Source organism: Gossypium hirsutum, chromosome A12, assembly GCF_007990345.1.
Source record: "Gossypium hirsutum isolate 1008001.06 chromosome A12, Gossypium_hirsutum_v2.1, whole genome shotgun sequence".
NCBI classification, from domain to species: Eukaryota; Viridiplantae; Streptophyta; class Magnoliopsida; order Malvales; family Malvaceae; genus Gossypium; species Gossypium hirsutum.
Window position 1 is genome coordinate 100,959,417 of NC_053435.1, and position 72,089 is coordinate 101,031,505.

Sequence of the window (72,089 nt, forward strand, 5' to 3'; positions counted from 1 at the left end):
CCATTTTGTGTCATAAATTATTGGGTAATTAGAATAATAACAGTAAAAAAAGGAAGTGAAGGAAAAGTTTTGTCCATCCTTGTTCATGGTAGCCGGAAATGGAAGAGAAATGAGAGGAAAAGAGCTCTTGAATGTTTGGTCACTTGGGGAAGAAAATCCAAGGTAAGTTCATGGTGCTTTGCTTCTATTTTGATGTTCATGGGTTTTTCTTGTTTCTACCTTAACCCATGAAGCATATTTTTGATATTTGGTTGTGTTGTGAGCATTCAGTCATGAATGGAAATGAGAGAAATGGTTGTTTTTTCATGTTCTTTTGATGAAAAATGGAGAATAGATGAAGTTGAGCCAAGCAAATGAGCATGCATGTGCCTTAGATGCTAAGGGGAAAAATCGGCTAACATGTTGTGTGTATTATGGCCGAATGTGAACTTGGATAATATTGAGTAATGTTGTGCTTTAAAATGATGAAAGTAAGATTATGCTTAAGTGAAGTTATAGGTATGTGATGATTGATTTGAGATATGCATGTTTAAATAACATGCATGCAAGGTATGTGTGAAAGAGTGAATTGGTAATAAATCTGCTTGGGACAGCAGCAGTAACGTGATTTTGGAAAATCACCATAAATTGTGGGAGATGAGTTAGAAGCTAAATAAATTATGTAATTAAATCTTGATGAGTCTAGTTTCTTATAAAATAAACCGTATGAGCAAAATAATTTCCGATGATGAGATATTTGAAGTGATGTGGGATAGGGTCAGAATGACTTCTAGATCCTCTGTTCTATTTTTATAAAATCATTATAAATTGTAAAAAAAATGGTTATAAGATGAATTTTATATTCTTAGACTCCTTAATGAGTCTAGTTTCAAATGAAATAAACGATAACATATTTTGAATTTTGTACAATGAGAAATTTGATTCGTAGTGAAGAGTGGTCAGATTAGTCAAACAGTGAAATAAGGGAAACTTTAAGAAAAATCTGGTATTGATTGGCCAAACCAAAAATCCTGAAAATTTTATGGATAAAAGATATATGGGTCTATTTTCATAGAAAATTAAAAAAACTTGATTTGGAGTTTCTTAGCTCCAGTTATAAATGATTTAGTAACTGTTGCTCAGGAAGACAGCTTGTAGTGAAATTATGATTATATGGTAAACATTGACAAAAAGTTGTTAATGAGTTGCTTATTGATTTCTTATAAGCTTACTATGATCAGTAGGTGTGAAAGTTGAATATATATATATATTATATTTTGAAAGTGATGCTTGAATAGTCGAATAATGACTAGTTTAAAATCTTTAAATTTTAAGCTCAAGAGCATAGAGGGGCAAATTCGGATAAGAGAAAAGAGAAAGTAGTCGAATAGCCGTTGTAATCATTCGGCAACATTCGAGGTAAGTTCTTAAGTGTTTAAGCTTGATTCCTTTTTATATGCCCAAGAGTTAAATTAATATGGTAAAGGGAATGTAAATTTTATTTAGTTAATGTGCCGAATATGTAATGATTTAAGGCTATAAGCCCATTATGGCTATTATGCTTAAGTTGAATTGGATTTGGAAATTTGATGCACTAAATGAGTGTTACAATGAATAAACTATGCCGTATATGTTCTGGTGGAGATATCACGATTTGTGATTATTAAATACCTAAAGGAAACCATGATGTGTATAAAATTATTATTATTAGTCCTTTGTGATAGCCGAATATGGCTTGGCACTAAAGTGATTAAATGTGAACTTCGATGAGGTAAACCATTAAAAGAGTGGTGCTATAAGACTATGGGCTAATAGATATGTGGATTCGTTCCGTAAAGTAAATTATTCAGGTATGCGATATGTACTTAGGCATGTTAAATCGATTGGAATTGAATCATCAATGTGAATTGAGAAGCATAGGTAAAAATGCCTATGACATATATGTGAGTAAGGGTAAAACCATCGTAAATTATCAATAAGGATGGGCTATGTGTGGAACCATCTTATAATTGCTAATTTGAAAGGTTGTGTGTGAATCAGTGAGCAATATGTATATATTAGATGAATCGTGACCTTTTGGTTCTACTTGAACTAAGTTGCGCGATAAATAATTTATGCATATGACTTATAGTCGAATGGTCACTATGGGTTAAGTTTGAATGGTGAAATGGAAATGTGATATGTTCAATGAGATGTGTTAATATATAATTAAATATGCATGATATTTGATGTGTATCCGGGCTTAAAGACCCGCAGGCTTCATGCTGGTAAAATATCCGGGTTAAATCCCGCAAGCTTCGTGCTGGTATTATATCCGGGATAAATCACGCAGACCTAGTGCTGGTATTATATTCGGGCCTTCGTGCCTAGCAGGCTTCATGCTGGTGATGTGTATTCGGGCCTTCGTGCCTAGCAGGCTTCATACCGTGCCTAGCAGGCTTCGTGCCGGTGATGTGTATTCGGGCCTTCGTGCCTAGTAGGCTTCGTGCCGGTGATGTGTATTCAGGCCTTCGTGCCTAGCAGGCTTCATGCCGTTGATGTGTATTTGGGCCTTCGTGCCTAGCAGATGTAATGCCGGTGATGTGTATTTGGGCCTTCGTGCCTAGCAGGCTTCGTGCTTAGCAGACGTAATGCCGGTGAAATGATATGTTATGTGAATTCGGTGTTCCTTGTAAGATAAGGGTTTAGCCAAATGTTAAAGATGAAATGATAGTGTATTGTATCATGCTTATATGACCTAATGGCAAGTATAACATGTTGGTAAATATGCAATGTGCTTTTATAATCCAATGATAAGTTTGAAATGAATGTGAGTGAAATGTTATGCATAAGCTATCAAATGTTAAGTGTGAAAATGAGATGAAAGAAAAGTGTTTGAGATGTATAATTATATATATGTTCGAATGATGTTAGTACTAAATTGATATGAATATGTTATATGGAACTTGTTGATTTGATTATTCGGGCCTTTGAGCTTAGCAGACTATAATGTCGGTAAGATACTATTCGGGCTTTCGAGCCTAGCAGGCTATAAAGCCGGTGAAATGATATCGGGCTTCGAGCCTAGCAGGCGAAATGCCGGTGATTTGAGAAAAGCCTATGACTAAGGTACCTCGTGCTAGATTGTCAAATGAATACATTTAATACGTAAAGTGGGCCAGGTACGCAATATGTACTTATATGTGAGTTTGATTTGAAGTGAATCATAAGGGAGTAATGTGATACATACGTGAATAAATGTTAAAACTATACCTATGATCATGATACACCTGGTCAGGGTGTGAAAGTATGTGAGGGTATTTGATAAAAATATGTTATATGAATTCAGATTAAGTGTGATAAGAATGCTGAACGTGCATTATGTGCTTGTGTATATTCGGCCAGATGGCAATATCCCTAGAATTTGGCCTCTTAAGAAATTAAATAATCGAAGTATAATTGCGTTTATTTGTTTGCATTGCTTAAGGCTTACTAAGCTTATGAAAGCTTACTTCGTTGTTACATTTCTCTGTTTTATGGATTGTTGACTTCAGTTACCTGCTCGGGTTGGAGTTCGCCGGAGATATTATCACACTGTCGAGCTCACATTATCGGTGTAAGTAAATCCTAGTATTTTGAGTCTATGGCATGTATAGGGTTTTAATGTTTTGGACCTCGTAAGCTCATATATGGGATAGATTGCATGTGAAAAGAAAAGTTTTAAATTGATTGAAATTTTTCAGCATGGTTTTTGTGTGATTGACTGAGTTTAAGTCGGGTAACACCTCGAACCCTGTTCCGGTGAGGGATACGGGCGAGGGGTGTTACAGTTAACCTGGGAATCGACAAAAGACAAACGATTAAGCATCTTTACGGTACACGAAAAAAGACCAAAGATATGGATCAAAGGTTGGAAAGGCTAGAACAACTTTAGAGAGAGATGCAAGATAGTGTAAATGCAAGAGTAGTTAGCTAAGGTCAACAAGACATGATGGATGAAATGTTGGAGTCTCAAAGAAACATGATGACTCAGTTGACTCAACTGTTGGCTGGGAGAATGGATAAAGGAAAAAGCCTTAGGGTCAATGCTGGAGAAGACAATGTGGATCCTCTCTGTCCCCTGGGTTTCACCCTGAAAAATGCTCAGACATGTCCGCAAGATGTACCTATTTCTATTAGATCCCAGCAATGTCAGGTCGGTACCTCGACACAGTGGATTACCCGATAGGCTCAGTCCCTAATTCGGGGGGCAATCTGGCTACTTCTATAGTTCCTGATCTGGATGAAATGGAAAAAGCAAAGATGGGACTGCCAAAACAACTTGGGGATTGGTATAGGTGGTTGGAAGAAAAATTTAAGGCAATGGAGAATGTTGACTACTACTAGGGGATTGACACCAAGGATCTGAGTTTGGTCCCTGATCTAGTACTCCCGCCAAAATTTAAGATTCCAGAGTTTGAAAAGTACAACGGGACTAGTTGTCCTGAAGCTCACATCACAATGTTCTGTTGAAGGATGACAGGATATGTTAATAATGACCAACTATTAATCCATTGCTTTCAAGACAGTCTAATCGGGTCAGCAGCTAAGTGTTACAATCAATTGAGTCGTGCTAAAATCAATTCATGGAAGGACTTAGCACAAGCTTTTATGAAACAGTACAGCCATGAAATAGACATGACACCCGATAGAATTACCTTGCAGAATATGGAAAAGAAGCAAAATGAGAGCTCCAGACAATATGCCCAAAGATGGAGAGAGGTAGCAACACAGGTCTAACTGCCTCTTCTGGAAAAGGAGACCATGATACTTTTCATTAATACTCTGAAAGCCCCGTTCATTGACTATATGTTGGGAAGCGTTACTCTGAGCTTTTTAGATATTATAACAACCCGATTTAGGGTCTAGTTGGAATAGTGGTCTCGGGACCACAAATTCAAAGCTAAAAAATTATTTTTATTATTTTTATGAGGTTATGGTATGATTATATAAATGCATGTAAATTTTGGAAAGTTAATTTTAGAGATTTCTAATCCAATTTCGAAAAATGAATAAATCGTATAAAAGGCAAAAGTTAGATTTTAGTACCTAAATGTGTTAAATAGCTAGAGAATCCAAATTGAGGGCTTTTAAAGGGCAATTACACCTTTTCTAATAGTGTTAGCCGACCATGGAGTAAGGGGTGACAAAATTGTCAAAGTTAGGTGAAGCTTAGGTCACCAATTTTGACTAGTTTCATTTTTTAATAAAAGAAAAAGAAAAAGAAGGAAAAAGCTATCATATTTCTCCCTTCTTAGTCGAAAATATCAACAAATATTTGGGGTTTAAGATCTTGAAATTTTAGCAACTTTAAGCACTCATAAGTAAGTGATTTTGATAGTTTCTCTTAATGATTTTTTTGCATTTTTGAGATCCTTGAAGCATGAGCTTTCAAATGAGGGTGATATCTTACAAAATAGTAAAGAGTTTAGCATTTTTCCATGGACGTATTTGTGATATATGCTGAGTTTTTATGGAAGAATATGAGTCCTAGTTGTGTTATAAATAACTTTTGTGAAAGGTGTTAGCATGAAAACACCTAAAGGGACTATTTTGCATAAGTTGCAAAATAGGTGGTTAGTGTGTGAAATAGTGAGAATTTGGGATTGCCCTAGTAGTAAAAAGAGTTTAACTAGGCTTGAAATATGAAGAAATTCAATAAAAATTGATTTTCAGGCATAGGTTTAAAATAGTCATTTTGGCAAGGCTAGGGGCAAAATGGTCATTTTACCAAAGTTGAGAAATTATGAATGCCTAATTGTGTTTGGTGACTAAATGGATGCATATTATTATTATATATCAAGATTTGTCAAAACCGAGCCTAGACCAGGGCAGAGCCAGGCAATCCAATTAAGCCGTCTAGTCAAGTTCTTTTTGTAATCCGAGGTAAGTTGTATGTAAATAATACAACTACACTGTTAATACTTGTATTCATATTGTCATTGAATTGATATTGTACGAGTTGATAAGTTATAAGTTGAGAATGCCTTGTAATATTTGAGATAGTAGAAATATCCCGTTGAAACCTTAGGATATGATCTGGATATTCGTAACAAGACATTGGGTGATTTGTGCGCTAGTGTAAGACATGTCTAGGACATGCATCAGCCATATTATGAGAGCTAGTGTAAGATCATGTCTGGGACATGGCATCGGCATCCAGACTAGGGCTAGTGTAAGACATGTTTGGGACATGCATCAGCCATATTATGAGAGCTAGTGTAAGACCATGTCTAGGACATGGCATCAGCACAGAGATGAGTGCCAGAGTAAGACATGTCTGGGACATGCATCGGCCTTGGCAGAGATAGCCAGTGTAAGACGTGTTTGGGACACGCATCGGCTAAAAGTTGTGCTAGTGTAAGACATGTCTGGGACATGTATCAGCACGTATATATGAAAGCCAGTGTAAGATCATGTCTGGGACATGGCATCGACAATTTATCCCGTGTTGAAGGTTCATAGAATATCCAGTAGTATTCCAACTAGTTCAATGGTGAAAGTTATACTTCAATTTTGATAAAGAAAGGATGAGTGTTACAGGTACCTATATGATAAGCATGAGTAACGAGCTTAATTTAGAAAATATGACTCGAGCAGATGATAATGAGTAAGTTAAGTTATGTTTACCTTTAAGCTATAAGCATAATGGTAATTGGTGAGATTGTTGTTGTATATTTATTTATGTGCAACTTACTAAGCTTTATGCTTACTCTTTTTCCTTTCCCTCTTCTTTCAGTATCGCTAAGCTAGCTTAAGGATCCCATAAAGTTAGAGATATCGATCACACTATCAGCCGTAGCACTCGGTATAGTTTGATTTATATTTTTGAAGGTAGCATGTATAGGGTTAGACTAGGATGTTGTATTGAGAGAATTATTCATGTATTTTTGGCTTAAGTTAAAGGCCCTTCACTTTGTATCAAGCCTGGAATAATGGCTATTATTCATTTTGATGAATGCATATAATGTTCTTTCTATGGATGAATTGGTGTCCATTGTGATGAAATTTGTATATTGACATGATCTTGTGTAGGTTGTGCAAAATGGGTGACAAAATGGCTTGGGAAATAGCCTAGTTTGTCCACACGGGTAAGACACACGCCAATGTGTCAAGGCCGTGTGTGACACACGGCTTACGCCCATCGGTGTGTGTTACGGTCGTGCGTCCCCTGCAGTTAAAACCTTAAAGTCATTTTAGTACACGGGCAGGCCACACGGGTGTGTGCCTAGGTCGTGTCATAAAGTCAATATTCATGCTAGTAGTATACGGAGAAGAGACACGGCCATGTGTCTTGACTGTGAGAAGGACACGGTTATAGGACACGGGTGTGTTCTTGGGTAGTGTGGTTTTGACAGAATGCCTTGGTTTTCAGACACGGGTTCGGGACATGGGCATGTCCCTAGTACACGGTCGTGTGTTCTATAACCACACGGGCGTGTGGAGCCTTGATGCATGAAATTTTCTAAGTTTTTCATGAGTTCTCAGTTGGGTTTCGAAACGCCCCGGATACATGTTTTGGGCCTTGTAAGCCCGTATATGATACTGATTGCTTGTGAAAAGAGAATTTTTTAAATTGTTTGAGATTTCACGGCCCAGTTTTATATAGTTGGTTGAATTTAAGTCAGGTAGCACCACGAACCCTATCGTAGTGTTGGATACGGGCGAGGGGTGTTACATTTGGTGGTATCAAAGCATGGTTTAGTCGATTCTAGGACTAAACTAGCCAGAGTACGAGTCTAGCTATACATGTCACATATATGCATATTGATAATGTGATGATTCCTGAGGATTATAAATTGTGGTTTTCTTACATAATAAATGGATCCTGATAGAACCACGGCAGATGACGTGGAAAGTAATGCGCCGACTCTCGCAGAAGGGACCACGCCGGTAGAGACTGAGCCTGTAAATATGGGCCAAGGTGGAGAGGCTAGGGAAGCCTATCTCTGAATGATGTATGCTTGGTATATGGAGTTCATTCGTACGAAACCAAACACTCCACCTCCCCCACCTCCCTCGATTCTTCAGTTTGCCCCGATGGCTCCGTAAGGTGCAGACGTTTTCAGATGAGAGAAGCCTCTGGTAGATAAGATCCGGAAGCAAGGAGCTGAGAAATTTCAGGCTAATGTAGATGATGACCTGGAGAGAGCAGAGTTTTGGCTAGAAAATGCCATGAGAGTATTCGATGAACAGTCATGCACGCCTGAAGAGTGCATAAAGTGTGCCGTGTCACTTCTACGAGACTCAGCTTATCAGTGGTACCGAGAGAAAGAGTAACTTAGGAATTCTTCCAAGGAGAGTTCTGAAAAAGTACATTAGCTAGAGGTTCATGAACCAGAAAAGGAAAGAATTTCTAGAGTTGAAGCAAGGTAAAAAGACTGTGATTGAATATGAGCGTGAGTTTGTGAAGCTCAGTAAATATGCGCGAGAATGCGTATCCACTAAAGCTATTATGTGTAAGAGGTTTGAGGATGGCCTCAATGAAGACATTCGAGTGTTTGTGGGCATCCTAGAGTTAAGAGAATTTGTGGTGCTCATTGAGAGAGCATGTAAAGCAGAAGAGCTGGTGAAGGAGAGGAGGAAGGCAGCCATCGAGTTACGAGATTTAAAGAGAAGACAGATGGGGAAGACGCAACTGTCCTCCTCCAAGAGGACTAAAGAAATTAATACCTAATCGAACACTTTAGTGGGATTTTTGCAGAGGAATAAGAATTAGCAGAACATGGCATCTAAAGCCCAAACTACTTCAGTTGCAAGTGTCAGTAGTGCTCGGCCAAATAGGTCAGAGTGTTCGCAATGTGGAAGACGTCACTTGGGCGAATGCCGGGTGAACGAGAGGGGCTGTTTCAAGTATGGGTCACTTGACCACTTTATCCGCGAATGTCCTAAGATGGACGATAGAGAGAGAAATAAAAGGTGAAAGCAAGCAGTGCTCCCTTGAGGGGTAGGCCTCAAAGGAACCCCGGGAGTGGGAATAGTAGTAGAGGTGTACTAAGAGAGGCCGCGATAAGGTCTGAAAGCAAGGCGCCAGCGAGGACCTATGCTATACGAGCCCGAGAAGAGGCAAAGTCTCCAGACGTTATCACTGGTACCTTTTATATTCACGATATGACTGTTGTCGCTTTAATTGACCCGAGATCTACCCACTCTTACATATGTATAAAATTAATACCTCGTATAAACATGCTAGTAGAGTCCACTAAGTTTGTAATAAAAGTGTCTAACCCGTTAGGCAAGCATGTATTAGTGGACCAAGTATGTAGAAATTGTCCTTTGATGATCAGAGGCCACTGTTTTCCGACCAACTTGATGTTATTGCCGTTTAATGAATTTGATGTAATTCTTGGGATGGATTGGTTAACCTCCCATGGCGTTGTAGTAGACTGTGGGAGAAAAGTAATTCAGTTAAGATGTGAGGATGGAAATGTTCTTCGAGTTGGGCCAGATAAGTCAGATAACTTGTTTGTGGTAATATCGTCCGAAAGATATTTGAGAAAAGGTTATGAGGTTTATCTAGCTTTTGTGCTGAATACCCAAGTGTCCGAGTCGAATATTGAGTCAGTACCAGTAGTTTGTGAGTTTATAGACTTCTTTCCGGAGGAGTTACCAGGGTTACCCCTAGAGAGAGAGGTCGAGTTTGGTATCGAGTTAGCTCCTGGCACGACACCAATCTCGACTGCACCTTATAGAATGACCCCCACTGAGTTAAAGGAGTTGAAGGTATAGTTGCAAGAATTAACAGATAAAGGTTTTGCTAGAGGGAGTTACTCACCATGGGGTACTCCAGTGCTTTTTGTGAAAAAGAAGGACGGGTCGATGAGGTTATGTATCGACTATAGACAACTTAACAAAGTAATGGTAAAGAACAAATATCTCTTGCCAAGGGTTGATGATCTCTTCGATCAACTGAGAGGAGCCACTGTATTTTCTAAAAATAGATTTGAGGTCGGGTTACTACCAGTTAAGAGTCAAGGAACAAGATGTGCCGAAGACTGCTTTTTGGATGAGATATGTGCATTACAAGTTTCTTTTTATGCCTTTTGGATTGACAAATGTCCCAGCAATATTTATGGACTTGATAAATCACATCTTCTGATCGTATTTGGATAGGTTCGTCGTCGTTTTTATTGATGACATCTTGGTTTATTCGCGAAACGAGAATGAGCACGCGGAGCATTTGAGAACTGTGTTCCAGATCTTGAGGGATAAGCAAATTTATGCCAAGTTTAGTAAGAGCGAGTTTTGGCTCAAAGAGGTAGGGTTTCTAGGACATATAGTGTCAGGTGATGGAATCCGAGTTGATCCAAAGAAGATCTCCGCCATTGTGGAGTGGAAACCACCGAGGAATGTGACAGAGGTTCGCAGTTTTCTGGGGCTAGCGGGATACTATAGACGATTTGTAAATGGATTCTCCATGACAGCTACATCGATAACAAGGCTACTGCAGAAAGATGTCAAGTTTGAATGGACAGAAGGGTGCCAGTAGAGCTTCGAGAAATTAAAGGCTTTGTTGACCAAAGCCCCAATTTTGGTGAAACCTAAGTCGGGCAAGGAATTTGTAGTTTTTAGTGACGCCGGATAAACCGTAATTTATACATATTTTTACCCCATGTTTAACTCATTTTAAGGATGATTTTTCCTTAGAATTAGTGAATTCGATGCTCCTAATGCCATAATTTCATGATTTATACTTAGGTGAGCATAGGAGAGCGAAAAGAATGAGAAACGGGCCAAAAACGGAGAAAATAGGCCAAAGTACGAATTCAACATGGCCTGGACCTCCTCACATGGGTGGACCACACGGCCGTGCCTATTTAACAGACTCGAGCACGGCCTGAAGTAATCGCACAGGGCGTGTCACACGGGCGTGTCCCTGCTAAGCCCAAGTTGAGTCCAATTCGGAAAAGGCTAATTTTGAGGGCTCTTAGGCATTCCAAAGCCTATAAATACACCCTAGGGGAGGAAGAAAGGAGGACACACAGAATAGGGAGTAAGGAATTACTCCAAGGAAGCCGATTGATTCATCTCAAAAGCTGGATTCATCATCAAAACTGAAGATCTCTCCTCAATTCCCCTTCAGGTGTTTTGGGTTTTCTTTATGTTTTGTATTCTTTATTATTATGAGATGTTTTTTTATTTAGTTATGAATTAAAACCCTTAAATACCTAAGGGGAATGAAACCTAAGACGAATCTTGTTATTATTTTCTGAATTGTATGATAAATTTTTAACTTGTTCTTAATTATGTGTTCCTAATTCTTGTTTTGATATCTCAGGATACTGATTCAAGATAAGCTCTTATTCAGAGGAGGAATAAACCCTGTCTAAGAGTACATTTGTCATAATTAAGTGGAGTTGATTGCGCGCCTAGACATAGGGTGACAAGATTTTGCCGGATTAGGGTGAAACCTAATAAGGGGATCCATAGATCGAGTTAATGCAACCCTAGGGTGTTAATTAGAGAAAGGTTTCAATTATTCAATCTAGGGATTAGATGTTATTAGTCTTGAACAGGGATAATAACATAACTTAGGGATCTCTACGGAACAAGTTAAATGAATAAATCGTCCGATTCGGAGCTAGAATAACAAGTGCAGTCTAAGTGGATTTTTCCTTAGGTATTGTCTTAATTCAATTGATTTTGCCAAAAGCAATTCCCCAATTCTATTTTCTGTGAGTTCTTAGTTTAGATAATTAGTTAGTTAAAACAAAACCCCATTATTCTTAGGCTAGATAATAAAAAGACAGTCATTACTAGTACTTTTAGTTACTTTGGGTTCGACAATTCGGTCTTGCTAAAACTATACTATTGTTCGATAGGTACACTAGCCAACGTCACAATAATAGTTAGTTTCAAGAACGATTAATAATAAATATTTAAAACTTATCACGAAATCATGCGATCAAGTTTTTGGCACCGTTGCCGGGGAACTAAGATATTAGAAACGCTTATTTTTTATTACTTTAGCCATTTATTTTTCTTACAATTTAATTTAATTTTTATTTTATTAATTCACTTTTTCTTTCTCTTGGCAGGTTTTTATAGTTTATGACTAGAATAAACCCGTCAGGACCACTACTTTTTGACGAAGAAATCGATCGCACAGTTTGCAGAAACCAAAGAGAAATAAGGCAAAGCTTAAGGTACACAGAGAACGAGCAAGAGGATGATATTCAACCCCCAACCGAAGAGATGGCTGAAAACCAAGACAATCAGCTACCTCATGTAATTGCGGTTAATCAAAATCCTGCTCCACGCACTACGTATGATTATGCTAAACCTTCTTTAACAGTAACTGAGTCAAGCATAGTTAGACCTGTTGTTGCTGCAAATACTTTTGAACTGAAACCTAACACTATTCAAATGATACAGCAATTTGTTCAGTTTTATGGTTTGCAGGATGAAGATCCCAACGCTCACTTAGCAAACTTTTTGGAACTATACGATACATTTAAAATCAATGGTGTTTCTGATGATGTCATACGTCTTTGGTTTTTTCCCTTTTCATTGAGGAACAAAGCTAAACAGTGGTTGAACTCGTTACCACGAAGGTCAATTACTACTTGGGAACAAATGATTGAAAATTTTTTACTAAAATATTTTTCGCTGGTTAAAACGGCTAAATTACGTAACGATATCTCTTCTTTTGTTTAGATGGATTTAAAAACACTTTAGATGCATGGGAGAGATACAAAGACCTTTTCAAAAGGTGCCCTCACTATGGGTTATCGCTTTGGCTTCAGGTTCAAACATTCCATAATGGCCTGAATCCTTCAACTCGGTAAATGGTTGATGCAACTACTGGCAGAACCGTCAATAATAAAACACCTGAAGATGCTTATGAGTTCATAGAGGAGATGTCACTGAATAACTATCAGTGGCAAGTCATCAGGACAAAGGCAACGAAAATAGCCGGTGTTTATAACATCGATTCGGTCACCATGCTCTCTAATCAGGTAGAACTCTTGAATAAGAAAATTAATGGTTTTCTTAGTTCTTCACAGGTTCACCCAGTAATGCAATGTGAAGCAAGTGGAGGTGGAACAAGCCATTCAGAATACCAGCTTTATGGCCACAACATGGATAACGAACCATTAAATTACATGGGTAATAATCCTCGACCTCAAAACAATCCATATAGTAACACTTATAATGCAGGTTGGAGGAACCACCCCAATTTCTCATGGGGAGACCAAGGATATCAGCGACCACCTCCGGGCTACTAACAGCCACCCTATCAACAGGAAAAGAAGCCGAACCTTGAAGAGATGCTCACAAAGTTTATCTCGATGTTAGAAATCCATTTCCAGAACACCAAAACAACACTTAAAAATCAACAAGCGTCAATCCAAGGGCTCAAAACTTAGATAGGCCAGCTTTCTAAACTAATCTCCGAATGACCACAAGGTAGCTTGCCAAGTAATACTGAACCCAACCCAAGGGAACAGCTCAACGCGATTAATGTTCAAGATGAAGAAGGATTCGTTGAGTCTGAGCCAGAACCGAGGCAAGAAACTGTAGTAAGCAGAGGTCAAGATGAGGTGGGTCTAAGTAAAACCAAATCAGTGAATGTCGAATATAAACCTCGTGTGCCATACCCCAACGCGACAAGGAAAGACCGCTCAGATGAAAAATTTGGTAAATTCCTTAAACTCTTAAAAAATTACATATTAACTTACCGTTTATTGAAGCCCTATCGCAGATGCCAAACGCAATGAAATTTTTAAAGGAGCTTTTAGCAAATAAGAAAAAGTTGGACGAGGCGTCGCATGTGGAGCTAAACGCAGTTTGCTCAGCTATTCTCCAAAATAAACTACCCCAAAAAACTAAAAGATCCAGGGAGTTTTACGATTCCTTTCTTAATTGGTAGTTTAGTTATTAATAATGCATTAGCTGATTTAGGGGCTAGTATTAACGTCATGCCCTACAAAATGTTCAAACAATTAGGTCTTGGGAAACCCAAACAGACTAGGATGAGCATTCAATTAGTAGATAAAACTATAAGATTTCCTAGGGGTATTATTGAAGATGTGCTAGTTAAAATCGATAAATTTATATTTCCCATGGACTTCATTGTTCTAGACATAGAAGAGGGTAGCAACACTCCTTTAATTCTAGGGAGGCCCTTTTAGCAACTGCTAAAACAATTATTGATGTCGGCATAGGTGAACTCACACTCCGTGTGGGAGATGAAACAATCACCCTTTAAGCTCTCAATTCTAACAACACATCGAAAATTAAAGGTGATCGTTTAACCCATTCTACTAAAACTGACAATATGGTACAACCTACTTTGCAGGAAATGAGTCTGAAGGAAGCACATGAGTCATTCTCACGCAATAGTAGAGGACCTGTTCATGAAGATCGAAGATTACAAATCGATGAGCTAGATGAACGGCGGACGCATAAACTGAGAACACACAATAAACCAAAACTACTCCAGGACAAGCTCAACACCTTTCCAAATCAACTTAAGGTTGGAGAGAGAGTCTTATTAGATACCGCAGATCCCCACATTGTCACTACCACACCGAATGAAGAAATCCCTCTTATGGTACTCAGCATTTTCCCATTCAGTACAGTCGAGGTGAGTCATCCCAAGTTTGACACTTTTAAGGTAAACAACACCCTTTTAAAACCTTATTTTGATGAGATTGATAGCAAGAATGAGGAGTATAAACTCCTCAAACCACCATGATCATTCAACAGAGAGGTAAGTCGAGCTTAGACTATAAACAAGCACTCCTCGGGAGGCAACCTGAGCACTAACTGTATTAACTTCTTTAAATATTAGTGTGTAACACCTAACTTACTAATAGAGCTCTTGAAAACAGGTTCACCACAGAGACACAGTCAAGCACACGGGCGTGCTTAGGACCGCGTGGAAATAGAGCAAAAGTATTCCCTAAACACGGGCTGCAACAAATCGCCACTGCCGTGCGACATGGCCGTGGCCGAGCCTGCCAAAAAAACAGGGGCGTGTGACACGTCCATGCTTTAGGACCGTGGTTGAAACAGAGAAACTAGCACGGGCGTGCGACACGCTCGTGTTTAACACTCGTTGTCGAACCTGTCAAATTAACATGGGCGTGGAGCTTGCATACATGGGCGTGGGAGAAGCGAACGAAGGTAGACACGGTCGTGCGACACGGCCGTGTGCACCCACATGCCCAAGGTACACAGGCGTGGGATGAATTTTAGACGTGCCCAAATAGGAAAAACGCAAAATACACGGGCAAAAATTGGGGAACACGGGCGTGTTACCTGGCCTTGTGGCCCAAAATCTATAAATACCTTGCACTATTCACTATCTTCCCCATTCAAAAACCCTAAACCTAGTCGCTGCAAGTCCGCACGGCCTTCCTGCCACGCCCGTGCACCGCCTTCAACTCTATTTTAATGCCCAATTTCTCTCCCTTAGCGTTTGTTTACTCTTTTCACCTCTATTCTACTTACTTTTAATGCTTATTTTTAAAATAATGTTTATTTTTCTCTTATATTTCCATTTTGTTCATTATTTCTGCATTATTAGATTATTTATCATACATTTCATGTTAAATCAAGTTGTTAGGAAAACCTCACTCTTTTGTCATACACATGCCATTACTATGCCTATTCTCATGCCATTAAAATGATAATGTCAAGAAATTATGCTATCAAAATAATTATGTTGGTTATGTTTGGTTAATAGTAGTAGTTTTGGCTAAAATTCTGATTTTTATTTGAAATTTGTCTTCATTTTACTTTGACCACTCATTAAGATGACTTGATGATTCTAATCGCAGGGAGCTATTCTTTGGGATCATCGAGCCAACATACCTCGAGCTCACGATGAAACTATGCTCAACGTTCCATCTTTAGACTGTAATAACGAACTATGATGATCCCGGCACGATCCAATTTCTCCTAGGCAGATTAATCCGCCAGCTAAGGTCCCAGAGTTTGGTGCTGCACTGGGCTTATATACAGAGGAGTTCAAGGAGGAGAATGAACTACATGCTCTCACTCGCCATATACACTTCTCTCCCTCGAAGTGCTGGCACACTTTGGCCCCTGGCGATGCCTCCTACAATCCTAGCTGCTCCAAGGCAACAGTTCTCCCACCTTCCCTGAGGTATTTACATGCTATTTTGGCTCACACGATAACGGGGAGGTGAGAGAGCACTGGCATCGTCAATACCCACAACGCCCACTTTTTATGGTGTATGTTGTACAGGCACGTCATCGGCCTGGCTTATTTCATTGCCCACGCCATTCAGCACGAGACAGAATGGAATAGGAAAGGGGTCATCTCCATTGGCCCATACGTGACTCGATCGGCTCGACACTTCGGGCTCCTCAGTACCGCAGCCCAAGAGTCATCCTTAACCCTCATTGGCTAGATGTCTCCACAAGGCATCTCGAGCATGCTTAGCATGAGGATGATTGAAAAGCGCTGAGGAACCTACCTTCCTCAATATTGCCTCGCCCAATCTACCGAGGAGAAGGCCAACAAGGACATTCCTGATGATGTCCCTCCACAGCACGAGGACCCACCGACTCAGCCACCACTACCCTCTCGTCCAGTTCATGCGACGGCTTCATATGCTGACATCTCTGAGCGCCTCACTTGATTCGAGCAGCAGTGTTTTCAACGATTTGACAACATTGATGCTACTTTACAGTAGATTTGTCAGCACCTCCACATCTCATTGCCAGTCCCACCTCGCGAACCATCTAGCGATGAAGATGTTTAAAAACATTTATTTAGTATTTATGTTTTTTATTTTTTATTAAAATTACTTTTTATTCTTATTAGATTTTAGAATTTTATTTTATAATTATAAATTTCGGTGATTTCTTTATGAGTAAATATTCCTCCTAATATCCCCTAAAAAGTTCCTGACTCTATCACAGTTATATAGAGCTCATAAGCTCATCATCGCATAGGAACTACAAACTCCACTAGGAAAGGTTTTCCATGACTGCCATGTCCTGCTCGACCACTACCATAGCTACCATTAGATACAATATTCCTTTGGCGCAGGACTTATGGTCTAACGAACCTCTACCACCGCCGGAGTATTCTCCTCCTCTTCATACCGATTACTCTCTAAAACTCTAATTCGAGGAATTCATCATACAGAAGTTTCACTTCCCTTCCTATCTTATGATTACAAATTTTATCTTTTCCTATCTATCTTTGTACATTGAGGGCAATATACATCATAAGTGTGGGGGGCATTCATTTCATTATCAAAAAAATCCCTGAATGATTGCCTTGTTTTCTTGAAAAGCTCTCATATCATATTTAGGATAAAGTTTGATTGATTTATGATTTTGATTGATATATCTTGAATTAAAACATAGGCATTTATACATTGATTGTTTAAACTTTAAGACGTTAGAGAATCAAGCATGATAAGTTGATTTTTAAGAATTTAAAATTATAAGTTGTTTCCCCAAGTCTAGGTATTACTTTGAATTGGAATTCACGAGTTTAAACATCAAAAAACCATAATTTTTGTGAGATTTTTGAGCCTTTTGAGCATCTATTAATTCTTTCATGCTCACTTTTATTATTGCTTTAAGTGCGTCAATATCGAATTGTTATTCTAGACCTTGTCTGATTATGCATGTCAAGACCACTGATAAACCATAAATTATATATATTTTGACCCCATGTTTAATGCATTTTATGGATGATTTCTCATTAGAATTTGTGAATTTGATGCTCCTAATGCTTTAAATTCATGTTTTATACTTAGGATAGCATAGGAGAGCGAAAGGAACGATAAACGAGCCAAAAATAGAGAAAATGGGCCAAAGTACGAAATCAACATGGCCTGGACCTCTTCACACGGGCAGACCACACGGCCATGTCAATCTGGAAGAATTGAAGCACGATCTACACGGCTATGGCACACGCCCGTGCCATTTTAACAGGCTCGAACATGGCCTGAAGTAATCACACACGGGCGTGTCCCTGCCGAGCCCAAGTTGAGTCCAATTCGGAAAAGGCCACTTTTGAGGGCTTATAGACATTCCAAAGCCTATAAATACACCTTAGAAGAGGAAAAAAGGAGGAGGATAAGAGGGGGTAAGGAATTACTTCAAGGAAGCTGATTGATCCATCTCAGAAGCCGGATTCATCATCAATACTGAAGATCTCTCCTCAATTTCCCTTTAGGAGTTTTGGATTTTCTTTATGTTTTGTATTTTTTATTATTCTGAGATGTTTTCATATTTAGTTATGAACTAAAGCCCCTAAATACCTAAGGGGAATGAAACATAAGACAAATCTTGTTATTATTTTCTGAATCGTATGATAAATATTTAACTTGTTCTTAATTATGTGTTCTTAATTCTTATTTTGATATCCCAGGATACTGATTCGAGATAAGCTCTTATTCAGAGGAGGAATAGACCCTGTCTAAGAGTACATTTGTCATAATTAAGCGGAGTTGATTGCGTACCTAGACATAGGGTGACAAGATTTTACCAGATTAGGGTGAAACCTAATAAGGGGATCCATAGATTGAGTTAATGTAACCCTAGGGTGTTAATTAGAGAAAGGTCTCAATATTCAATCTAGGGATTTGACGTTATAAGTCTTGAATAGGGATAATAACATAACTTAGGGATCTCTGCGGAACAAGTTAAATGAATAAATCGTCCGGTTCGGAGCCAAAATAACAAATGCAGTCTAGGTGGATTTTTCTTTAGGTATTGTCTTAATTCAATCGATTTTCCCAAGAGCAATTCCCCAATTCTATTCTCTGTGAGTTCGTAGTTTAGATAATTAGTTAATTAAAACAAAATCTCTTTATTCTTAGGCTAGATAATAAAAAGACAGTCATTACTAGTACTTTTAGTTCCTTTGGGTTTGACAATCCGGTCTTGCTAAAACTATACTACTGTTCGATAGGAACACTTGCCTACATTGCGATAATAGTTAGTTTCAAGAATGATTAATTATAAATATTTAAAACCTATCACGAAATCACGCGATCAATGCCTCTCTAAACGGTTTAGGGTGTGTGCTAATGCAAGAAGGCAAGGTTATAGCTTATGCCTCGAGACAGCTAAAACCTCATGAGAGGAATTATCTGACCCATGATTTAGAGCTAGCAAATGTAGTGTTTTCACTGAAGTTTTGGCGACACCCTTTCTATGGTGAGAGATGCCGAGTATTTATTGATCACAAGAGTTTAAAGTATTTAATGACTCAGAAAGAGTTGAATTTGAGGCAACGACGATGGTTAGAGCTAATAAAAGATTATGAGTTGATCATTGACTACCATCCAGGAAAGGCGAACGTAGTAGCCGACGCTTTGAGTAGAAAGTCATTGTTTACTTTGAGAGCTTTGAACGCTCAGTTGATTGTATCTAATGATGGTTCGATCCTAGCAGAGTTGAAAGTTAGGCTGACTTTTCTTCATGAGATCCGAGAAGCTCAGAAAAGTGATAAGAAGTTGCGAGCTCAGAAAAGTCAGTGTGAGTCAGGTGTTGAATCAGGTTTTCAGATTGGTACCGACGGATGTTTAATGTTCAAAGGTAGGGTTTGTGTACCTAAAGATAGTGAGCTCATTCAGAAGATTTTACGATAGGCACATAGTGGTAGTTTGTCCGTCCATCCGGCCAATGTAAAAATGTATAACGACCTGAAGAAAATGTATTGGTGGTTGGGAATGAAAAGAGATATTTCAGAGTTTGTTTCCAAGTGTTTAGTGTGTCAGAAAGTAAAGGCTGAACACCAATGAGATCGTATCACCATGGATTTTGTGACCAGTTTGCCTCAAACCCTGAAAAAGAGAGATGCAGTATGTGTTATTGTCGATAGACTCACTAAGTCAGCCCACTTCTTACCAGTGCGTATCGACTACTCCCTTGAGAAATTAGTTGACTTGTATGTTTCCGAAGTTGTGAGACTACATGGTGTACCATTATCGATTGTTTTAGATAGAGACCCGAGATTCACCTCGAGATTTTAGAAGAGGTTGCAAGAGGCTTTAGGAACCAAATTGAGTTTCAGGACGGCTTTTCATCCACAGACTAATGGACAGTCAGAAAGAGTAATACAGATCTTAGAGGACATGTTGAGATGTTGTGTTCTTGAATTCCAAGGAAGTTGGGAAAAATACTTACCATTGGTTGAATTCGCCTATAACAACAGCTATCAGTCGAGTTTGAAAATGGCGCCTTATGAGGCTTTGTATGGGCGAAAGTGCCGAACGCCCGTATTCTGGACTGAGTTGAGAGAGAGTCAGATTCACGGGGTTGATTTGATCAAAGAGGTTGAGGAAAAAGTTAAGGTGATTCATGACTGTTTGAAAGCTGGCTCGGATAGACAAAAATCCAACGTGGATTTGAAACGAAGGGAGATTAAATTTGAAGTCGGGGATAAGGTATTTTTGAAAGTTTCTCTGTGGAGGAAAGTCCTCAGATTTGGTAGAAAAGGCAAGTTGAGTCCTCATTTTATAGGACCTTATGAGGTTACCGAGAGAGTAGGGCCTGTTGCCTACCGTTTGGGCTTGCCGCCAGAGTTAGAAAAGATCCATGACGTATTTCATGTGTCCATACTATACTGATACAAATCAGACCCTTCGCATGTAATTACACCAACTGAAGTTGAGATTCTTCCAGATATAACTTATGGTGAAGAAACAGTCCTTAGCTCGAGAGGTCAAACAGTTAAGGAATAAGGATGTACCACTTGTGAAGGTTTTATGGCATAGAAATGGAATCGAGGAAGCCACATGGGAACCCGAGGAGTCTCTGAGAGAGCAGTATCCAAACTTATTCACCGGTAAGATTTTTGAGGACGAAAATCCCTAAGGGGGAGAAACGTAACAACCCGATTTAGGGCCTAGTCAGAACAGTGGTCTTGGGACCAGAAATCTGAAGTTAGAAAATTATTTTTATTATTTTTATGAGGTTATGGTATGATTATATAAGTGCATGTAAATTTTGGTAAGTTAATTTTAGCGATTTCTAGTCCAATTTCGAAAAATGACTAAATCGCATAAAAGGAAAAAGTTACATTTTAGTATCCAAATGTGTTAAATAGCTAGAGAATCAAAATTGAGGGCTTTTAAAGGGAAATTACACCCTTTTTAATAGTGTTAGCCAGCCATGGAGTAAGAGGAGACAAAATTGTCAAAGTTAGGTGAAGCTTAAGTCACCAATTTTGACGAGTTTCATTTTTTAATAAAAGAAAAAGAAAAAGACGGAAAAAGCTATCATCTTTTCTCCATTCTTAGCCGAAAATATTAGAAAATGTTTGGGGTTTAAGAGCTTGAAATTTCAACAACTTGAAGCACTCATAAGTAAGTGATTTTGATAGTTTCTCTTAATGATTTTTTGCATTTTTGAGACCCTTGAAGAATGAGCTTTCAAATGAGGGTGATATCTTACAAAATAGTCAAGAGTTTAGGATTTTTCCATAGATGTATTTGTGATATATGCTGAGTTTTTATGGAAGAATATGAGTCTTAGTTGTGTTATAAACAACTTTTGTGAAAGGTGTTAGCATGAAAACACCTAAAGGGACTATTTTGCATAAGTTGCAAAATAGGTGGTTAGTGTGTGAAATAGTGAGAATTTGGGATTGAACTAGTAGTAAAAAGAGTTTAGATAGGCTTGAAATATGAAGAAATTCGATAAAAATTAATTTTCAGGCATAGGGGTAAAATGATTATTTTGCACAGGCCTAAAGGCAAAATGGTCATTTTACCAAAGTTGTGAAATTATGAATGCCTAATTGTGTTTGGTGACTAAATGGATGCATATTGTTATTATAGATCAAGATTTGTCAAAACCGAGCCTAGACCGGGGCAAAGCCAAGCAATCTGATGAAGCCGTCTAGTCAAGTACTTTTTGTAATCCGAGGTAAGTTGTATGTAAATAATACAACTAAACTATTAATACTTGTATTCATATTGTCATTGAATTGATATTGTACAAGTTGATAAGTTATAAGTTGAGAATGCCTTGTAATATTTGAGATAGTAGAAATATCCCGTTGAAACCTTAGGATATGATCTGAATATTCGTGCCAAGACATTGGGTGATTTGTACGCTAGTGTAAGACATGTCTGGGACATACATCAGCCATATTATGAGAGCCAGTGTAAGATCATGTCTGGGACATGGCATCGGCATCCAGACGAGGGCTAGTGTAAGACATGTCTGGGACATGCATCGGCTCGGCAGAGATAGCCAGTATAAGACGTGTCTGGGACACGCATCGGCTAAGAGTTGTGCTAGTGTAAGATATGTCTGGGAAATACATCAGCACACATATATGAGAGCCAGTGTAAGACCATGTTTGGGACATGGCATCGGCAATTTATCCCATGTTGAAGGTTCATAGAATATCCAGTAGTATTCCAAACGGTTCAATGGTGAAAGTTATAGTTCAATTTTGATAAAGAAATGATGAGTGTTACAGGTACCTATATGATAAGCATGAGTAACGAGCTTAATTTAGAAAATGAAACTTGAGTAGTTGATAATGAGTAAGTTAAGTTATGTTTACCTTTGAGCTATAAGCATGATGGCAATTGGTGAGATTGTTGTTGTATATTTATTTATATGCAACTTACTAAGCTTTATGCTTACTCTTTTTCCTTTCCCTCTTCTTTCAGTATCGTCAGGCTAGCTTAAGGATCCCATAAAGGCAGAGATATCGATCACACTATTAGCTGTAGCACTCGGTATAGTTTGATTTATATTTTTGAAGGTGGTATGTATAGGGCTAGACTAGGATGTTGTATTAAGAGAATTATTCATGTATTTTTGGCTTAAGTCAAAGGCCCTTCTCTTTGTATCAAGCCTGGAATAATGGCTATTATTCATTTTGATGAATGCATATAATGTTCTTTCTATGGATGAATTGGTGTCCATTGTGATGAAATTTGTATATTGACATGATCTTGTGTAGGTTGTGCAAAATGGGTGACAAAATGGCTTGGGAAATAGCCTAGTTAGTCCACACGGGTAAGACACACACCCGTGTGTCTAGGCCGTGTGTGTCACACGGCTCATGCCAATGGATGTATGTTACGGTCGTGCGTCCCCTGCACTTAAAACTTGAAAGTCATTTTAGTACATAGGCAGGCCACACGGGCGTGTGCCCAGGCCATGTCATAAAGTCAGTATGCATGCTAGTAGTACAAGGACAAGAGATGTAACATCCCCCTACCCGAGACCGTTGCCGGAGTCAAGCAGGAGACATTACAAAACTTATCTTAGCACTTAAACAGTTTTCGTAGTAAACTATCCATCTGCATCATGGTCGCTAAAAAAATCATATCTCGAGTTACGAAACTCGAAATCTAATTCCATAAATTTTTCCTGAAACTAGACTCATATATATACTTACTAATTTTTTTCTAGAATTTTTGGTGAGGCCAATTAGTACAGTTTATTAGAAAAAGTCTCCCCTGTTTCAGGGTTCAGCTACTCTGACCCTTGTGCACTACAAATCAAATTTATTCCTGTACAGAAATCCAATGACTATGCCATTTGCTTCAATTAAAAATAGACTCAACAAGGAATCCATACAAATAAATTTTGAGTCCTAATTCTTAATACACAATTTATGGTGAATTTCTAAATCAGAACAGGGAATCCAGAAATTGTTCTAACCCTGTTTCACCAAAACGTAAATATATAATAAAATACAACTCTTTTACCTATTTTGTTTCTTTCATATAAAAATATATTCATTAAGCTTCAATTACATATTTTATTCATCATCTAATTCACTTTATACTATTTTTGGTATATTTTCAAAGTTGGACTACTGTTGCTGTCCAAATCTGTTTTAGTATAAAATGTTGATAACTAAGTTTATAACATCTTCATTTCTTCTCTCTACAACATTTACCAACAATTCCTCTTATTACTCTTCACTAACATATCAAAACATACCATACTTAAGGTTTTGGTAACATTTACAAAACATACCAAAATATCACTTAACAACTTAAATACTTTCAAAATAACCAAAAGACATCCTAGGTACAATGCCATTTTCTAAAAAGATAGAAACTTCACCAATTTGAGTTTGGGGATCGGCTTGTATGCTGAGTCCTTATACTTTTGTACCTAGCCTGCGCACGGAAACAAATCGTACGCTGAGAATACTCTCAGTGGTATTTCTATAAACAATAGCTTAATCAAATTTAAAACATGGTAATTCAAACACATTATTGCTATTATTCAATATCAATCAGTACTTTAATAACCTTTACTTTATTTACCCTTATTAACATAACTCGGATACTAAAGGATACACGGATCCAACCCACACTCCGGGATAAGCACATAGTGCTTTATCGGAACAAATCCGGAACTTTAACATTATAGTACACAAAGTACTTCATCGGAACAAATCCGGAACTATAACAGTAGTCAACACATAGTGTCTCATCAACTCAATGTCGGAATATCCCAATACTTCCAATTCCTATGACATGTCAACTATATCCGACTAGCCCGACACTGTTAATAGGGTATTCAAAATCACATTCATTTCAATATGGTAAAAATACTTACCTCATTCACATTTTCATACAATATCAATATCAAATATAGCAATAACGATTAAGCTCGGTTTATAGAAATACAAACCACTATTTATCGAATTTAATCGATATCTTCATTCACTTTCTCTTTTCCCTTCTTTGATGACATATCCGGTGCTACGTTTGCTACTAACAATCATACAATTAAAATCATCAATATACTAATTCATAAAACACATTTTCACTTTCTATCAAACTTTTACAAAAATTCCAATTTCGTCCTTTTTCCATTACTAATCTTTTTCTTTAACTTAAGCTTCATATTCTCTTTTAATCAACTCATTAACAATTTCTAACTCATAAAATTCATTATAAACATAAATTTTGAGCTCTATTCAACTTAATCCCTATTTAAACCTAACTTAGAATTCTTTTAATAAATCACTCAATTTTCACTTCTAACTTCAATTCCTATCAATTTAACCCATAAAACCTCAATTTATTCAACTAAATCAATATCTAAAAATTTTCTATTTTTCTTCATTTTAACCTCATACATGTAGAACTTTGAATTAGGCATCCATAAACATAAAAATCATAAGAAAATGAGCTAAAACAACTTACCAATCAAGCTTTAGGGCCTTAATCCTCAAATTTCCCTTTTCTATTTCTTTCTTTCTTTCTTTCTTTCTTTCTCACGTTTGCTCTCTGTAACTCTTTCTATGTTTCTTTACTCATTATTCTTTATTCATTATACTATATTATATTATTATTAACCTATAATAAATATAAAATTAACATGTGTAATAGCTATAACATAAAATATCTTATAGCTATTACACATATATACCAACTATTACACATGTTATATCATACATTCACACACATGGCACTTAGGGTCTAATTGCTAGATTAGTCCCTTTTACTTCTTTAATCTATGATTAAACTTTTATTCCTTATGCAATTTAATCCTTTAAACTAAATTCAAGCTACTTCACTTAATTAAACACTAAATAACCATTCAACTATAATTCATAAATATTTCTAATAAATATTCATGAATAAATTTCACAGAAACAGTACTCAAGACTCAATTTCCGATACTGTAACTTTCGGTTCATTACAAGAGACACGGCCATATGTCTTGACCATGGGAAGGACACGGTTATAGGACACATGCGTGTTCTTGGGCCGTGTGGTTTTGACAGAATGCCCAAGTTTTCAGACACGGGCTCGGGACATGGGCGTGTCCCTAGCACACGACCGTGTGTTCTATACCCACACGGGCGTGTGGAGCCTTGATGCATGAAATTTTGTAAGTTTTTCATGAGTTCTCGGTTGGGTTCTGGACCACCCCGGATGTATGTTTTGGGTCTCGTAAGCCCGTATATGAGACTGATTTGTTGTGAAAAAAGAAGTTTTTAAATTGTTTGAGATTTCACGGCCCAGTTTTATACAGTTAGTTGAGTTTAAGTCAGGTAGCACCACGAACCCTATCCTAGCGTCGGATACGGGTGAAGGGGTGTTATAGATATAGTAATATCCGATGAAATGATTGAAAATACGGTAAGAAGTAGGAGGATAGATGCGGGAGAAAGCGCTAAAAGGCCCTTCAATGCAGGTAAGAAGTGAACATCGTGAGCATGCCTTCCAAATTGGTCAACATAGGCAAGCCGAGGGTTGTAACCACTAGCTATCAAGGCCCTTCAATGCAGGAATACAACTCGAGGCTAAATACAGAAAGGCTCTGGTTTACATCCATCCCGATGTCATATAAGGAGTTGTATCAGAATATTTTTGATATGCATGTGGTGTCTCTATTCTACTCAGAACCTATGCAATCTCCGTTCTCAAAATGGTATATGAGAATGCTCAATGCGAGTACCACGCAGGAATAACGGGACACTCAATCGAAAACTGCAATACATTTAAAAAGTTGGTCGAAAGGTTCATTGAAATGGGAATTGTGAATTTCGACGATTCTTCAAAATCTAATCACTCTGAAAATGAAGTAAATGCGATATTTGAAAGTGGAGGCAAAAGAGTTGCGATACCTTGAACAAGTCAAAAGCCAAGAAGGAATATTGGGGAATCTAGATGGCATATCCGAAGAGGGAACCAGGGGAATAAAAGTTTCCAAACCCTTGCATACTTGGGAGTGTTTTGAACAATGGGTCTGTAGAAGAGATCCCTGCATTTTTTAGAGCTAACCTAGAGTAATATTCAAAACACGCTTGTTGCTTTAAGCCTAAAAGCAATAAGAATCCTTTTGTGAAATAGACTTGTGTCCAAAATCTTTATTTCAATAAAATGCATCTTTGTGAGCAAATATTCTTTTACTTTTTACATTTATAGATTCTCCTTCAAATATTCTTTTATTCTTTATTCATGATCATACCATACAAATAATCATTCTTTGATTCATTTATTCTTTGAAATCCCCCTTTGTACCTACAACAGGTCCCCAGATATCAATTACGTGAGCGACGCTGTCACTGACTCAGAATCTTATTTTGGGTGAGATATGTGTTTAGAGGGATCTCAGGACTTTGAAGATAATAGAGATTGTAACTTATCTCCTGATTTGTTAAGGATGGTAGAATAAGATCCTACTCTACAAAAGGTCAGTGGACATGGTGAGCAAGGGGCAAAGATTGAAGCCTAAGTCACCGCAGAGACAAAACGAATGGTCATTGAGTTATTCCAAAAATTCAAAGATGTTTTCGCATAATCATGTCAAGATATACTTGGGATACTAATACCTGTGGACGCTAAAAAATGTCTATACTAATCATGAGATTCGAGTACTATTGATCTACCATGGAAGGGGATTGTATCAGTTAGGTCGTATTTAAGGAGACAAGATTCATGTGCATAATTCATTTCTTCACAGACTTTCTCTATGTGGGGCATGGACGTTATCAGGCCATTCTCATCTAATATACATCGATTCACCTTGGCAGTCGTCGATTACTTCACGAAAAGGGTGAAGGTCGCTTCATATGCCAATGTTACAAAGTCAATAGTCATCAAATTTAAAAAAAAACAAATTTCAAAAAAAAAATCAAATCAGGCGCTGACAAGGAATGTTAGAAAGGATCATGTCTAATACAACTACATAATGTCAAAAGCTTGCGGTCTATTGAAATATCAGACGCCATATCACAGTGCAGCAAAGGCAGCCAAAAAGAAAAAAAAAGTAAAAAAATAAACAAATAAAAATAAAAAAGAATAAAAACAATAAAACAAAGGTCATGGTGAAAGGAGACTGAGATTTGTCAAGATTGGCATAAAGAAGTTACCATTTACCCTATATGCTTATCGAACGTTGGCTAGAACCTTTGCCGAGGAAATACATTGCTCATTGGTTTATGGGATAAAAATGGTTTTGAAGACGAGATTCCTTTTCTCCAAGTCTTGTCAGAGCTGAAGGTGGATAAGGCAGAATGGATCCAATCCCGATATGATCAATTGAATTTGAGGAGAGAAGGTTAGAAGCTATCTGTCATGGTCCAATGCACCAGAAATAAATGATAGGAGCTTACGATAAAGAGGTTCATCCTAGAGAATTCCACGAGGAGAACTTGATATTGAAGAAGATCCTTCTTATATAAAAGGACTTCAGAGGGATGCCAAACTAGGAAATGTAATACCCCTACCCGTATTCATTGCCGAAATAGGGTACGAGGCATTACCGGAGTTTACGAATTAATTTTTTTTATATTCAATATAGCCCTTTTATAAATATCTAACCTTCCCTGTAATATTAAATCGAGACCAATCCACATCAACCAAATTAATTCAACATATTTTCATGATAGATTCATGCATTTATATAAGATAACGTCATCACATATCTATAACCAGGTTTGTTAACCATACTAATGGATAACTTTACATTCATTTCACGTTAATATTTACTTTGTTAGCTTATACATGCCATTGATTTCCAAAATAAAGTTTCTTTATATACCGAAATCCTGAGGTTGACAGTGTGATGAGTCTCCGACCAAATCCGACCTCCGAGCTCTTAACACTACAAAACAGGGAAAAAGGAAACGGGGTAAGCACTTTGTGCTTAGTAAGCTCATGTAACAAGAATTATACTTACCTAATATTTTCAATACAATATAATAAACATTCATATATCCATTCAATGCATTATTACCCCAATATGCACAAACTCAACATTCAAGTTAGTACAATAATTTCCATGTATCAATAATATATATACCATGATTGATGAGCTCGTCAATACCATGATTTCCATTTCCTTGTTATTTTTCCATATTTATCCCATTGAATTTATCGGAATTTCGATGGATTTTCAGAGGTACACATTTATTGTACAATTCCGGGTCCGTCAATTCATATTCATGTGCGCACATATCCATTTCAGAGAGCACACTCCCGCGAACCTCAACCTTGCAGTGGGATTACCAGTCCAGGCTAAACCCCTGCAATATAAACTCATAGAGTATTGTCGGGATTACCAGTCCAGGCTAAATCCACTGCAACGATAATTACTCTAATGAGCTTGGATCTGAATTACCAGTCCAGGCTAAATTCAGACCCTAATTCGGATTACCCGTCCGGGCTAAATCCATTTTACACATATTCTTCGGGAAGGCTATATCAAGATAGGATCACCTGTCCGGGCTAGATCCTTTTTACCGTCAATTCCTTTTCAAAGATCCATCGAATTTTCCTTTCATTCAAACGGAATTTCTTCCCATTTTATCAAATATATCAATGTTTCATTAATTTTCATACAATGAACACTCAAATCATATTCACATCAATAACATACAATCTCAAGCAATTTAAGAATATAATTCAAGTTACACGAACTTACCTTGATACTTGTTTGTAAACAGTAAAAATCTACTAATCCCGAACTTTTTCCTTTCCTCGATCTAGCTTCGTATTTGAATCTTCTGGATCTAAATAAATAAATTTAATTATCAATTTAATACATTTCATGTTCATATGCAACATTCTCTATAATTCAACTATTATTTATAGTTCATTCAAAGCTGTCTACTTGAGTCATAGTCACTTAATTATTTATATCTTGAGTTACGGAACTCCAAATTAAGATCCGTTAATTTTCCATGAAACTAGGCTCATATATATTTTTACCATAAAATTTTCAGAATTTTTGGTTTAGCCAATCAGTACAGTTTATTCTTCAAAGTCACCCCTGTTCTGCTGTCTAACAGTTCTGACCCTTCTTCACTAAAAATAAATTATCTCTTTATACAGAATTCAAATGATGTTCTCGTTTGTTTCTATTAAAAATAGACTCATTCAGAATTATAGACATATAAATTTAAGTCCCTAATTATTTTTATTCAATGTTTTATAATTTTTCAAAGTCAGAACAGGGGAACCCGAATTCATTCTGCCCTTGTCTCACAAAATTCATTATATCTCAAAATTTACAAATCCATTGCTTACAATATTTCTTCTATGAGAAACTAGACTCAATAAGATTTAATTCCATGTTTTTTTCATCTTCTAATTCGATTCCTACAATTTTTGGTGTTTTTTCAAAGTTAGTCTACTGCTGCTGTCCAAACTGTTTTAGTGCAAGCTGTTTAATTTCGTCCCTACTCAATTAGCCTCTCAATTGAGCTGATTTTTCTCAATTAACATTTTATTCTATCACCATAAACTAGTTTACAACCTTTAGGAATCATAATTTTAGTAATAGACTTTAATTCCAAACACTTTCACAATTAGGTCCTAAAAATCAATTTCCATTGAAATTGCCTAATAAAATCATCTCATAAACGAATTAAAGCTTTAATTTCATTCTATTTCATCATAAACTTACAGCACTCAACCATGGTGACTTTCAATTTCATCCATGAAATCAAAAACTAATGAATTTAATAGTAGGACCTAGTTGTAAAAGTCTTAGAAACACAAAAATTACAAGAAAAAGGCAAGGATTAACTCACTTGGTGCAAAAATTATGTAATACCAGCTTAGAGAACCCTCCTATGGCGTTTTTAGCTGCTGGAATTGAAGAGAAATGAAGAGAAATCTAGATATTTCCTATTTAGTCCTAGTTTTATTTAGTTAATTTTACAATATTCCAATTTTACCCTTAATTTATCAATTTTTCTGCTGATTTCATACCTTGCCGTCCAGCCCAAATAACTTTTGGGTCTAATTGCCTTTTAAATCCTTTCTCATTAGACTCTTAAGCTATTTAATCACTCTAGCAACTTTCACACCTATTACAATTTAATCCTTTTCATTTAATTGACTACCCAAACATTAAAATTTCCTAACGAAATTTTAATACCACATTAATAACATTTCATAAATATTTATAAAATTATTTTTGACTTGGTTTTACGAGATAGAGGTCCCGATACCTTATTTTATCTAATTTCTTCAATAATTTCTTTTTCTAACTAATCACTAAATCGATAAAATTTTCCTATCAATATTTCATACGATTTTCCTATCATATAAATTTTCAAGCAAAAATATTGAAATAAATTTCTCTTTAAATCAGATCTATGGTTACGAAACCATTGTTCCGATAACCTTGAATTTAGGCCATTATAGGAAAGACCTTATGTAGTAAAGAAGGCTTGTTCTGGAGGAGCATTGTTATTGACCGAAACAGATGGAAAATCCAGTCAAGAAGTATTCTACCTAAAAGAGGAGAGGCCAATGTGAAAACCCGTAAAGGGCGCCTTGAGACCAAATAAATAAATCAAAAAATTAAAAAAAAATCAAAAAAATCCTCAAAGGGTGCTTTGAGACCAAAAGAGATTTGAGTTGAAAACCCAAAAAGGGTGGCTCAATTTTGGATCAAAGTGGGGCACACAGTAGTCTTTCTATGCCTGAATTAACAATGAAAAAGTATGCTACGTCCTGAGGCATCGACAAAGTACTCCGGATCCCTTAAACACAGATTGAGCTCAAAGTGGTCCTCAAGAAGTTGGTGCAGAGAAGCTCAAGCTGCAATATCTGGGGCACCTAGTTTTCCATTTTACACATTTTGAATTTTCTATCTTTGATTATCTTATTCTTTTCTAGATACGTCCCAATAAATTTCCTTCTTAATTGCATTTTCTATCCTTGATTAACTTACTTGTTTCGAGCCATGCTCTCAATTAATTTCCATCCGGTCCATTGTTATGACCTTTTTAAAGCATTTTGCATTGAAATAACGATTAGTGGACTAATAATACTTTCATAAAAGGAGTTTCGCATATTACTTTGGAAGCTTCTAAATAATATAAGAACCTAAAACAGGACTATTGTTTAGAACTCACCAAGCCTAAGGGTTGGAAATATTGGTGAAAGATAATTATCTCTTTGGACTTTTTATTGGTTGAACAAAAATACAAGACATTTTGTCGGTGATACAACCACGACAAATTACGAGCAATGCCAACCCAAGTGTAAAGGGGGATCATTCTCGAGAAAAGAAAAATAATACTTTGCATCCATGCAAATATCAGACATATAAATCTGGTTAGTAGCATTTGATTCATTTCGATCATAGTATCCTAATTATTTTGCATAAGCATAGGTACATGAAACCGATTCTACAGATCATGTCCCTAGAGGATGGTGTAGCAACATCGGTGAATTCATAGATCTCATCTCCCTAAGATAGTAGTGGAGCAGATCGAAGACAATGAAACTTATCTTCTAGAGGTAGTAGAGGAGAAAATTTTAGCCACCAGCCTTATCTCTCTGAGGTAGTAAGAGAGCAGGTTGAAGATTGTAGTCTTATCTTCTTGAGGTAGTAAGGAAGTAAACTAAAGATCTCATCTCCTTGAGATAGCAGTGGAGCAGATCGAAGATGATGAATCTTATCTTTCTAAGGTGGCAGGGGAGCAAATTTTAGCCACCAGCCTTATCTCTCTGAGGTAGCAAGAGAGCAGGTTGAAGATTGTAGTCTTGTCTTCCTGAGGTAGCAAGGAAGCAAACTAAAGATCTCATCTCCCTGAGATAGCAGTGGAGCAGATCGAAAATGGCGAATCTTATCTTCTTAAGGTAGCAGGGGAGCAGATTTTAACCACTAGCCTTATCTCTCTAAAGTAGCAAGAGAACAGGTTGAAGATTGTAGTCTTATCTTCCTGAGGTATTAAGGAAGCTGACTGAAGATTGAAGATCTTATCTCCCTAAGCAGTAGTGGAGCAGATCGAAGATGATGAATCTTATCTTCCTAAGGTAGTAGGGAAGCAGATTTTATCCATTAGCCTTATCTCTCTGAGGTAGCAAGAGAGCAGGTTGAAGATTGTAGTCTTATCTTCCTGAGGTAGCAAGGAAGGAAGCAGACTGAAGATTGTAGACCTTATCTCCCTAAATAGTAGTGGAGCAGATCGAAGATGGTGAATCTTATCTTCCTGAGGTAGCAGGGGAGCATATTTTAGCCACCAGCCTTACCTCTCTGAGGTAGCAAGAGAGCAGGTTGAAGATTGTAGTCTTATCTTCCTAAGGTAGCAAGGAAGCAAACTAAAGATCTCATCGCCCTAAGATAGCAATGGAGTAGATCAAAGACGGCGAATCTTGTCTTCCCAAGGTAGCAGGGGAGCAGATTTTAGATAGCAGCCTTATCTCCCTGAAGTAGCAGTGGGGAAGATTAAGGACGGTGATTCTTATCTCCTTGAAGTAGTAGTGGAGAAGACTGAGGACAGTGATTCTTATCTCCTTGAAGTTCCAGTGGAGTAGATTGAAGTTACAAATCTCTTCTCCTTGAAATTATATTGGAGTGGATCGAAGCACCAATTCCTATACCCTTGAAGATGCAGTAGTTTGGGACAAGGTCACTTGATGAAGATGAATACCAAGAAGAGAAGATTTGGCAAGACCGGGCAAAATTGGCCTTTTTAAGGACTTTGCTTCATTCTCATTACACGACAATGAGCAAAGAGGGACAGCTGTAGAAAGCCCATTTCGCCCGGGCTCATACAAAAAATAAAACCAAAAAAATAATAAACTAGATTATTTAAAGGTCCAATGTCAATTTACAACAGCATTTCAAAATACCAAATTAGTCCATTCCTTACAAGCCCAATAATAAATTTAACTCAGAAATATACCAGACCCAAATTAAAACCCAAAACCCTATTACACCCAAAACCCTAAATAGACCAAATTATAGCGGCCCAACTCCGTAACTGGCCCAAATGGCCAAAGCCAATAACCCAAAATTCCAGCAACCTTAAGGGTTTCTGAAAGCAGTTTGCGCCGCAGCTCCCACGCACGGCTTTCTTCGCGCCTCCATTACCTCCATGTTGGTCCTCCAGTTGGACACACCTGCAACAAACTAACAACCACAACAGAAAACAAGCAATGGACATCAAATAAAAGCAAGGAAATTTTTATTTTCTTTTTCTCTTTTATTTTTATTTTCAGCTATAAAGCCGAATGGGAGGAAATGTAGAAGGATCCCCTCTTTTTCTTTGGTTACGAACACACAGACCGAAATCAATACAAAAATATCAGAATCATCAAATTTAAAGGTGATTTTTGCTTTGTATTTTTCCATTTTTTTGTTGTTTTTGAAGTTTTTTACACGAAAATAAAAAAGGAAAGGTCGAGAACGTACCTGTTTTTCACGCGCTGCCATCGAAGGTCCCTTTCCGTCCATGTAAGCTACCGAAACCCTGGGGTTTCGAACAGGCTTTGCAAAAGGGGGGATGCGAGATGGTTAAGATGCAAGGGGCCGGAGTCAAATAGGGTTTGAGAGAGTTAAAAAGAAGGGGTTTTAAGTTTTTTAAGGGATAATCTGCTAAATGAGCATTTTAGGGTAATTTTTTTAATTTATATACAAGGATAAAACGATGCCGTTTAAGGGGTGGAAGAACCCGCGTGTCAACCCGACCCATAATCGAATCCGCGCGTTTTCGTTCCAAATGGGGAATTTATGCGTTCAGTCCTTCCTATTTGCGTCATCATTTGATTAAGCCCTATTTATATTTCTTTGTTTTTTAAATTTTCCCCTAGAATTTGCACGTTGTTTCAAATTAGGCTGCGGTTAAACATTTCGTTTTGGTATTTGGTTTATTTGTTTTTTAGTCCTCTTTGATTTGCGCGCATTGTGTTTTAGTCCTTGATTTTGTTTCAATGGTTTATTTTATTTATTAATTACCCCTTTTAGTTTGCATTTATTCAATTGAGTTTGTTTCTTTTAATTTATTTATTATTTAGTTTTTTTATTAAAACTGTTTTGGTATTTGATTTTGAATTATATTATTGATTTTACATTTGTCTTAGTATGTTATTTTTATACTTGCATTTGTATATATTTTAATTGTTTTATTATATAGTTCATTTAATTTAAAAATTCTCTTTTATATTTCTTTGTTTTAAAGATTCATATGATGTTTATTCTTAAATACCTATTATTTTTATATATATTATTTATATTAGACTACCTATTATTTTTATATATATTATTTATATTAGACTATCTTTTTTAATTTATGTATATTATTTACTTATATATACATATGAATAATTTGTTTCGTATATTACTTGCTTTAATTCTTTGCTTGCATAATGTTTTTTTAAAAAATAATCTATATATTATTATGTTACATACGATTTATTGTTGTTCTTATTCTTATGATTTATTTTATGTTAAATATTTTAAACACCTTATTTTAGATTTTATTTATTTATTTTGAAGTGTTTCAATATTACTTTCACACTTATATATATATTTAAATGTTTTATATATCATTCGTTTTAAATTGTTGTATATTATTGATTCTTAAGACTACTTTTTCACATTGTTTGTTTGAAATTTATTTATTATTACTCTATTTATTTTCTTTTAATTCGCCTTATGTTTATTTTCTATTATTTGGTTATAAACATATTGTTTAATGTCTCTTAAAATTTGTTTGCATGAATGTTAAATTAGTAGGTGATTATTTATGTGTCGCATTTTAAATTCATTGCTTTTATATTGCTCATATTCGATTATTCTCATGATTCGTTAATGCTTTAGCAATATGTTTTGACAAGATAACATGTCATTATTCTCATGCATGTTGATTTTTTTTTACTATGAGTGGCCATTTAAAAGTTTTAGTTCAATCAATTATCTTTTAATCACCAATTCTTTCTATTTTAAAACTACAATGAAAGGAACTTTTAGAGAACAAGGCAATTTGTAAATTCGAGAAATCGTGGCCTAACGTGTTGGGTTTCGATTTTCCGTTGGACCAAATGACCAAATATCCTTTTTAAATTCTGTCAGTGTTTTCTTCAACAAAAAAGGCAATATTTGAAAATTCGAGAAATCGTGCCCTAACGTACTGGGTTTCGATTTACTGATTGACTAAATAATTGAATATCTTTTTAAAATTTCAATGCATGAATTTTGAAAATCAAGAATCGATCTTAGTTTCGAGGGTTTAAAAGGTCATGTCCTAACGTACTGGATGTGACATTTTATTCCTTCGGAACAAGAAAATCTTAGCATCCAATTCGAGTTATTCAAATGTTTTAAAAGAAACTGTATTTCAAAATCTTTTCCAATTTCAGACATAAGGACATTATTTAATCAATTAGGTACCAATTTTGGGCGTAACGAGGGTGCTAATCCTTCCTCGTACGTAACCAGCTCGCAAACCCATTTTCTTGAAATTCGTAGGCCAAAATTAATATTTTAATAAAATGTTTCATTAGGTGATCCGATCACACCTAAACAAAAAGGATTGGTGGCGACTCCATATTTCGTTTTAAAGTCGATCCCCGTTTTTCAAAATTAAAAAATGGTTTCGACATCCATTATAACACAATCCATAGTTAATAGTTTTCTTTAAGTACCTAAGTACTCTATCCAAAGCTTGCCAATGCAAACTACTTAGATTACTTGTGTATCTACTTAATTTCCCAACAGCATATGCAATATTTGGTCTTGTACAAATCATTATGTACATAAGACAACCAATTAGACTTGCATATTTCAATTGATTAATTTTCCTACCAGCATTAGATACTAATTTTATTTGAGGATCCATGGGTGTAGATGTTGGTATACAGTTGAAAAGATCAAACTTTTTAAGCACCTTTTCAATGTAATGTGATTGTGATAAAGCTATAGTGCTTTCATCTCGGGTTATTTTAATCCCAAGAATAACATCTACTACACTCATATCCTTCATAGCAAAGTTGTTTGACAAGAATTTCTTTGTGTTTTCTATTTGTCCCAAATCCGTGCCAAAAATGAGCATGTCATCTACATATAAGCAAATTATGACACCTTTTCCATTTTCAAATTTGCTATATATACACATATCAGATTCATTTATTTGATAGCCATTAGCTAAAATAACATTGTCAAACTTTTGGTGCCATTGTTTTGGTGCTTGTTTAAGTCCATATAAAGATTTAACAAGCTTACAAACCTTATGCTCTTGTCCTGGAGCAATAAATCCTTCTGGTTGTTCCATGTACATTTCCTCTTCCAATTCACCATTTAAAAATGCAGTTTTAACATCCATTTGGTGAACAACCAAATTAGAGGTAAGTGATATTAAGAGTTTAATTGTAGCAATTCTTGCTACTAGAGCAAAGGTATTAAAGTAATCAATACCTTGTTTTTTATGTAAAACCTTTGGCTATCAACCTTGCTTTAAACTTATCAATGGTTCCATCGACCTTCATTTTCTTTTTGAAGATCCATTTACAACCTATTGGTTTGGAACTCGGTGGAAGATCAACTAAGATCCAAGTTTGATTTCCCATTATTGAATCCATCTTATCATTTATTGCTTCTTTTCAAAAAGGAGAATCTTAAGATTTCATTGCCTCTTCAAATGTAATAGGATCAGATTCCGTATTATAACAATAAGGTATCTTATTGCATATACTTTCACCTTTTCCTTTTACAAGAAACATAATGAAATCTAGTCCAAAATCTTTGACCTTTTAATCTTCTTACTTCTTCTTAATTATTGACAAGATTCATCATTATTATCAATTTGTTCCAATGGAATCTCATTCTCATTTGAAAAATGAATCAATTGTTATGGCTATAATTGTCTTGATATAGAATTAAATCTATTTTCATCAAAAATAGCATCTCTTGATTCAATAACAATATTAATTGAAATTGAATCATTTGGTTCAATTACCATGAACCTATATGCCTTGCTATTATGTGCATATCCTATAAATATGCATTCAATTCCTCTTTCACCTAACTTTTTACGTTTATGTGTTGAAACTTTGACAATAGCTCTACAACCCCAAACCTTCAAATAATTAAGGTTTGGTTTCCTTTTCTTCCATTGTTCATAGGGGGTTATTTTGGTTTCCTTATTAGTGTAACGCCCCTTACCCATACCCGAGGCCGGGATAAGGTACGACGCGTTACCAGAAAAATATACAAACATTAAACTAAAATACGAGCCATAGAATTTCATTCATATTTCAAAACGTTCATTCACTTACACATAGTCCCTTATTTGAGTCTACGAAGCCCAAAACATACTTTAGAAAGGGTTCAGGACTAAACCGAGAACTTACAAAAATCTTGGAAATTTCATGCTTTAAGGCTCCACACGCCCGTGTCCCAAAGTCGTGTTCCATACACGACTGAGACACATGGTCGTGTCTCTTCCTGTGTGGAATATACCTAGGCTATTTTCCAAGCTTTGGTCAACCTTAATCTCTTATACACTTATACAAAATCAAAAGCATATAACACGATATTCATTTATGATTAAATATTCTCAATTAAACCACAAACATAGCATTTGTATATCATCATACATGTGTCTCTCATACTCATTTTACCTTGTTTATTATAGTACCACTTATACATTTATACCAAGATTATCATCTTACCAAATATCTTCAGCTTAATCATCAAGCATTCATATTTAAAACTAGATCATATCTTTATAAAATACCACAATTCAGATGCGCAAATAACATATTTTCCTAAAACATTTTAATTCAACTCCATACCCTACAAGCATTACATTGAGACTAGTCATATATATATACATGTCATGATACATATCATTCTCTTTCTGTTTTCTTATAAACACATATCATTTATTTCATTATATCAATATGTCATATACCATAGTTTCCATGTATTCCACATATATTTATTTTCCTCCTCCTCCTCTCCATTCCACATCCTTAATGTATATAGCATTCTCGTAAGTACGATTTCACAATTTACTAATAAATGCTCACATCAAACTGTCCACACAAGTCATTGTCACTTACTTATTTATAATTTGAGCTACAGAACTCAAAATTAAGATCCGTAAATTTCCCCTGAAACTAGACTCACATATTTTTCCACCATAAAATTTTCATAATTTTTGGTTTAGGCAATTAGTACAGTTTATTCATTAAAATTTCTCCTATTCCACATTCTGACAATTCTGACCTCTCTTCACTAAAAATTAATTATCTCACAGTAAAAAACTCAGATAATGTTCTTGTTGATTTATCTTGAAAATAGAATCATTAGGGATTTTAAAAATATAAGTTTAAGCCTCTAATTAGTTTTATCCAAATTTTTGTGATTTTCCAAAGTCAGAACAGGGGATCACGTAATCATTCTGAACCAGTCTCACAAAAACACAAATATCTCAAAATATAGAACTCCTTTTATTTCTATGTTTCTTTTATATAAAAATAGACTCATTAAGCTTTAATTTGATATCTCATTCAGTCTCTGATTCAATTTCTACTATTTTTGGTGATTTTTCAAAACCACGTCACTGCTACTGTCCAAAACAGTTTTATTGCTAATTCAATCTTTCATTCTTTGTATTAACCTCATTTTAACATACATATCACAAATCATTTTCACCACATTTCATACATCACAAGTATAGGCCCATGATCACAAGGTCACCATAAAATCATCCTCATGTATAACTTACATGTTTATAACGTTACCACATCCTGGTCACTTAATGAACACATCATTCACATAACCAAGTTCCTGCACTTATTCATCACAAAACTCACAAAGCAATACATAGAGTCTCCCATTGAACACTTCGGAAGCAATACATAGAGTCTCCCATTGAACACTTCGGATCAATCCTCGATACTTGGTGGTTTCAGCATATAGCTCCACCCATCATATAGTTTGGCTCTCTTGTACACATGGTGAACACTCAGTACCACCCATGTGACCTAGCCAATTTATCTCGTAGTTCTCTTGTCTACATGGTGTCCTTCACCTGGAACCACGCATGCGACCTAGCTACATATATCCCGTAGCTCTCTTGTCTACATGGTGTACACATAGTATCACCCATGCGACCTAGCTACATCATAATGTCTTGTAGCTCTCTTGTACACATGATGTGCACTCAGCACCATACATGTGACCTAGCTACATACTATCTGTATCATCCAATCTTTCCGAAGGTTCAACCGGGATTTCTCCCTCTTTTCCAACAATTTCACCAATCAAGTAATTATCCACAAACATATTTCCAATATTATTATAAAATATCATAATACAAGTAATATTGATGTATTACTTACATATAAACTTACATCTCATTTAATATCAAGGCAATAACATTAAATTACACATTGCCTTATTAAAAATCATATGAACTTACAATTTCCCATAATATCCATAATCATAGAAATCATATTTATGTATGATAATTCAATGCACTTCATGTACCATAGACATATTTTTAAATCAATTCATAAACTTGGCACCATAATCATTTAATTTAACATAATTCAATTAATTCACTAAATATAACTTTCAAATATAAATTACAGCATTATTGCTGTATTATTATCATACCAACTTACATACTTTCAACACCTTAGAAATTATAATAAATATATCAATTTTACATTGAAACATGCATAAATTAATGCTTATTATACATATGAACTTACCTCGATACTAAAACGATCATTTTACCAACTTTCCTAATTTTCGATTTTTCTCTTATTCTAGTTTCAAATATCATTTTTCGGGATCTAAAACATCATATTTTACTTATTTAATTAATGTAATATTCAAAACAGTCCTTAACTCAAAATTTTGAAAAATTACAATTTTGCCCCTAAACTTTTGCATATTTACACTTTTGCCCCTAGGCTCGGTAATTAAACTTCATCCCTTATTCTTATGTTTTATGACATGCTGATCATTTTTTCCTTCTATGGCAACATCAAATTCTCACTCTAACATATACTTATGACTATTAGGTATTTTTACCTATTAATCCCTTTTACTCGTTTTCACTCAAAACCGAGTACCACAACTTGTCTAACATAATTTAAAACTTCATATTCTATCATAAAATAGCAAAATAAACACATTTCACCTATGGGTATTTTTCCAAATATGAACCCTAGCTTAAATTATTGCTAGAATAAGCTTAATCAAATTACCGAGATCCCAAAAACGTAAAGAACTTGAAAAACGGGGTTAGAACGGACTTACTATTGAGCTTGAAAAGCTTGAAAACCCTAGCCATGGTTTCCCCCATGCTAATTTCAGCCTCCATGAAAAAGATGAGTCAATTTTGGCTTTATTTTCCCCTTTTATTTCTTTTAATTACCAAATGACCAAAATGCCCTTCCTTACTAAACTTTCAAAAATTCCATCCATGTCCAATTTTTGTCCATCACTTATAAATTGGTCAAATTTATATTTAAGACCTCCTAATTAATATTTCAAAGTAATTTCATACTAGAAACTTCTAGAATGCAAGTTTTGCAACTTATTCAACTTAGTCCCTAACTTCAAATTGAGCACTTTATGCATAGAATTTCTTCACGAAATTTTCATACAATCATGAAATCATATCATAGAACTCAAAATAATCATAAAATAATTATTTCTCTCTCGAATTTTGTGGTCCCGAAACCTCTGTTCCAACTAGACCCAATTTTGGGCTATTACAATTAGGAACTCTATTCAATATATGACAAGTTGTTAGAACAGCTTCTCCCCAAAAACCTTTTCCAATACCTGAATATGATAACATTGAATTTACCATTTCAATCAAGACTCTATTTTTCCTTTCAGCTACATTATTTTGTTGTGGTGTGTAAGGGGCTGAAACTTGATGGATAATCCCAGTGGATTCAAAATAACTTGGATTATAGTATTCTCTACCTCTATTAGATCTTAAGCACTTGATAAATGATTCACACTGAAGTTCAACTTCAGATTTATAAACTTTAAATTTATCAAGCGCTTCATCTTTTGAATGCAATAAATATACATAACAATATCTAGAACAATCATCAATAAAAGTAACAAAATATTTCTTTCCACCTAATGTAGGAGTATTATGCATGTCAAATAAATCACTGTGTATCAAATCAAGCAATTTTGTTTTTCTTTTAACCTTAGGGAAAGGGTTTCTTGTAATTTTAGTCAACATGCATGTATTGCATTTTTCAATATTATTATTAAAAACAGGAATTAAATCTAACTTATACATGTCATTCAATTTTCTATAATTCAAATGACCTAATCTATAATGCCATAAACAAAAAGATTCAACCATATAAGCAGAAATAGTATTTTTATTCTTATTAATAATATTCAGTTTGAACATACTCTCATACATCATTTGAGGTTAAAACCTTTCCAGAAGTGAATTGTAGTTCAACAGACACTTTGCTTTTGATTGCTGCAGTGAAAGAATTTCTCATGTACAAGACATTGTCATTTTCACATTGTGTGAAACATGCTTTTGTCTTTGCACACATGTTTGGTAGCTCCGGATCAATCCACCATGTATTATCATCTTGTGCCATATTAATTTTAGATATCATTGCAACGAACTTTTCGTTATTATCAGCTTTAGAAGATGATTTCTTCTTTAAAAATTGAAATTCATTCTTGAAATGTCCCGGCTTACCACAATGATAGCCTAAGCCCTTTTGTTTCTTTTTGAACTTAGGTGCTCTATCAGTCTGTTTGAACTTTCTCTTTAACGGTTTAGTAGTCTGTACTTCCTCCGTAACATGCACTTTGGCATTTTCATAATTTAGATTCTGATCTTGCTTTCGATATTCTTCTTCAATACGAAGATGATTTGCCAAAGCCTCAAGAGATATTTCCTCTTTCTTATGTTTTAGACTTCTTTTAAAGTCTTTCCAAGATGGAGGAAGTTTGTCTATTATGGAGGATACAATAATCATTTCATCCATTTTCATGTCGTATTGCTTGAATTGATTCAGCATCTTTTCAATATCACGGAATTGTTCCATAACAGAATGACCATCAACCATTTGATAATTATTGAAACAACTAACAATAAATTTCTTACTTGTAACATCTTCGGTCATTTATCTTGTCTCCAATTTGTCCCATAATTCTTTAGCAGTGACCTCGTTTTGATAGGTGTCGAACAAACCATCTAATAAACCATTCAATATGTGGCTCATGCACATGTAATCAGCATTGTCCTATTTTTGTCTTTCCCGGATTGCAGCAACAGATTCGTTTTCAGTCTCTTCAGGTCTTGGAGTATCCAAAACATAACCAATCTTCAAAGTTGATAATAAGAAATGTATCTTTTTCTGCCATCGTCGAAAATTGCCACCATCAAATCGATCAAGTTTGACAAAATTGGAAGCCAACTCCCTTAGTATTCCACTTTCATGTGTTATGGTAGTCATCATGAAGTATAACCTTAAAATTGTTAGTACAAATCTCCGGTAAGGAAAATCTTGAACACACTTCGGTGTGCAAACGAGTTTCAAGCAAATTAACCTCGAGGATACAATGAAGCCAACGGCTATTTGTGTTTTGTACTGATGAGAATAACCCACTACACACTGAGCAATGTATGACAAGGTACTCAATTTCTATAAAGGATTTCTGCAGTAATACTTTATAGAATAATCTAATAATATTAGAAAATGAAGGAAGGAAAGAATGAATATTAGAATTTGTTGGTATGATTTCCAAATGAAATCTCATTCCTATTTATAGGAATTTTCATATCTCTTCTAGAGACATCTTTCATCAATAGATGCCTTTCTGAATAATAATGTCTTTAAAATAAACACATAATAACTATTCAAATAAAATTATTTAAATAGTTATAATTCTTTTTCAAAAAATCAAACAATATAATCTTTTGATTAATTACACCCATTCATTTATAGTTATTAGAACACTATAAATATTTGAAAATGTTCCAACAATAACATCATATTTAAAATAAGAACTAAACATTTAAATTCTAATCCAAAATTAAAAAAAATATATTGTAAACACATTTTTCTCTTCTATTTATCGTCCATCTATATAAGATATGTTAGGGGTGTTCATAGTTCGGTTAAAATCGAAGTAACCGATCGAATTGATTTAATTCTGTTAATTGGTTGGTGATTGAATTTAGTTCGATCGGAAATCAGTTAATGATTTTTGAAATTTTAGTTATCGATTAATTCAGTTCGAAATCAGGTAATTAATTAAAATAAATAATATATATTATATATAATATATTTTTTATATTAGCAATGTATTTTTCGAACCATTATTTTTATATTAATTGAAATAAATAATATATATTATATATAATATATTTTTTGAACTATTAAAAAAAGAAAATAAACCTTAAAAATGTACATTTTATATGTTTTATATTTATTTTAATAAAAAAATATAAATTTTGGTTCAATTAATATATTTGAAAAAAATTTCCAATTTAATTAACAATTAAAAAATTTTACAGAATAATTTAATTAATAGTATTCCATTTCAACAACCCTAAGGGACGCAATTAGTTTTAAAAGGAATTGACGAAGAATAGGGGTGATTATATGTCGACCCGACCCCACTCTTTGAACGAAAACAACGGTTGGCGCTCTTGGCGCGCGATAAAGAGAAAAGAAAGCCTCTCTACCCTACCCTTTAGTTTGTTAGTTTTATGCACAAAGAAAGTAATTTGGAACCTTGACTTCCAATAATGGATGAAAGCGCAACGTGGAGACTCCTTGAATCGGATTGGTACTCTCCAAGACGACTCCACGACTGTCCCACCCATTACAGATTTCCGGTACCATTCATCTTTTTCTTCTTCAATCAAGAAACAGCCTGTTTCTGCATTCTTCTTCATTCCATGTGTTGTAAGTATTAGTTATTTGCTTCTTTCTTGATTTCATTTGTTTTTCCTTTCTGGGTTTATGAAATGCAAAAAGGGGGATCGCTTCTTACCCAACAGATGTTTGATGGATCTTGATAAAGCCCACACTTTGTTGACCAGCAAGACCCCGCAGTTCAACACTAGTTCAAATTTCAATGTACCTCTGTCTTCTTCTCATTATTTGTCTTGAATTTCTGAAATTTTATGGATATAATTTATCAATAAGTTTCAATATATCTTGAATTTTGTTGTCTTCAGATGGGAACTGACAGTTGATTTCTAATTTTGTTTATCTTGATTGCTGGGGCAGCAAGCATATCGTCAAAAACTGATTGAGAATCTATCTTTAGATTCTCAAGGGAGACCATTTAAGATAATGGTTTTCAGGGGAAGCCCAAAATCCAGTCGAAAATCCATTCGTTTTGTTGATGAGTTGAGACAAGAAGTTGCAGCCATATTTGAAAAAGATTGCAAACAAACTCCATACCGATGCATCCCCAAGGTGTTTAATTCAATGCCACATACTTCCCATTTTTCCTCCGTCTTGTTGTATTATCCATTCTTGTCTTAATGGGATTTTGGTTGTGAGCCTACAATTTACACACTATCAAAGACATTCTTCTTTGGCAAAAAGTATCCACTGAGCTACTTGGTTCTTCACAAATCCTTGTGAGGTTTATGGTACGAGTACCCAAAATGAACAATACCGCCGATGCACTCGGTTCTTAACAGCAATTATAACTGACAGATAGTAGTTTGGAACAATTAGCTTCATATTTCCTTAAATGAAATCTATGGCCTCCTATATGTTAATTGTGGGATGTGGGTGCAGGGAGAAAAGAGGGTTTTGGATGCGCCAAGGCTCAGAAATGACTACTATTCGAACATCATGAGTTGGGGTATGAACAACATTCTTGCTGTTGCTTTGGGTCCCGAACTCTACTTATGGAACTCAGAGGACCAGGCAGTACACAAGTTGTTGCAGGTTCGTGGTGGGAACGATTGGCCTACGAGTGTAACCTGGTCCGAGGATGCCAGAACTTTAGCCATTGGATATATGTGCTCCAATCTTCAGCTCTGGGATGTTGAGTCTTCCAAACTTGTATGTCTTTTGTTCTCCCTCTGTTGACGAGATTGATTGATTGTTTCCAGGCTCTTTGAAGGTTGCTTAGAAGTTTGAAGTAATGATATGCTAACATTACAGATCAGAAGCCTTCAAGGTCATAGTGGAAGGATAGCATCCACAGCATGGAATGGTCACATTTTAACATCAGGAAGCCGTGACAAATCCATTATCAATCATGATGGTATTCGAATACCATATTCTTTCACTGAACTATCTTAACATTGAAATCTCTCATACACGTTCTGATTTGCAGTTAGAGCAGCAAACAGCTTGGCTTCCTGCATAAAAAGACATGCTGATGAAGTGTGTGGCTTGAAATGGTCAACTGAAGGCAATAGATTGGCAAGTGGAGGCAATGAAAATCTGTTATACATATGGGAAGCTTCAAAAATGAGTTCATCCAAATTTCTGCATCGACTCAGTGATCATTGTGCTGCAGTCAAGGCCCTTGCTTGGTGCCCTTACCAGAACAATGTTCTTGCCTCTGGGGGAGGCTTGAGTGATGGTTGTATTAAGATATGGAATACAGAAAAAGGAATTTGTATTAACAACATAGAAACCAAAGCACAGGTAAATTACAACTCATTGTTACTCTTTGAACATACTCGTGCAAAACGCACTTCTGTATCCAACATTCACACCGGACCCTAAGTAACATAGCTACTAACTTTTCATCATTAAAAAGAATTGATATGCTTGGTTTTAGGATTGAAACTGCAGCAATGCTTTTCTGGGAAAGCATTAACCATTTGCTTCAAATGGGCAGATTTGTGGCCTGGAGTGGAACAGACATCACAAGGAGATATTGAGTGGCCATGGTTACAGCATAAGGGAGAATCAGAACAAACTGTGCCTATGGAGGTACCCTTCAATGACCAAAGTGGGGGAGTTAGGGAATCACAAATCCAGAATTATCAACCTATGCCAGGTTTTAACTATTAGTTGAGAAGCTAGTAGGAAAAAAAAAATCATTTGCAAAACAACATGAAAGTTTTATGTTTTTTCCATGTTTGTTTGTTGTAGAGCCCTGATGGAATAACTGTGATATCTGCTGGGGCAGATGAGACCCTTCGATTTTGGGACGTTTTTGGACCCCCTACTGCTGGTGCTGGCAACTCAATGGTTTCAGATCTTCAAGGTCTTTTATCTTTTAGAACATCCCTATTAAGGTAATAGCATGGGGTCCAATCATTCGAAAAATGCTACCATCCTTTTAATTTATTTTGGTTGTTCTTAGATATTCAGAGCGAGTTTCTTTTTCTTTTTTCCTCTCACTGTATACCTTTACTACTGATATTATTAAGGAAATTAGTTCATGCAAGTAGCATAAGCAAAAATTAATGAAAAGAATACATAATTTGCCCATTTTATCCATTGTGCACAAAAGTTCCGAGTAAATAAACCTAAATAATAAAATTATTTAAAATTAACCGTGCTCTTTATTTTCTTTAAAATATTTATGTCCAATAACCGTGTCCAACACATTCATGTCAGTGTCAGTCGCATCAACATTCGGGCATCTTAATAAACCTAAATAATAAAATTATTTATGATAAGTTCATGATAAAAAGAAGATGAATTTATCTCCTTTTTCTTTTTGTCCCTCAAAAACTGTACAAAGCTCGGGCTTAGGCTTCTTCAAAAGAATGAAAAGCATGCCACACACATGTTTACCAATTACAAGGAAAAAGGTTTATTATACACATCAAATGGCTCGGTGGCTGTTAACTGTGGCTCCTGCAACAAAGTACATTAGTACAGCATGAGAGATCTGATACTAATCTTGCCTTGGCTTACAAGCATATACAAAGTAAATAAAATGTATGCATTCAACATGTTTGATGATACCTGTCTTGATCTGCCACCGAGGCTGCCGCCTGTTAAGAGCATTGTGAGAAGAGAGGTAACGAATCCGCCCTCATCCACATGACGAATGTTGGAACGCATTGCGTTTAGCATGTTGCCGTAAGTCGTCGCACGCCCATATTCAATAGCTTGGATGAAGGAGTAAGTCATTGCACCGGTGGAAGTAATCTTAGATAAGGCCTGTTTTCACATAGCATAAACTGAACATTTTAGAACTCTGGACTGGATGATCAAGCTTGAAGTACCGGAGTATGATTATGACTTACCGAAGTGTCTGCGGAAGTTTGATCATCGGCACAGCCACTGAAGGAAATGACTTCCCCACCAGTTGTTCCTTTCCACATTCCAGTCCGAGGACGGTGATCCTCCCAGACGTATCTCCCCTTCCTATATTATATCCCAATGGAACAATATACAGTTATGCATTACGAAATTAGTATCGCCAGGAAAACGTGACATATGGAAACATTTGACTAACCTGTCCATTTTACAGAGGTATGGTAAATCTAATACGGTGCCACTATGGCAAGCGTCAATGATTGCGTGAAGCTTAACACCCCAAGGTAGAGGCCTGACGATGGTTGCATTGATTTCATCATCGACGATCATTCCCTGAGACTCGAAGTCCAATGGACAAAGGGTCTCGTCGTATCCGTCCACCTCGTCTCCATTGTCGTCCTTTTGCTGCGAGCCATGACCAGAGTAATGGAACACTAAGGAATCTCCAGGCTGACAACCTTGGACAAGCCAACGCAATGCCATTCTTATGTTGCGTTTCGTTGGACGCTTGTAAGGATCAGTTTCTTCTTCTGCAAATGATATTCAGATCACAAGAAGTCTCGATTATTACCAATATTTAAACAAAAATTGAAACCATTCTTTTTGCTTGTTTAAAAAAATTTTGTCAAATATTCTGCAGAAGTGTTATCTATGAAGTTGATATACAACATGAATGCGAGACATGATTTTTTTTTCTTTTATCCAAATTGACCCACAGAATGATTCGAGAAGTTTATCAGAAACTATATACTAATGTCAACTATTACCATTTTCAAGCCAAATACTTGAGAACAAAAATTAACCAAATGGGTGATAATGATATACACAAGTTGAAACGCCTTCCTGTCTTGACATTCTAAATTAATCAAGCCTTTTAAGTTATGGCACAATCATTAATTTTTTTTTGTGTATATTCCAATTGAATTAAGCAATTGGAATGAATAAATAACAAAAAGTAGGAGAAGAAAAACAAAGGTTACCCGTAAGCATAATAATGGAGGACTCGGGAAACATGAAGCGATTCACCAACAAGAACTTCATGCACTTGGCATCGTTAATACAACCATTAAGTTCATACTGGGTGTTTTTGTAAGACAGGCCGCAAATAACAGCGCGCTTGCGGCCATGAGCCTGCGGTGGGGGACCGGGCGGCGCGTGGTTGTAAGGAGATGGAAGAGGTTGTTGTTGGTGGGAGGAAGAGGGAAGAGGTAGGGGTAGGGAGCGAGGGTCAGCTATGAGGGTGATAGCTTGGCAGAGGACGCAGCATATGGAGTTTGCGGCCGGCGGAAGCTGCAGCGGCGCGTGGCAATTAGAACAGTTGACCTGCATTAACATGGGTGTTGAAGATGTTGAAAGGGAGAGGCTTGGAATATGGTGTTGTTTAGTAATAAGTAAATTGATGATTGAAAGAATATAAAGTGAAAAAATTGAGTGGAAAGGAAGGTGGGGCGGAAGCTGAACTATCACGACTTTGATTTGGGGTCTACACCTTGTGTTCCTCGAAACCGAAACTTTTAACCACCATCATTTCAGTGCTTTTAGTATGAAAATAATAAAATATAAAATATATTAAACAAATATATAATACCGATTAAAATGTAGTTTTAACTCCCTATATCTTTCCAAATTTAATTTATCTGAATTTAGTTTCTCTTTTCAAATTTCAAATATAATTGTAGGCTCCAGTTAATTCCTTTTTTATTAAATTCACTATAGATTTGATCATAGGTCGGGCCATTCGACCCTACTCGAAAGTCCGCCTGAAATTTGGGAGGACTTGAGCAAAAATATAGGCCTAAAAATAGGCTTAGATAAAAAATAAGGCCCGTTTAAAAAAAAGACAGGGCCTCGGGTAAGGTATTTTTGGTCTGGGCCTGACCCGAATTCACTAAAGGATAAAAAAATTATTTTTTAATGTTATTTTCTTGTTATTTTCTCCCTATTTTGCTACTATGTTACAATTATGTTGCTACTATTTTGTTGTTATTGTTTGGATATTATATAAAACTTATTTAATTGTTAATTTTGTTATTATTTTAAAGGCAATCGTTAATTTTGTTATTATTTTAAAACATTTGCTTGTTAAATTGCATTTATGTTAGTCTTATTTAAGTGTGCATATTTTTTAAAATTTATTTCCAATTTGTTGGGAAATATTTATTTTGATGTTTTTAGTATTTTGATATATTATATATATTTTAAAATTATATAAAAATAATATAAAAATTAATACGAGCGGGACGGGTTGGGCCTGAATTTTAGCATTTTTATCAGGGTCAGGCTTGGGAAAAATTTTAGGCCCATTTTTCGGGCTAAGTCGGGATTGTGCCTAGTAAATGGGCCTGAATTTTTTATTGAGCCTTGCCCGAACTCAGTCTGGCCCGGCCTATGAGCACATCTAATTCACTAGTATAACATTTTGAGATAAAAAGAACTCACTTGATAATCATTTAAGAGAAAAATGACATAGTATTGAACTTGAATTTAATAAAATTTAACGGTATTAACAATTGAACTTACAGTCTTAAATTCAAAAAGTAAAGGAATTGAATTCCTTGAAATAAAAGTAGGAGATCAAATTCTAAATATATGAAGAGCACATGAACTTAGAGTATATTTTAACCTATGATACTAGATTTATGGCACACGGTGTTTTTTTGTTTAAATATCTTTATTATCAAATTTTTATTAATTTATTATATAGGAAAAAGACAAAAACATACTCATAAAATATAACTTAATTTGTATATAAGAGAATATTTTAATAATTTCACAATTGATTGGTGCATGATTGACAGGGCCATAGCTAGAGGGGCTAGTAGGGCCCCGATCCTCTTAAAATGGAAAATTTTCATTTAGACCCTCTAAATTTTTTAAAATTTTAAATTAATAAAGGTAAAATTGCACTTTGGCCTCCTTAAAATGATAAAAAAATTGATTTAATCATTTAAATATTATAAAGATATAGGCTATTAAAATGGTGAAATTACGTTTTTACTATCATGAAAAATTACAATTTAATTTCGGCTCCCTAAAAAATTTCTGGCTTTACCCCTGCTGATTGACCCGTAACACCAACTCAGTAAAACCTTTAATATAAACTAAAATTTCTATCACGTGCGTATGCGTTTAAGAATTACATATTTAGAACACATAGATTTGTTTAAAATCAACATATAATAAATAATGAATCATATGGTTTGAAATTAATTAATAATAACACATGTAATATGTACAATATTAAAATAGAAATTTTTAATATATACAATTGACAAAAGTAATACAGTATGTATAATAAAATTAGAATGTGAGTATTAATTTTAAGTAAAGCTTTGGTTTAGTGGTAAAGTTAATGTTTTTTTATGTGAATTGCATGGGTTCAAATCTAATTACATGTAAATTTTATTGGTTTTTTAAATAAAAAATAGAATGATTAAATACTTTCGAATAATATATCTACCTTATTTTAATTACGACTGGACATTTTTATAATTTTTTAAACTTGAGTTGGTTCTCGATTGACTCATGGCACCAACTCAATCAAAGATTTAAATAATAATATAAAATAAAATTAGAATATATTATATTAAAATAAAGTTTTGGTTTAGCGATAAAATTAATATTAGAAAATTTTTATTAGTGTTTTTTAAAAAAAAATCAAACTACTATCGAATATAATATATCTTATTTTAATTACAAAAAGATACGTAATTTTAAAATCAAGTTGGCATTCAATTGATCTATCACAATAACTTAATCAAGAATTTAAATAATGATATATATAGATAGATGACATGTTAAATAGAGGATTGTTTTTTATACAATCAATGCTTTCTAGTACTGTTTTACTCTCAATTTAAAAAATCTAGCCACTCAACTTTCTTTCAATCAGAACTTAGGTTTAGTTTAGGAATGCTTCTTAAAAGTGCTTTTAGGTTGATTTTAAACTTGGGAGAAGCACTTTTTTCTTTTAAAAAAACATTTTGTTTAAGAATATTTTTGTACTAGGGAGAGTTGACTTACTTATTAAAAACCCTAGCCAAGAGTGCTTTGCTTAGTATCCTAGCGAGAGCAAATTTTTTCGGCTTAAGATGGAGGAGAGTGGTGGCTACGAGGGTTTTAAAGGAGATGAGATCTCTCTTCTGGCGGAGGAAGTTATTCAGTTATCAGTCAAAAGCTCGATGGTGGTACCAAGCGAAAAACAAACCCTACTATGCACTATATGGACAAAGAAATCCTATAATCCGGATAGCTTTAGAGCATAGATGAAAAGTATATTGAAGGCGAGGAAAAAGTTTGAGATTCAATTGGCAGGACAAAATCTATTCTTGATCGTGTTTGATAGTGAAGAAGATTTAGAGTTAGTTGTGGAGAGGCAGTCATGGTTGTTTCGGAAAAATTTAGTACCATTTGATTGACTGACTAGAACGATAGAAAGAAGTCAAATTCGGCTTAATTCATCCCTGTTTTGGATTAAGATCAGACCATGTTTACCAGAATTTGATAAAAAAAGATTTGATGCATGCTATTGGGGTTACTTTTGGAGGCGTTATGAGATCTGAAATTAACGATGAATTTTTTCGGCTCAGAATCAAATTAGATGTGCAGAAACCCTTGCTCAGGGGCATTTTCATCTCAACAGAAAATCAAAGTAAGTCCTGGATCCCTTTTAAATATGAAAAATTACCAACATTCTATTTTGGCTATGAAAAGATGGGGCATGGGCTTATAGAGTGCCAAGAGTTTACACTTATAGAAAGAAATAAAATTAGAATTGATCCTCATTTTTCTTTAGCATTAAAAGTAGAATTAAATTTAATTGGAAGGGAGAGTCTAAAGTTTAATACTAATTCAAAGAAAATGCAGCCTCAATGTTCATACATAGGTGATATTGAGAAAATTACAGAATTAAATTTACAAGTGGAGGATAGAAGTGATATGTCCCCAAGCATCCAAGTCAGTCCACAATTTATAGAGAAAGAGATAGCGATGAAAATGCAGAAGGAAGAGACAGATGTGGAAGAAAAGACGATTGGGAAAAATAATAATTTTGGAAAAATTCTGAAACCAGCTAAGAAACCGAGTTAGAAGCGAATTGAGGTAGTAAGAGAGGTGGATACTTATAATGGTGATCGTAGACTGAGAAAGAGGAAATCGGATGAGATTGCAATTGAAGAAGATGTTATAGAAATCTCTCATAAAGATGAAGCAAAAAAAATGAAGTATGATGGCAAAGAATTTCAAATTGAAGGAGGTACAATTTTGTCGGCAGAAAATCTCAAACAATATTATGTTACCCATCAATACAAATCGGCAGCTACCAAAAGGCAAGCTGACTGGGCACAATGAAAACTATATGTTGGAATGTTCATGGATTAGGGAGTCCATGGGCAGCATGAAGGCTTCGGTATTTGTTGAAACAACATAAGCCCCAAATGGTCTTCCTCATGGAGACTAAAATTGATGGACAGCGTATGGAAAAAATTAGAAGGAGATATGGTTTCGAGAATGGGATTGATGTAGGAGCAGAAGGGTTTAGAGGTGGAATTTGTATGGCATGGAAAGCAGGAATTACGGTAGATCTTAAAAGTTTCTCAAAAAGTCATGTTGATGTGATGGTAAAAGAGGACAATGTCAACGAAGAGTGGAGATTTACAGTGTTTTATGGATCGCCTTATGTTAATAACAAGAATGCCTTGTGGAATTTGCTAAGGCAGTTGGGTCAATATCAAAATCATCCATGGCTGGTATGTGGTGATTTTAATGAAATAATGTATTCTTTTGAAAAAAGCGGAGGTCAACCAAAGGAAGAGAAAAGAATGAAAGCTTTTCATGAGGTTCTAAATGAATGTCAATTAATGGACGTGGGTTACACGGGGGTTTGGTTCACATGGGAGAGAGGGAACTTACCGGAAACAAATATTAAAGAGAGACTAGATAAAGGCGTGGCAAATGAAAAGTGGATGCAACTTTTTCCAAAAGGAATTATTCATCATTTAACATACTCAATTTCAGATCACTGCCCCTACTTATTAATACTAATAATGAAAATAGTAATAAGGGAATTCCAAGTTTCAAATTCGAGGCATGGTGGACCATAGAGGAATTTGTTGAACGAGAGATTAAAAGAACGTAGGAGTCTTCAAATGGATCTATTGGTGAAAAATTAGAAATGCTGCAATTCAGCTTGATGATGTGGGCAAGCTCAATAAAGAAGGGTCGAGATGTTTAAGTAATAGGCTCACAAAGGAACTAGAAGAATTACTGGCAAGTAGTAGGTATGATGTCACAATGGAAAAACTGATTGATACTAGAATTCGACTTAATATGGAGATTGATAAAGATGAAATGTATTGGGAACAAAAGGCACGGGCTAACTGCCTTCAATTAGGGGATAAGAATTCGGATTTTTTTCACAAGACGTAAACGAATTAATACTATTGCTAGGCTGGAATCTGATGGAGGACAGGAAATTTCTGATGAATTAGTAATTAATGAAGCCGCTTCAAATTACTTCCAAAATTTATTCACATCAAAGGGAGTGGGGAACTTATCCTATCTTCTAACGGGAATCAATACTAATGTTTCATCTGATATCAATACAGATTTGCTAATACCATTTACGGCAGAAGAGGTATTTTTAGCTTTGAAAGGAATAGGGCCTACTAAAGCGCCAGGCTGTGATGGTTTTTCGGCATTATTTTTTCAAAGATTTTGGCACAAATTTAGGTAAGGATGTTGAAAATTTTTGTTTGGGAATTCTAAATGATGGGAAGGATTTTGATTCTCTAAATCATACTGATATTGTGCTTATCCCAAAAATACCAAATCTCACCAATCTTGTTAATTTTAGACCTATTAACTTATGCACAGTTTTATACAAAATTGTGGCAAAAATAACTGCAAATCATCTTCAGGAAGTCATTGGAAGATGTATAGACAAGACCCAAAGTACTTTTGTTCTAGGAAGATTAATTACTGACAACGTGTTGGTAGCCTACGAACTCTTACATACGTTACGTCAAAAATGAACCGGGAAAAAAAGGCTTATGATAGTTAAACTAGACATGGGTAAAGCTTATGATAGAGTTTAATGGCCTTTTCTAAAGGAAGTTATGTTTCAAATGGGATTTGCAAATTATGAAATGTATCTCTACAGTCTCTTATATAGTCAACATCAATGAGAGAAGAGGAAACATTTTTAAACCCACTTGAAGGCTTCGTCAGGGTACCTCACTTAGCCTTTTTCTTTTTCTGATATACAATAAAGGACTCTCGTCTTTAATAAGAATGGCGACAACTGAGGGTTTGCTCAATGGAGTAAGGGCGAGTAGAAGGGGGCCAGAAATATCCCACCTACTGTTTGTAGATGATTATATATTGTTTGGTGAAGCGAAAAGTAGAGGGGCAAGAATTTTAAAAGAAATTTTGAAAGAATATGAGCAGTGTTCAGGGCAATGCGTGAATTTTAACAAGTCAACGATTTTTTACAGTTCAAATACAACAGAAAGAAACAAAGAAGGCATATTGAGTTTACTAGGGGTAAGGTGATCCACAAATCTGGAAAAATATTTAGGACTCCCTAATGTATTGGGAATTATCCATATTTATGGAAAATCAAAGATATGGGTATCAAATATTGGAAAGTCAAAGATATGGGTATCGAGATATTGGCATAATAAAATCTGAATATTTGCAATATATGGTCCTTAATTGTAAAGTGACTTTGCAAGTTGATCCCTGAACCTCAACTATAAATAGGCATAACCATGTCTCATTCTGTATCTCAAACTTGCCATTCTCTACTTAAGGCATTGTTTTCTCTCTCTCTCTTTGAAAATTCTCACTTGTATTTTGGAGTGAAATATATTTGGTAGTGCCCGAGGACGTAGGCAAAATTTGCTGAACCTCGTTAAATTCTTGTGTTCTTTATTGTATTATTCTGCATGAATTGTGTGTGTGATTGTAGTGATTTATTGTGATATTAAATTACGATTGAGGGATATTCTGGCTAGGAAAGACCTGGTACTTAAGCGATCCTTGTGATCCACCTCTCTTTCTTGGGAATTGAACTTAGTGTGATTTTTTAGTACAATAATTTTACTCTTTTACACGCTTCCGCACAACAATTGGTATCAGAGCTAGATTCGTACTTGGGGAATACGATCGTTCACGGCACTGTTCACGTACTGTAGTTGGGATTGAGGAGAAAAAAATGGAAAAGTCATCGTCAAAGACTATTGTGACCAATGCGAAATTTGAAGTAGAGAAATTTGATGGTACCAATAATTTTGGTATGTGGCAATGTGAGATCCTGGATGTCTTATGTCAGCAAGAGCTGGATATAGCCCTTGAAGAAAAACCTGACAAGATGGATGACAAGGAGTGGGCCAAGATCAATAGACAGGCATGTGGAACAATTCGCCTATGTTTGGCCAAAGAGCAGAAGTACTCTGTCATGAGGGAGACATCAGCGAAGAAGTTGTGGGATACACTGGAAGAAAAGTTTCTAACAAAAAGTCTTGAAAATAGGCTTTATATGAAAAAGAAACTTTATCGATTCACGTATGCACCCGGTATGTCGATGAATGACCATGTGAACTCATACAATAAAATTTTAACAGACTTGCTAAATTTGGATGAGAAATTTGAAGATGAAGACAAGGCATTACTGTTGTTGAATTCTTTTCCTGATGAATATGATCATCTTACCACCACATTGCTTCATGGGAAGGATACAATCACATTTGATGCAGTCTGTAGTGCGTTGTATAGATCTGAGACTCGAAAGAAAGATAAAAAGATCACAGAAATACAACTACAGAAGTCTTAACAGTAAGAAGTCGTTCGCGCAGCAACAAATCTGGTAGAAGGAGTAAGTCCAAAGGGAGACCTGCCAAAGATGAATGTGCTTTTTGTCGTGAGAAAGGGCATTGGAAAAAGAATTGTCCTAAGTTACAAAAGGGTAAAGCTATTTCTGATGCATGTGCAGCGGAGCATGATGAGGAGTCAGACTTTAGCTTGGTTGGCATGGCAATGGCATGTCATGCAGATGAGTGAATTTTGGATTCGGGATGTACTTACCATATGTGTCCTAATAAGGATTGGTTTTCTAGTCTTAAAGAACTAGAAGGTGGAGTTCTTTTTATGGGCAATGATAGCGCTTGTAAGACAATGGGAGTAGGTACAATCCAATTGAAGAATCACGATGGCTCAATTCAAGTCTTGACAGATGTTCGCTACATACCTAGCTTGAAGAAAAATCTTATCTCATTAGGGGTCCTAGAATCTAAAGGGCTCACAATCACTTTGAGAGATGGATTACTAAAGGTAGTAGCTGGGGTATTGACGGTGATGAAAGGCACAAGAAGGAATAATCTGTACTATTTAAATGGAAGTACAGTTATTGGATCAACATCAACAGCTTTTACGAAAGATGCAGATTCAGAGGCTACCAGGTTATGGCATATGCGATTGGGACATGCTGGTGAAAAAGCTTTGCAGAGTTTGGCGAAGCAAGGCTTGTTGAAAGGTGCAAATTCTTGCAAATTGGAATTCTGTGAACATTGTGTTCTGGGCAAGCAGACGAGGATAAAATTTGGTTCAGCAATTCACAATACAAAAGAAATTCTGGACTACGTTCACAGTGATGTGTGGGGACCTACTAAAGTGGCTTCTTTGGGAGGTATGCACTATTTTGTTACTTTTGTTGATGATTATTCAAGAAAAGTATGGGTGTATCTAATGAAAAGGAAAAATGAAGTTTTGGATGTATTTCTGAAATGGAAGAAGATGGTGGAGACCCAGGCTGGTCGAAAAGTCAAACGACTTCGATCAGACAATGGTACTGAGTACAAGAATGATCCATTTCTACAAGTATGTCACGATGAAGGTATTGTACGACACTTCACTGTTCGAGATACACCACAACAGAATGGGGTGGCAGAACGTATGAATCGGACTATACTGGAGAAAGTTCGATGTATGTTGTCCAATGCTGGATTGGGCAAAGAATTTTGGGCTGAGGCAGTTACATATGCGTGCCATCTAATTAATCGGTTGCCATCAGCTGCAATAAATGGAAAAACTCCTATGGAGAGGTGGGCTGGTAAACCTGCTATTGATTATGATTCTTTACATATTTTTGGTTCCACTGCATATTATCATGTAAAAGAATCTAAGTTAGACCCAAGAGCAAAGAAAGTATTATTCATGGGTATAACTGGTGGAGTAAAACGATACCGCCTCTGGTGTCCTGATACAAGAAAAATAATTTTCAGTAGAGATGTGACTTTTGATGAATCAACCATGATGAAGAACCAACCATGATGAAGAACAATGATTCACAAAAGGATAACACAACCAGTGCACTTTGCAGCAGGTGGAGCTTGAAAAGGTTAATGATGATCCAGCTAATATTGAAGGAACAAATGATGAAGAAGTTTCGACCCAAGAACTTCTACAACAACATGATTCAATTGCATATAGAAGGCCGAGAAGAGAGATTCGTATGCCTGCTCGCTTTGATGATATGGTGGCCTATGCACTTCCAATTGCAGATGATGATGTTCCTTCTACTTACACAGAAGCAAGAAATAACTCTGATAGTGTAAAGTGGAAGCAAGCTATGAATGAAGAAATGCAGTCTCTTCATAAAAATAGGACTTGGGAGTTGGTGACACTACCTAAAGGAAAGAAGGCAATTGGATGCAAATGGGTATATGCAAAGAAGGAAGGATTTCCTGATAAAAATGAAGTTCGATACAAGGCTAGATTGGTAGCAAAGGGTTACGCTCAGAAAGAAGGAATAGACTACAATGAAGTATTTTCTCTAGTTGTGAAGCATTCGTCTATTCGGATTTTGCTAGCCTTGGTTGCACAATATGATCTTGAACTAGTTCAGCTCGATGTGAAGACCGCATTTTTACACGGTGATTTGGAAGAGGAAATCTATATGACTCAGCCAGATGGATTCAAGGTTGCTGATAAAGAAAATTGGGTTTGCAAACTGACAAAGTCGCTTTATGGATTGAAACAATCTCCAAGGCAGTGGTACAAGCGATTTGATCAGTTCATGAAAGGGCAAAGGTATACAAGAAGTAAATTTGATCATTGCGTGTATTTTCAGAAGCTACAAGAAGGATTTTTCGTATACTTGCTCTTATATGTTGATGATATGTTGATAGAATCTAAGAGTAAAGTTGAAATTGAGAGATTGAAGACTCAACTCAACCTTGAGTTTGAGATGAAAGATCTAGGTGAAGCTAAGAAGATCCTTGGCATGGAAATATGTAGGGATAGAGCTCATGGCAGAGTTAGTTTATCTCAGAAGCAATATTTAAAGAAGATACTACAGAAGTTTGGCATGAACGAGCAGACTAAAGCTGTAAGTACCCCGTTGGCTTCTCATTTCAAGCTTTCTGCACAACTATCTCCTTCGACAAATACGGAACAAGAATACATGTTACAAGTTCCGTATTCTAATGCAGTAGGTAGCTTGATGTATGCAATGGTGTGTACAAGACCCGACATTTCACAGGCAGTTAGTATAGTGAGCAAGTATATGCATAATCCTGGAAAAGGACATTGGCAAGCTGTGAAATGGATTCTACGGTATATTCATAAGACCATGGATATTGGATTACTGTTCAAGCAGGATACTACACTTGGTAAAGGTGTTGTTGGGTACGTTGATTCTGATTATGCCGGTGATTTGGACAAACGAAGATCAACCACTGGTTATGCGTTTACTCTTGCTGGAGGACCAATAAGTTGGAAGTCTACACTGCAGTCTACAGTTGCGTTGTCAACCACAGAAGCTGAATACATGGCTGTAACAGAGGCTGTAAAGGAAGCTATTTGGTTACAAGGTATGGTTAAAACCTTGGGATTGGTCCAGGAGCATATTAATGTGTATTGTGATAGTCAAAGTGCTATTCATTTAGCAAAGAATCAAGTCTATCATGCACGTACAAAGCATATCGATGTACGTTTCCACTTTGTGCGGGAAATTATTGATGAGGGGAAAATTCACCTTCAGAAGATTAAAACTGCAGATAATCCCGCAGATATGATGACCAAGGTGGTAACAACAATCAAGTTCGAACATTGTTTGAACTTGATCAATATTCTACATGTTTAACAGTTGAAGAAGGCACTATCAAGTGTTGTTGACAAAGGCAGAGAGAATTGTGTGAAGATAAGATTACTCGAATCAAATCTTCAAGATGGAGATTATTGGGAATTATCCATATTTATGGAAAATCAAAGATATGGGTATCAAATATTGGAAAGTCAAAGATATGGGTATCGAGATATTGGCATAATAAAATCTGAATATTTGCAATATATGGTCCCTAATTATAAAGTGACTTTGCAAGTTGATCCCTGAACCTCAACTATAAATAGGCATAACCATGTCTCATTCTGTATCTCAAACTTGCCATTCTCTACTTAAGGCATTGTTTTCTCTCTCTCTCTTTGAAAATTCTCACTTGTATTTTAGAGTGAAATATATTTGGTAGTTCCCGAAGACGTAGGCAAAATTTGCTGAACCTCGTCAAATTCTTGTGTTCTTTATTGTATTATTCTGCATGAATTGTGTGTGTGATTGTAGTGATTTATTGTGCTATTAAATTACGATTGAAGGATATTCTGGCTAGGAAAGACCTGGTACTTAAGCGATCCTTGTGATCCACCTCTCTTTCCTTTCTTGGAAATTGAACTTAGTGTGATTTTTTAGTACAATAATTTTACTCTTTTACACGCTTCCGCACAACATAATGTGATAGGCAGACGAAAGAAGAAAGCTTTTCAGAATCTAAAGGATAAAATTAATTCGAGGTTTGAAAGCTAGAGTATAAGACTACTGTCACAAGGGGAAAAGGAGATCTTTATTAAGTCAGTACTTCAAGCAATTCCAACTTATGCTATGTCATGTTTTCTCCTACCAAAATCTTTACATGGGGAGTTAGAAAATATCTTTGCTAAATTCTGGTGACAAAAAGGACAGAAAAAGAAAGGAATACACTGATGTCAATGGAAATTTATTTGTCGATCAAAAGAGGAAGGGGGAATGGGCTTTAGAAATCTGTCGCCATTCAATATTTCATTACTAGCAAAGCAAGGGTGAAGGATTATTAAGAATCAGGATTCTTTGGTTACACAAGTATGTAAAGCAAAATATTTTCTGAATGAGCATTTTTTAAATTCTCGTTTGGGAAAAACTAGCTCTTATATTTGGAAAAGCATTTGGGCAGCGAAAGGTATTTTGGAAAAAGGAATATGTTGGAGGGTTGGTATAGGTTCAAACATTTCTATTCATGCTGATGCGTGGATTCGAGATGTTAATTTTAGATTATCTTCAATTGTTAATACTATGTGAGATGAAAAGGTTAGTGAGTTGATCGACAGCAATGCGAGAATATGGAAAAAAGAACTCATAAACAATACCTTTTCAAAAGACGATGCTGGAAAAATTATCCAGATACCTTTAGCGCGCACACCTCAGGATGATCTGTTTGCCTGAGGAGGTGAACATTCAGGGGAATTCTTGGCCTGCAGCGCCTACAAACTATTATAACTTTTTGATGAAATTCCTAGAGCTTATGCTTTACAAACCAACTACGAGAATTCTTACAAAAAACTCTGGCTCCTAAATCTACCTACTAAAATAAAGGCTACAGTATGGAGAATTTCATGGAACTATCTGCCTACGAGGATTAATATGCACTACTGAAAGCTCGTTAGTAATACAAGCTGCCCCCGATGTGGAGAAAATAATGAAACAATCGATCATATCTTTCGCGAATGTCCTGTCACAGTGGAAGTTTGGACACTATTAAATCTTCAAAATATTCTTATAAATTCTACCATGGATTTTTTACAGTGGATTCCCTAGATCTTTGATCAGCTCACTACATGTCAGAACAAACTCTTCTGCTGCGGTCTCTGGGCTATCTGGGGAGAGAGAAATAAAAGACTGCATGAGCAGAAACAGAGTACAGTCATGAAATAGTAAACTTCATCAACAACTATCTTGCTGAACTTAATGGTTTAGAAAGGAAAAATCCAGTAAGGGGGAATGAGCAAAGAAGATGGAATTACCCACCTAGTGAGTTCGTCAAAATTAATTTTGATGGTGCTAATGATGCGACTCATCAACAATCTGCCTTAGGAATTGTAGCTAGAAATGAAGAAGGGGTTGTCTTACTTTCCTGTTCAGAGATCCACCATGGGGTAACTTTCGCCTTTGCAGCTGAAGCAATAGCTTGCCAAAAAGCGGTCCAAACAGGAGTTGAACAAGAATGGCCGAAGATCATTATTGAAGGTGATTCCCTCACAATAATTAAGAAATGTATATCAAAGAGTCAAGGTCATTCAGATATTGGAGCATATATATATGATATTAAACAAAAACTGAACAGATCGAGAAGCTTTATATTCAAACACACACCAAAATTTGCAAATGCTCTCGCGCATATATTGGCAATAGAAACTCTAAAAAGGAAGGAAGAGATGTACCTGGATATGAAGGTCCTGGGGTATGCTGAAAATCAACGAAAGATTGAGTGGAGAAGAGAACCGGATTGAGGAGAGAACGGGGAAGAAGAGAACTGAGAGGAAAGGAAAAGAGAGCAAATAAATCGGTTTTAGAAGAACAACTTTCCCAAAAACTAAACTGTCAAAAGCAAAGAAAGAAATAAGACTCAAATGACAAGACAGGGTTCAGCAATTTCTGACTGGGCATTAATTAGATGTAATTATTATGATTTGTAGACTATTCGGTTAAAATATCTAGATTTGTTCTGAGTTTGGGCCATTTTATTTGATGTTCATTGTTTGCTGTTTATTTTTTGGTTTCATACTATATACTCTGAAGTTAAAAAAAAAGAAAGAATATTTTTGTCCTAAAATACTTTTTATTCTAAAAATATTTTTTAGAAAAAATACTAAATTGGCCCTTAATCTTTTTCGGTAGCAGCATTGGCCTCCAGGTTAGTTGCCTACCATGGCCTTTCCAACAATTTTCTTTAAATTTTTCTTTTAGATTTTAGTCTTTTTAGTTATAATGTACTCTATTTTTTTTTCTAAAAACTATGGTGGTTGTAGTTTCACTCCACTTTACTTTCTTTGAAAGTTGTGTTGGTTCTTGTCTCTACCATGTTTCTATGAAACTAATGGTGGTTTTAGTTTTTGTTTTAGCTTTTATCTTTTAGTTGTCTCTAGTCGTGTTTTAGCGTATATATAAGTTGGAATCAAACAGATAGGTAATATCAACCCATTTAAACTCTTATATAATAATATAGATTATACGTGGTGCATTTTCGTTTTTAATACTAAGAGTTGTGCGTGGTTCAATTTTCTAATATCAATAATTTCATCAAAATTCTGTAATACAATAATTAATTGATGATCAAAAGGTGTCATTTTGTGTGCATGATATTATCAACAGTAGATTTTATCACATTCACAATGTGGATGAATGAAAATATTTTGTATTAATAAAATTATTTCAACAAATGATTAGTGTTGGAGTGTTAAGAAATTTCTATTTGAATTAGTTTGAACTTGTGTTTGATTCTTAAATAATGTTTTTTAGTTGTTTTATTTGAAATATTATATATAAATATTAAAGGGTAAAAATATTCTTATAATAATATTAATTACCCTTTAAGATAAAAATATTTTGATAATTTCGTAATTAAATTGATGTTAAATTAACTCGTGACACTAACTTAATTAACCGTATAAATAAAACATACCTCAACTCGTGCAGATTTTTCCCACATATCATGAATTGAAAGAAAAAATCATTTGAAACTTGAATTCCAAATTCCATCTAGTGATAAACTTTTTCTTTTTCTTTATTTATATAAATCTAACAAATAATTTACTAATGAGGCACACATGAGTTTCCATTCTTAAATAAAATTCAAATGAATGAGAAGATATTATCTCAAGATTTTTAGGACCGAAACAATTATGGGTGTTGTGTATAAGCAACAATCACATTCAATATAACTCATTAATGGCACCACTAACCGAAAGAATTGGTTTGAATTTCGTAGCAAGCTTCAAGTAGGAACTACAAACATATGAGTGGCATGAAACCATAAATGAGTGGCAATGCAAGGAATCCTCCAAAGTTTACGTTCCTAGACTTTTCGTTACCGATTTATCTTATAAATTGGAGTCACTCAAAAAGCAAACACATCATATCTTCATAAGTATTCCATTCACTACAAGAAAAAAGACTTTTAGCGGCGCTTAAAACTTTTTGCGTAGCTTTTGAAAACACCGCAAAAAACGCCGCTAAAAGTCATGGCTTTTAGCGGTGCTTTTCCCACAAACGCCGTTAATTTTGACAGATTTGCAATATATTTTTTTCACCAATATCTAGCCCTTCCTGCATTAAAATCTAACCAAATACAATAAATATAATATAAAATGCAGCCAAAAACAGCAAATTTAGCATAAAAAATACAACCAAAAATATTAATTCTAAATGATACTTCAAATTTAATGAAAGATATATGATATAATTAATAAATAAAGTATAATTTAAAATATTCTTACAATAATGTTAAACGTGACAAAGTTAAAAACATTCTTACAATGAGAAAACTAATGCCTAAGATGGCGGCTTTTGCGATTGCTGAAACATCTGCATCATCTGCTAAAGCTGTAGCTGGAGGTCATCGTACTTTTTGCTCTGCTCTGCTGCCATCGCTGCTGCCTCTGCCTCTCTCGCTCATGCCTCTGCCTCCCTCGCTGTTGCAGTTGCCTCCCTCGCTGCTGCCGTTGCCTCCCTCTCTGCCACCTCCGCTCTAAGTTGTTGTAACATCCTGATTTTCGGGTTTTTTTCGTGATTCTCGAGATTTTGGTAAAGTTTTTAAAATTTGATATTTGGTTGTGAAACTCATAATTGGAGTGTGTAAATAGGCTTATAGAAGGCCCATGTGATGGCCAAAACCCGGTAGAGTTTTTGAATTTTGGACTTAAGAAGTTAGGGGCTTTGGGTAGGTGGTCTTATTAAAAATTGTGGGTGGAATGTATCACAAAAGAGCCTCTGGCAGAGTGGCTAAGTGACGCCACTAGGGTGCTAAAAAGGTGGTGTGTAAGTGGATGGAGGAAACCTGGGTTCGATTCCCTGTGATGGCAAATGTGATGTTATTTTTATGCTTTGAGCTTACAGGAGTTGTAGCCGAATGGAACTCTGTGGGAGAGAGTTTGAATCAGTCAAACGCATGGATTAAGGAGTGATAAGGGGAGAGATTTTAGGGAATTGAGAGAGAGATAGAGTTGGCCGAATAGAGGGGATTAGAGAAGGGATTTCGGCGGAGGGGTATTAGGTTAGTATTTCGGCATTTGGGAGCTTGTTGTGCCGTTTTCTTCTTTGTAAACCATAGGATTAGTCTTTTCTTTTTCTTTCTTCTTTTCTAGCCGACCTACCACCCTTCCATCCATCATCTTTCTTCCTTTTCTTTTTCCAAAACCAGTTCATTACTCCCTTCCGTTCATCTACTACTTCTTTCCTTACCTCCACTTCTGCCGAAAAGCCGCAAAAGCCGAACCTGTGAAGCTTGGTGGTGCTGATTCTTTATTGACCAGCAACCCTCATTTGCCCTTCACTTTTTGGTGGTCAATCCCTTTATCTTCTAAGCTTTAAACGGTTCAAGAAGGGAGACTGTGGTAAGTATTCGTACTCTAAATCGATTCAGTAGTAACTGTTGACAAAAGCCGAAACCCCTATAGTTTAGGGAGGTGGCCGATTAGAGATATAAGCCTTATTGGGCTTCTTCATTTGATTTTTATGGTTTGTATAGTGGAATAGTTACGTTGGAGGAGCAGCAAGGCGTGGGGTGTCGATTTGGAAAAGCTTGGATCATATCGTCAGACCTTGTGAAGGTAAGTGAACTGTGGCCATTAGGGATCTTTGGCCGAATGTGGTAAGGTAGATTTTGGGTTTGATAAGTATGATTTGTACACTAAAAATGGAGATGGATAATTGTAGGTTTTCGTGGGAGACTTCGTTGGTGAACGTCACAAAGCAGGTGTGTAACGAACTCTCTTTTGTAGCTTAAATCGATATATGCCGAAAAGCTGAAATGCCGAAATTCTGGCATTTCGAGGACTCGTGAGCATGCGAACGCTCATAGGTTAGTTAGATTCACTAAGTTGATGATCGGGATCGTTGGAACAAGTAAGAGCACGATTTTCGGCATCACGGTAAGTTGGGCCTCGAGGGGCTGAAATCGGGCCTAATGGGCTTCCGGGCCCATTTGGGGTAAATTTAATAGAAGATGGAACTTGGATATACTGCTTGTTAAACAAGTGGATCTGATGTAAAATTTGGATTATGAGGGCTTAAAGGGCTAGATTGGCATTTGTAAGGCCCATTAGGGGTTTTGGGCCCAAAAGCCCGAATTTGATAAAGTACGTTAAAATCATTGTTTAAACACTTGGAGTTATTGATAATTGTTAATGAACATGGAAAACCCTAATATTTTGGTAAAATTACGAAATTACCCTTATAATGTGAAAATAACCTTTTTGTCCCTAGGTGAAAATGACTATTATACCCCTAGGGTTATGTTATAATTGAGATGCATGTGATACTGATTTGTACATAATATGCCATGATATGCACATGATATGCCATGATATATACATATATGCATGGGTTGGGTTTTATATGAATGGAGGAAGTGCAAAAGGACTTTGCCCCAGTTTACGGAAAAGGGCTTTGCCCTAGTTATTAAAAGAGGCTAGGCCTCCAGTTATATGATAAAGCAGCTATGCTGCCAATGGAGAGTTTGGTTGGGTGGGTTGAGTTATTCCCCAATGGAGAGCTTGGTTGGTACGGGTGGAGAGTAGCGGTTGGTGGGTTGAGTAGTCTCCCCAAACGGGCTTGCATACATCCATTAATAGTGCATGTGGTATTGATTAGGGCCTATGGGCCATACCATTTACAGTAAAGGCTTTGGCCTAGTGATATGAATAATGAAAAGGCTTCGGCCCAGTGGTATGAATAATGTAAAGGCTTCGGCCCCGTATATACTGAGATTGAATTTGGGCTTAGGCCCAGCAGGCTGATATTGTTTTGGGCTCTGAAAGGGGCTTTGTTGTACATCGAGTTTTCAAACTCACCCCCTTCCTTAACCTTGCAGGTGAGCCTTGATTTGGGGACTTGGAGCCGGAGGGGATTCAGAGTGGCCACGGTGATCGCTATTAGACTTTAAAATAAGTATCTGGTTTTCTCTAGTTTATCTTATTTAATATTTATTTTTGGGTTGTAATAAGGTCATTTTAACTTTATTCTCTTTCTGGGATTATTTTATTTTTCAATAAGTTTAAATTTTACTGATGACAATACAAATGGGCTAGACTTAGGGCTCGTTTTCAAAATGATACTTGTTTTCAAAATAGCGCAACATCACAATTTTTCAGTTTATCAAAGATATCCACTCAAATAAATTTCAACTCGTTATATCCAAGTGTGGCAATGGTTGTGGGCATGTCTAGGATTGGATCCAACCGAAGAGCTTGGTACTTAAGCAGCCTTCATGCCTCACCTCCTCTGTTTTTGGATACCTACCTGGTGCATAGCTTCCATTCACTTGGTTAAATGTAACAAATACGGTTTATTAGAACACTAAAATGAAAAAGGGGACTTTTAACTTCAATGTGGCACGCCAGATTCGGCCATAACGTCTGGGCCGGGTTTGGGATGTTACAGTTGTTGCTGAAGTTCTTCATATTTTCATTGAACCTCGACAATTTGCTCAACCGTGTTCGCTTGCATCTGAGCTATCTGGTCTCTTAACCTCTGAACTTCAGCTTGAGCTTGATTTCTGGAAGGCATGTATTGCTGGGAGCCGGATCCAAAATATTGGGTCGGGGTAACACTAGATCCTTGAAATCGAACACGACCGTACCTTTCATGTGACAGCCCTAATGTGACCCTAGTCGGGAAGTGGTTTCGGGACCACAAAACTGAGTCATAAAAAAATATTTAACTGTCATATTTGATGCTTATTATATGTATATATGCATGTGTGAAAATTTCATATTTGAATTTTGTTAATTGTAGGTGAATTTTAGTAAATAGGACTTATGTGAGAAAATTTAGAAATGTGCTAGGCAAATGTAAAGTGGCCTATTAATGCATGCTATAGAAATGATGGGTTTGCATGTCAAATTGTCCAAAATTTGAGCTAGTGGCCGGCCATGCTATGGGTCATAGCATATTTTAAGCATGGTGTGTTAATGTTTCATGTTGGAAAGAATAAAATAAAAGAGTTAGTATTAAAATAAGGAAAGAGAGGGTGAAGAAAAGAAAAAGGGTATCACCTTGTTCTTCTTAGCCGTACAAGAAGAAGAAATAGAGGGGGGGCATTCGACCTTTTGAATGAAGAGAAGGTTAGTAAATTTTGTTAATCTTTCTTTTGAAATCTTAGTTTGTTCAGGTTAATCATCATGTTTTTCTTACCTAGCCATACTAAAACGTTGAATTTAGAGGGTTGGATGGAACTTTCGGTTATGGTATGTGTGAGAAGAACTTGATTTTTTTTTCTTTCTTACCCTTAAGTTTTGATGGATAAAGAAACAAAAAGATTGTTGATGAAAGAAATTAATCTTGTTAAAACTTTAAACTAATAACACCCATGTGTGTGATAACCGAACATAGACTTTGTTTAAAGTCTTGATCAAAGGCCGGTTAAGTGTTTTGAAATGGATATCTAAGGTGTTAAATAATAAAACTCTTGATGACTTGGGTTAAATAGCACTCGGTTATCTTAGGTTAATATTAAGGTAAGGAGCTTATACTAGTGATAGCCGAATTAAAGAATGCTTGATGTCATGAGTAAATGTTGTTCATGTTATTTGGATGAGAAATGGTAGTTAGGTGAAGTAGAGTCTAGCAAATGAGCACATATGTGCATTAGTTGCTAAATGGAGAAAAAAATCGGCTAACAAGTGTGTACTAAGGCCGAATATGACTTGGAATATTATTGAGTGATGTATGTGTTTTGAATTGATGGAATGGAGAGGATGCTTAAATTGTGCTATGAACAATTATATGTTAAATTAAGGGTTGCTAAGTTAGCTATTAAGGTGAAGTGCAAATGTTAGTATGTGATTACTAGTGTATATATGTGTTTTAGCCGAGCTTTGAACTTGAAACAAAATGGTAATTAGTCAATACAAGTGACCATAATTGTAGAATGTATTAAGTGTACAATCGGCCTCACCATAGACATGCATATTCGGCCACATGAATGAATACATAGATTGATGTTGTACGTTCGGCTATAGGTAAGCATATTGATGGCTTTATCTTGACTTAGAAAATCGGCTAAAGGAGAATATTGGCTAGTAGGTTGAATTTGATTCATGATTTCATACATATATGACTCTAATGCCTAATATACATGGGCTAAGTACCTTGAATTTCTCCTTGATGTTCAAAATGATTAAATCAATTTATTTGTTAAATTAAGCTCAAGAGCAAAGGGGAACTAAATCCGACAAAGGAAAGGAAAAGGTGATCGAATAGACGTTGAAATCGTTCGACAACATTCGAGGTAAGTTTTCGAGTAATGGAACTTAGATTATGATTCGATTAGGTCATGACATATAAGTATGACAAGTAAACGGTGATATAATGATTCTACTTGAATTATATATTGAGGTGATTAGTTTATACCTATGACGGGTAGCCGAATGTGTACAGAGATCATGTTATAGAGCCAATCAAAATCGTGCTCTTTGTATGTGGCTATTGAGCCGAAATTAGTAAGTGTGATGAGTGTCTTGTGTTTGAGCTTTGGTAATGAAAATGAAATATGGATGCGTCATGATTTATTGATATATGTGCATGGTTATTCGAATGATATCCGGGTTAAGTCCCGAAGGCTTTTATGCTAGTGACTATATCCGGACTAAGATCCGAAGACATTTGTGCGAGTTGCTATATCCGGGCTAAGACCCGAAGGCATTTGTGCTAGCGACTATATCCGGGCTAAGTCCCGAAGGCATTTATGCTAGTGACCATATCCGGGCTAAGACCCGAAGGCCTTGTGTGAGTGGTTATATCCGGCTAAATTCCGAAGATGCTTGGGTTTGGAAGTGAGCGATCTTGCTGTAATAATTTCAATTAATACGCTCATAAAATCCAAACGATAAGGTATGTTTCGTACATGCATCGAAAAAGTCGATTCGTTTTAAATAGTATCCGTTAAATTGATTAACGAATTTTCGGCCTTTAGATAGGTTTGATACCTTGTGTATGAATATATTGGTTGAAGTGTAAAGTAAGTATGATTATGAAAATGTGCATATATGAAGTTATTCATTTAGCTATATAAATGTTATACCTTAGCCGAAACTAATTTCATTATTCAAAATTACTAAGCATTAAATGCTTACTCCGTTCTTTGATTCTCTGTTTTATAGATTTTGGTTCGTCAGCTATCGGACTCGGGATTGTCGAAGTCGAATTCGTCCACACTATCAAAGCCTTTTGGTACACTTTTGGTTGAACTCTGAAAATGGCATGTATAGGACTGCCCTTGTGTTATTAGTCAAGTACTTTGGTGTTGTATATATTTGGATAGCCATGCGAAAATGGCTTATATATTTTGAGCATAGTGTTATAATCATCTTGTATGTATATGGTTATTGAGAGGTGTGGATATGCTTGGCAATGATTGGCCATTGGAAGGGTTAATCATGATCATATTTTTGTGCTATATATGCTAAAGGGCTAGTTGAATCATTAAAACTATGAAATAGGTAAAGTCTACATTAAAAACAGATGCTGACAGCAGCAGTGGTGTGGATGTGAAAAATCACTAAAAATAGTAGGAATGGAATTAAATAATTAATAAATTATTTAATCGAACCTTGATTTATTTAATCGAACCTTGATGAATCTACTTTCATATGGAAGAAACGAAATGATCATATGATTCGTATTTTAAGAGATATTTAAGTTTTCATGGAACAGGGCCAGAGCGATTTCTGGATCCCCTGATCTGACTTTGGAAATTCATTATAAATTAACCAGAGATAATTAGAAGTCATGCCATATATGTATAGATTCCTTCTTGAGTCTAGTTTCCTTATAAATAAACGAAATAAGTATTGAAGCCCTGTACAGGGAGATATATAAGTCGTAATGCATGAAGGTCAGAGCAGTCGAACCCTGAAACAGGGGAGACTTTAACTAATAAACTGTACTAATTGGCCCGACCAAAAATTCTAGAAAAAAATTTGTAGATGGACTTATGGGTCTAGTTTCAGAAAAAATTTACGGAACTGGTTTTCGAGTTTTGTAACTCGAGATATGATTTTTAAGGTGACAGTGACGCAGTTAGCCAGCTTGTCTGGAAATTTTAAATGAACTGTGTTTTACAATGAAATAAGTCTGTTAACACCTCGTGTTCGACTCCGGCAACGGTCTCGGGCACGGGGCGTTACATTTCAGGACCTAAAACTTTAGTGATAATTCTGTTATCAATGTTCTCAAGATTAACAAAACTATCAGTCGAAGCAATCGGTTCATATTCCGCCTTCTTCTCCTTTAGTTTCTCCTAAAAAATCAATTAAAGAGTTAGAAACGAAATATATAATAAAAATGAATGCAACATAACTTAACATTATTTAAAACTACTAATGATGAATTAAATTAAACAATTATAATTAAACATTATAAATATTTAGAATAAATCAAATATTATTAAGTAAATATACCATAATTTCTCCAGCTTCGAATGTCATATGAGATCCATCTTTCTTCCTATACGTAATCTCAAAAAGCTGAAGGCGTCTAGCTTTTTGTCCAGATTTGACTTCCTACAATATAGTAGTAAAAATATTATTTAATAGTAGAAAGTTATTAATATTTGAAAGAATTAATAAATTCATAATACCTCGGCCTCAGCTACAGAAGCAAAACTTCTCGACCCTGCCGTGTGCGTGAATTTTTGTTTTTGCCTGCTGCTTGTTCCAACTCGCTCACGGTCCTACAAAATGAAATTATTATTACGTATATAGTAAACACTATATATAAGAGTTTGGAAATACGCAATACCTCTCCTTTTTTTGAATTTCAGAATCTAACCGCATCTTCCCATTGGTACCTTAGCATTCCCGGCGGGACATTTCTCAATTTTTCCT

At 35.8% G+C, this 72,089-nt stretch overlaps 2 protein-coding genes and 1 non-coding gene across 3 annotated transcripts; 1 reads left to right on the top strand and 2 right to left on the bottom strand.

Moving 5' to 3' along the window:
* Positions 1 to 12,621: 12,621 nt before the first annotated feature.
* On the bottom strand, positions 12,622 to 12,727 carry LOC121211556 (small nucleolar RNA R71). The gene has a single exon (XR_005906780.1). It is a non-coding gene; the product is annotated as a small nucleolar RNA R71 (small nucleolar RNA).
* Positions 12,728 to 44,312: 31,585 nt separating this feature from the next.
* Positions 44,313 to 47,128, top strand: LOC107946909 (cell division cycle 20.2, cofactor of APC complex). Its single transcript, XM_016881402.2, has 8 exons — positions 44,313 to 44,545; positions 44,688 to 44,789; positions 44,943 to 45,134; positions 45,465 to 45,734; positions 45,837 to 45,939; positions 46,012 to 46,328; positions 46,525 to 46,686; positions 46,782 to 47,128. Exons 1-8 carry the CDS (start codon positions 44,456 to 44,458, stop codon positions 46,929 to 46,931), a joined length of 1,386 nt encoding a protein of 461 aa, XP_016736891.2. The 5' UTR covers positions 44,313 to 44,455; the 3' UTR covers positions 46,932 to 47,128.
* Positions 47,129 to 47,279: 151 nt separating this feature from the next.
* Positions 47,280 to 49,403, bottom strand: LOC107946910 (metacaspase-1). The gene is made up of 5 exons (XM_016881403.2): positions 48,884 to 49,403; positions 48,103 to 48,433; positions 47,891 to 48,011; positions 47,607 to 47,804; positions 47,280 to 47,495 (listed from the first exon to the last, which is right to left on the bottom strand). The coding sequence occupies exons 1-5, from the start codon at positions 49,236 to 49,238 to the stop codon at positions 47,436 to 47,438; spliced, it is 1,065 nt and encodes a 354-aa protein (XP_016736892.2). The 5' UTR covers positions 49,239 to 49,403; the 3' UTR covers positions 47,280 to 47,435.
* Positions 49,404 to 72,089: the final 22,686 nt, after the last annotated feature.

Excerpts from the sequence above, each read along its gene's own strand:
- LOC107946909 (XM_016881402.2), top strand. The coding sequence starts at position 44,456 with ATGGATGAAAGCGCAACGTGGAGACTCCTTGAATCGGATTGGTACTCT. Across the intron at positions 45,135-45,464 it reads CATACCGATGCATCCCCAAG|GGAGAAAAGAGGGTTTTGGA; the intron begins GTGTTTAATTCA and ends ATGTGGGTGCAG. Across the intron at positions 46,329-46,524 it reads ACATAGAAACCAAAGCACAG|ATTTGTGGCCTGGAGTGGAA; the intron begins GTAAATTACAAC and ends TCAAATGGGCAG.
- LOC107946910 (XM_016881403.2), bottom strand. The coding sequence starts at position 49,238 with ATGTTAATGCAGGTCAACTGTTCTAATTGCCACGCGCCGCTGCAGCTT. Across the intron at positions 47,805-47,890 it reads AAACTTCCGCAGACACTTCG|GCCTTATCTAAGATTACTTC; the intron begins GTAAGTCATAAT and ends ATGTGAAAACAG. Across the intron at positions 47,496-47,606 it reads TCGGTGGCAGATCAAGACAG|GAGCCACAGTTAACAGCCAC; the intron begins GTATCATCAAAC and ends ACTTTGTTGCAG.